This window comes from Miniopterus natalensis, chromosome 18, assembly GCF_054644295.1.
Source record: "Miniopterus natalensis isolate mMinNat1 chromosome 18, mMinNat1.hap1, whole genome shotgun sequence".
Taxonomy (NCBI): Eukaryota; Metazoa; Chordata; class Mammalia; order Chiroptera; family Miniopteridae; genus Miniopterus; species Miniopterus natalensis.
This window is the reverse complement of record NC_142098.1, coordinates 22,008,452-22,080,540: the sequence shown is the minus strand read 5'-3', so window position 1 is coordinate 22,080,540 and position 72,089 is coordinate 22,008,452.

Here is a 72,089-nt window from a genome sequence, read left to right as displayed (position 1 = left end):
TAAATTTGATACCCGACAAACAAGTTTTGATAAAATTTCCAGGGGCAAGGGTCAGAAAAAGCCTGGGACATGTAATTACCAAAACAATAAGCCAGCTCAGGCTCTAAGCAGAGGCTCGTATAGAAGCAGGAGCCGAGACCTTGAAGTCCAGCAGACCTGGTTTGCTACCTGGGCTTGCTACCTATTTGCTATGCGACATTAGGCAAGTCTTTTAACTGGTCTCTTCGTGCTTTGGTTTTCTCAGTTTTAAAATCAGGTTGATACTTACTCGAGGGGTTATTGTGATAAACTGATGAGATAATAAATTCTAAATTCTCAGTAAATTGTGCTGGTCACCATTAAACCCTCAACTGCTGTCCTTCAAGCACACTCCCCTCCTTCAAGGCCCTCCCAAACTTCAAGCCAAGAGCTACATTCTCCAGGTACCAAGCCTTATTTTCTTAATCTCTTCCTGTGGTCAGTAAAACTCTAAAAATGGATCCCAGGATTCGGCATCCTAATCCAGGGTCCTGTGAATCTGATGGCATGGCCCTCCCAACATCCACCATAGCACAGCGACTGTTACCATATGGCACAGCTGACCTTCAAATAGGGAGATTACCTGGGGGTGGTCACATGGGTCCTTGGAGGCAAACAGCTTTCCCACCTGGTGGGGGAAGGGCATGTCAGAGAATCTGGAAGGGTGAAAAGGGCTGAACCTATTGTTGCTGGTTTGAAGATGGAGGAAGCCACAGTGGGAAGGAGCTGAGAGAGGCCCCCGGCTGGCAGCCAGTGAGTGAGGAATGGGACCTCAGTGCCACATTGGCAAGGGACTGAATTCTGCCAAGACCTCAATGACCTTGGAAGTGGATTCTTCCACTTCAGAGACTCCAGGGAGAAAGGCAGCCCTGCTGACACTTGGATTTCATCTTTGTGGGTCTTCTTACCTAAAGAGCTGTGAGATAAGAAATTTGCATGGCTGTAAGCCACTGTATTTTTGGTGATATGTTACATAGCAATAAACAACGGCTTCCACAGAGACAGAAAGAGAGAAAGACAAAGACAGAGGCAGAGACACAGAGACTGGGCCAAAGGAGAAAATCAGCAATCGACAATCGGTAAATCTGAATAAAGGGTGTAAGAAACTTCTTCTGTATTATTCTTGCAACTTTTCTGTAAATTTTTAATTATAGCAAAAAAAAAAGTTACAAACAAAGCACAGAGTAAAGGAAAACCCTTTGGCATCTGTGTAACTGTGGGTAGGTAATGCAAATTCATCAGCTCTTCATTGAATTTTACTCAGTGACTGGGAAAGTAAAGTTTCACCTCTCTCCTCTTAGAGGTACACAAGCAAATATGTCGCCTCAATTCCTTTTGTAACTATGTTTAGGAGCCTTGGGTCGTCTGCTACTTGTGGTCCTCAACGAAAAAACAAGTATCCAGTGACTTTGATAATAAATTCTCAGGTCTGTCTCAGACAGTATGAGGTCAAAAGGCTTCCCCTTTTAATTTTGGCATGACCATCTTTTTAAAAAAAGATGAACTCTGCCAGGATCCAATTGCAGGAGGTTCACGAATGTTAGGGGGCCATGAGTCTGAGGATATAGTATTGTACAGAAGCTGAATATCAATGTATCCAAAAAAAAGCAGGATAATTCCCTTGACAAGGTCTAAAAAACATTTGTGTGATGAAGAGAGATATTTTACAGTAGCACAAAGAAAGCTTTCAGACACCACCTTGTTGAGTTTACAATGCAGTCTCAAAAATCACTGCAGGTACAATAAAGTCAATACCGATTCTATCCATCAGTGGCTTTCAGTGGTCTTCTCTAAACAAAGTAAAACAAACATGGATAAGCAGAGTCTATTCCTTATTGATTTCTTGGCTTCACACTACTAGGAAATACATCTCTGACTCTAGAAATAAGTCAAACACTGCCCAAGTTATGTTTTAAAAAGTATCCTCCAGGTTTATTTTCTGTATTTCCTCTGTCAATTCTCTCGATCCTGCATTTTTCATTAAATTTCTGGGATTAATGTTCCTCCCCATACCTCCTGTCAATAGTACCCTAAGATATTTTGACATTGATTATCAACATCAATTTCAGTTTGGTGCCATCTGCCGAGCTCTGTGGGACTTCAGCTTCCCTTTTCCTTTCTTTTTTGTTTTTCCTAAGCTCATTTGAATTCCCGTATCTCCTGATACGTAGGAAAAATTATGATACTACAAAGCATTTTCAGAAAGAAGAAAATCAGACTGTATTTGCGTTTCCCCAATCTTCTGTCCATGGTAAACCATCTTCCTTGCTCATAATAACTCACCAGTGATCAAAGCACTAAATCTAGGGACTTGAATCGCCATTAACTCTTTTTAGGCTGAAGAAGATATGCAGGGAAAGCATCAGCCTTTCTCCCAAGAGAGTGCTTTTATTGTTGGACAATTACAGTGATTTCTTAGAAAATTCTCCCCTGTATGGGTATGAATTTGTATCTCTGTAGTTTCTAATCATTGGTCTTTGTTTGGCCTTTTATGTCCTCGTGGGTTAAAACGAATCTCTCTTCCAGATGACTACTCTTCTAATATATGAAGACATCCTACTCCTTGCCAGTCCCCAGCTACTCTCTTTTCCTGGTTATCCAGAGTTTTCATAGGGCTTACCTGCAAGCACTTCACACCTGGTCATACTCCTGCGGACCAGCTCCCTTTGATGAGCATCACTCTTAGAGGGCAGACTGCACAACACACACTAACTGACGTGCTATACACTAGAATGGACAGCAACTCTAAGAAAGCTACCCTATTTGTTACAACGAATAGGACTCTTCTAGACTTTCAAATCCCGGAACAGCCCAAGACACAGGGTAATTTCCTGTGGTCCTACGACCTGGAAGCAAAATAAGTCAGAGAAGAAAACTTTACAAAGAATGAGTGATAGTGCCCTAGCAGGTTTGGCTCAGTGGTTAGAGTGTCGGCCTGTGGCCTGAAGGGTCCCGGGTTCGATTCCAGCCAAGGGCACATACCTCAGTCGCAGGCTCAATCCTGGTCCTGGTCTGGGTGTGTGCAAGAGGCAACCAATATATGTGTCTCTCTCACATTGATGTTTCTCTCTCTCTCTCTCCCTTCCACTCTCTCTGAAAAGCAATGGAAAAAATATCCTCGGGTGAAAATTAAAAAGAAAGAATGAGTGATAGTACCACCCTAAATTAACACAATTGGGCAAAAATATAAAGCTGCAACTTTTCATATTAAACACTGTCTTGTGATACTATACATCTGTATACTCTATTTAAACACATTAAAAGGTTTCACTGAGGAGAATGATCATATCTTAATGTTTAATCCTCTCATACATGAAATTTGAGTGAGAAAAAAATATGTATCACATTGGTCCAAGAACCTTTTTATATTTTAGTCATCTCAGGGTGAAGAGCCACAATTCCAGTTACCTATGTGTGAAATGCACTGGCAATGTTCATGAACTAGAACTGGAGTTCTTAAACTTAGTGTGAGCTGTTTTTGCATTTTGCAAAAAAATAAAGAGTTTTGTTTTAGATGTAATTGTCCTTCCTCACATTCTAAATAAGAACGTTCATATACTTTGCAAAATAAGACCTAGCGTTGCCCTTGAATCTGTATTTAAAATTGTGATATAATAAATATAAAAGTAGAAGTGTCTACCAAATGCAAATGTTCTTCTACTATAAAACTGAAATTACCATTCTAGCTAGTGCTGCTTATAAGCTCCATTCATTTTTCAGAGGTTGCTGCTTTCTTTCTAATGCCTCTCTGGAGTTGTGACCAGCTGTTCTTGTTACTTAAATGTTTGATAGGAAAACACCTGGAAATAAATGGCTTCCATGGGGAAATATGTCGCACCGTTTGCCAGAAAGGAATTGGGGCATAAATAGCTATAAGTGAATTACTTTGCTACTCCATTTAAAAAAAATAACATCATAAGGTACAGATTTCAAATATTTCAGAAATCTTACTTTCACAAAAGTCTGAATTTTTAACAGGAATGCTAGAGTCAGCTTTACTGTTTTATTTTAATCCAATAAGAATGCTATGGTTGACTTCAGCTGTTTTTTTTTTTCCTTTCAACCCAATCCTCAGATCTAAAGCTATATATGGCTAATGAATTAAATCTGCAATACTTGATATATACTTTCAATAAACACATTTCAGAAAACTGAAAAATTTTCTGCTTTGAACTTACACTGAATCCCTTGACCCCTGATCCCAAGATTCTAACCCACTCCTTCTACATTCCTTCTCTGAATCAATTCCAAAAACAGGACATAAAGGCAAAATTACAAAGAAAAATAACTCCATGATATGTGGGCCTAGGATTTAATAGCTTATTTCTATTGTGATATGTAGTGTCTCAAATAGACGTTGAATGTGAACCAGTACCCAATGATTTCACTTTTGTAAACACACACACACACACACACAGACGAATCTGTGGGAAATTTCAGGAAGTACACATAACACTGCTAATGGCAGTTTCTTCTGGGGGGCTGGAACTGGAAGTGGGGAGGGATGATCTTGCTCCTTGGCATTTTTCAATGTATATTATATCTTTAAAATAAACAACAAAACCAAGCCAAAGCAAAAAGAAAAGAACTGATTTTGCTACTGACAGTCATATAATGAAAGTTCTACCTGTGAGTAAAAATCATGTTGCCATACTTCAGATTTCCTGGGTGGTAGCAAGTGCTTTCTCAAATGTCATTGCTCTAGTTTCTTGTGACAGCTCTTCACCGTTAGTAGGAGAGATATTCTCATTTCCCTTTTACAGATGAGTACAATGGGGCACAAAGTCGGTTCATAGGCCTGAGTGCCCAGCTGTTTCTTCTAAATCCTTCCCCTAAAACAAAACAGCCAACCTTGCTGGAAACATGTCATTCAGAGAACGCTGTGAGCGCTGAAAATGAACCAAGAAACAAAAGGAAATCTATGTGTGTTTCAAAATCTTTTCCGAGAAGCACCATAGATAACATGGAATAAACCCAGATAATCATCTCTGAAGTCTAACGGTGACCAAGCAAGTTTCACTACCTTGGTGTGTTTTGAAAAGCCAGTCACTGCTGCCAACATGAGTGCTTTCATAGCCTCGGTGATTGATGATGGTTATTATGGTTACTCACTTCTTACCTTTTGCTTCCGGTTAGTCATGTTTTAAATCAGTTCACTAGTTTTTCAACATATTCCCGTCCTCCTGGGCAACCCTCGCTCTGCCTTCTGATGCTCTGTCAGGCTTTCTTATCATGCAAAGATTCACTATGTCTTCACTGTGTAGTGATTCACCGTGCAATTTGTGTTATCTGTGACTATTCTGAAATAATCAAAATACATTGATCGTGTTACCTGGATAGCAGGGCTCAGGAACAGCATAATCCGATTAGGGTATCACTCAGGTTTATCATACACCAAATAGATCTTGAGCACCAACTAGCATTTGCATGGTGACTTGGTTGATAAAATGCCAGAAAGCCTCTGACTTTAGGGAAATGAGGCAAACAATAACACAGAGATTAAGTACTTATTTATTTAAAAAGCACTAATGTAGCAACTGCCAAAGGACTCATCATAATCAGGCATTTATACATGCATGACACACTTTGTTGACACTTCCTCACAAGCCAAAAAAGGGCAAGTGCAAAGACAACTTGTTGTGTGTCTCCTTTGTACTGGGCACTGTGAACAGAGCATGAGAAAAAAGGCATACAATCCAATAAAACGTCATCCCTGCCTTCAAAAAATGCACAGCCAAATTGGGGCCAAACACACAAAAAGAGAGTGTTTCAATGAAGCAGGATCATTGCTCTGATGAGGCTAAATAAGGATGCTCTGGGTGTGGAGCAAGTGGTGGTCAGAGAAAGCTTCCTGTAGGAGATGATACTTGGGTAGAAACTGCAAGGGTAAGTGAGGACAGACAGGCAGCAGTCGTCATCATTCCACAGGTAAACTAATTTTCCACTATGAAGGTTCTAGACATTTTTGTTCCCCATATCAAGTTAAGAATGCTTGTTTCCTCAGGCTCAAACACACACACACACACACACACACACACACACACACACGCATACACATATCCAAACTGGGTACTTTTAAAAATTTAAAGTTGTCATGTGAAAATGCTCTCTCATCTGAGGTTTTAATAGGCAAATACAGAACTTTTAACTTTATTGATTGCATTACCTTAGGAGAGTCAGAGGAAAACTAAGGTTGTAATCTCAAGGAAAACAGATTATAACCTTGTGGAGGCTGGCAGCCAAGGAGCAAGAACTCTGAGAATGTCCTTTCCAAATCCAACATCTTACACAAGTCTGGGGCTTAAATTTATCTAGCAAAGATTAGCAAAGTGCATCCAATAATGAGCTTTCCCTAAAAAAATGAAAGATTTTTAATAGCAAGCTAAATATCAAAAGAGCACGTTTTATACATCATAACCTTTAAAAAGTTTATTTCAGGCTGAAGAGTTTTGTGTATATGCATATATATATTCTAATATATCTGTGCTATTGGAGGAATTAGATTTCCACAAAGCCATATTCAATAATAACATAGTTTCACAACCGTGGAGTGATAAATACAATTTCATAACAGGGGATTTGAATATTATTAATTCACCTGATGATCACTTTAATCTTCCTGAAATTCTTTAGTTATATCCCATGAATTAAAAAAATCAGGCTTTATCAGTATAATCAATTCTAGGTTTAAAGTAGATTAGTACACTCGAAAAACTTCAGTTCATTGTTCAGGTGTTGACTCTGAACTGCAAATAGTTTAACATCATTGAAAACTAAGATGGTGTGGATGTGAAATGGTGAGATATTGGGCTGGAAAGGGAGACAAAGGCCTGATGCTGTAGGGCCCGGTAGAGCCTGGTATCTGGAGTCAGATTCTATCCTCAAAGCAAAGTGGAACCAAAATGCAGTGTGGGCCAGGACAGGGGTAAGATTTCAGATGGGTGTGTTAGAGTGATGGACTTCATCCCCACCTGGAGAACAGGCCGGAAAGAATAAGAAAGCCCAGGAGAGAGACGGGCTACTTCATCCATAGCAACGGCGGTGAGGACAGAAACGCCGATCACTCAAGAGAGCAAAGGGGAAAACTTGCGGGGACAAGGAAGGAGTCGAGGGGCAAGGTCAAGGGGCCGCATGTTTCTGCTCGACCTCCTGAAATCATGAAAATGCTACCCACTAGACGGTTCTTTCATCAGGCTGCTGACATTACATCCAGGTCTCAAAAACTGAGGAGGGACCACACATGTGACAATGAGGAAGACGGCAGAGAGTTGAAGAGAACAGTCCCTAGAAAGGCTCGAAATAATGGGAGGAAAGCACTTTTCTGATGACTCCGATATGTGGCCAGGTTTGAGAACCATCAAGAAGCCTCATAACTCAGTTACTCTGTACAAGACACGAAAATCCAAACTGCCCGAGTCCTGCGCTGGAAGGGAAAGGTTGCCACGGCGCTCTCTCGGGCCCCACCCTGCTCCACTGCGCAGGCTGCTGCCTCACTGCTAAGTCTTTCCTCGGCTGGAAAATCCTAGCTGGCAGCCTGCGGAGACAGCTGCGAGAATGAAGTCCATTCAGCTCGCCTGAGAGGAGCTCTGGAACCAAACGTGGGGCTGTTGCAGAGCCAGGCAGAAACCAGCAGCACTTAGGCAAGCAGAAACTATATGGCTCCTAGAAACTACAGAGATAGAAGAACTTCTGAAGATTAACACAGTCCCCTGTGAAGTGCTCTTACAATTAGTCATGTTAAATTGCCAAGGTACATTTTCAGCAGGAGCCCACAGCTGCCCCATCTCAGCACCAGGGAATGTTATTTTTACTCTTACAGTTACAGCAAGATTCTAATTACGAAACTGCCGATGTCACCTTAATTACAGTTTTATTTAATGATCATGTTGGGCACTGCTGTGTGATGGGGAATTTTTTTTAAGTAAAATATGGGAGAGAAGTGGAGGACAACTTAGCCCCCAGGGTATTATCATGCAGCTCCCTTGGTGGGGCATAGACTTAAAATAAGTTAGCAAAGTGCTCCAATTCACAGGGAATGTTAAAATTTAAATTCGGCATTTGTTGTTACAAAGGTGAAAAAATAGCACATTTTAAAAATGCAAGTTCATACTTTTCCAGCAAGGCATTATTGAAAATAATAATCGTTGATACTTGTATTTCTTCAGCACACACCAAATTGTGTGGGAAAGGTCTTACCTGTGCTAATGATTTGCGCGTTTCCTGAGTGCCCAGTGTAAGACTGTTCTAGGCAAACCCCGGGAGCTTGTAATTTAATAGTGGGAGTGAGTGAAAAAGACATTAACTGCATGTAAACAGCAGGGTGCTAAACAATCTCTGAACCCGTGTGAGTGACAAGTGATTGTAGCTGGTGTAGTCAATCAAAAACAGACGTCCTATTGTCATGCGGATAGTGAAAAGCCCAAAGTGGAATCCACCTTAGAAAACATCTCTTTCACCTCCCGTTGGCGAGGAGAGTGGGGCTCACAGAGGTCAGGGCTTTCCCAAATTGCACGGTAAATTGGCGACAGCTGACAGTATAATCCAGGGGCTCTGAGACCCAGTGCTGCCCAGGGTCAAATCTTGAACAGCCTTCAGAAGAGCAAGTGTGTGTGTGTGTGTGTGTGTGTGTGTGTGTGTGTGTGTGTGTGTGTGTGTGTGTGTGTGTGTGTGTGTGTGTGTGTGTGTGTGTGTGTGTGTGTGTGTGTGTGTGTGTGTGTGTGTGTGTGTGTGTGTGTGTGTGTGCGCGCGTGCGAGAGAGAGAGAGAGAGAGAGAGAGAGAGAGAGAGAGAGAGAGAGAGAGAGAGAGAGAGAGAGAGAGAGAGAGACACAGGGTTGGTAAATATAGGGATATCCTGTTGCAATTAGTGTGTGTGTGTGTGTGTGCGTGTGTGTGACGGGGGTGGTAAGTATAGGGATATCCTGTTGCAATTACTGTGTGTGTGTGTGTGTGTGTGTGTGTGTGTGTTGCAATTACTACCTCCAACAGGCCCAAAGACAGAGGCTCAAGTCCACGTCCCGATTTGCTATGGAATTAGGACAAAGACATGTGGGGGGGGGGGGGGGAGGCAGACAGGGTAACGAGGGAAGTGGGCTATGAATAACGTACAAGGAGCCAGATCCAGAGACCTTAATTTCAAGAAATAACTAACTGGAAGCCATTTCAAAGTTACCCCCAAAAACCTGCTTTATATAACCAAAAGGTATTTTGTTGATAAACCCTGCTTCTGCAAGTAGGGTAGATTACAGATGGGAGCAGCAAGAAAGCCAGAAATAGGGCTTTCGCTGTTGACTGGGAATCACCCCAATGAATGACTGGGGAACAGGAGGGGAACAGGAATCATAGGAGAATCTGGGTGGTGTAATGAGTGAGTATGATCTGCCCTTCACTATTCAAGGGCAAAGAAGTATTTTTTTTAAATCTAGAAATATAAGTTTGTGAGTCAAATAAAACATTGCTGGTGAAAATTTGGATTTTAAAAGAAGAAAATCAACTCCATCTTTAATATACTTTATTTTACATGACAGTGGGTCTCCCAGGTGGGAATATCATATAAAGAAGGAGAGACAAAAATTCAATGATAACATTAGTGACCAGGGCCAGATACCAAAAGGTGAGAGAGAAATAGCCACATAGTGAGAAAAAAGAATGCTCTTCAGAAGCCTGAATTCCTCTATCCAGTAAAAATATAGATGGTCAAAGCTTAACTTGTCAAATAGAGAAAAAGCATTTTGGTCAAAATATCATTTATTTTACACTGGTAGCTCTTAAAAATTGGAAAATAATACAGGCCTTTCCTATACTAATCTGATACTGAGGAATCATCCTCAAGATTATCAGATATCGCCCATAGCTCCATGAGGCTAATGTTCTCTTTATGGGACATAAAGCTGCCTTAGCATCAGGCTTATTACGGCAGGCAGCTTGAAGAGACATATTTGCCCAGCTTAAGCTTTTAAAAACTTATAAAAATAGCAAGTGCATCTCATCTGGCTCTACTGAAATAACATCCCTGAGAAGAAAAAGCATTTCAACGAGCCTGAAAAACAAATGCCTCCCCGGAGACCTGGCCTCTCTTTGCAGAGACTTTTTGTCAAACCTCTTGGGGAGTTTTATGTAGAACCAGATGGGGCAAATTTTTTCTTTTATTGTCTTAGCCTCTAATTGATGGGTATCCAGAGAGAGTCTGTCTCATAAAGTGCATGAAACCATCTTCATCCACCCTCCCTTAAGTTCTTTTCAAGAGGTTTGTTTTCCGGAAGTCTACCCCATTGACAAGAGTGGAATCAATGCAATTAAAATGAACAAATCACTTTGCAAATCACCACCTCTATTTTCTACAGTGAGCCGCCTCTTAAAATCCATGAAGGCGTTTATCGCAGTCTACTTTTCTCCAAGGAATTCAAATCGCAGCAAATTGGTGAAAGTTTAGATAAAAGTTAGAGATAAATCCAGCCATTAGGATCAATGAGGGCGATTACTCTTAAAATCCAACCTTTGTCCCCAAATCCTACCTTTAAGGAGAAGCACCGCCTACTTGGAAGTCCTTTCTCTCTATTATCGGGCAGAGCTGCCTACTAGTAATTCCCCTCATCCTCATTGTTCAAGTCAACCAAGGAGGTATAAACGACTACAGAGGAATCCTCCACGTGGATGTAGAAACGCGCATAGAGAGTGAACCCGGTCTGTGCCCAGCTCCTCTTCATGGCTCTTCCCTACTGAAGGTGTCCCACTGCTCTGGTCCCCTGCAGGGAAGACTAAGTGAAAGCGCTGGGGAAGCAAGGGTGGAAGGGAGTTGGAGATAAGTGTCCCATCTTCATGCTTCCTCCATTGGGTAAAGCTGAGGTCCGGCACTGATTCCCAGTGGTAGCAAGTCCCTCCGTAAACACAACCTTTACTGGCTTCCTTCCTCTCCCGGCCTCACTTCCTCACACCCCATCAATGCCTCCTGGAATCACCTTCCAAGTAAACATTTGCATTCAAAGTCTGTTTGGGGTCAGCTAAGATAGGTTATTACAACATAAGTGCATGGGAGCTTAGTGGAACCCTAAGTAGGCAAGAAGCAACCAGAATGGAATAGCGGAGGACAACTGTGCAGGCCAGTTCGCTTTCTCTCTTATCACCAAGGATGATCCTTGTGAGCACAGTTTTGAGTTTCCTCCTGCCATTCCTTCCTTTTGTCCAGGTGTCACAGGTCATGGAAAGCAGGCCATGAGTGTTTTCACACAGAATAAAGCCAAGCCAAGTGTTTTTGCATCTTTCAGGAGAATTTTTTTTTTGGGGACACAGTGTCAACTTCAGATTTGATTCTCAAAACATCCTGGAATTTGCCCTGTTCACCAGCTTTCATAGAAACTCATTTGTAAATAAGACAATTAGAAATTTGAAAACATACATTAGTTGCCCTTTTATATTTGCATAAACAAGCAAAATTTATGTAAAATCTAGGCTTTACAACCTTTACCAGTATCAAAGCAAACATGTTCAAAATACATAAACTTCATCAGAAGCTAACATGAAAATGGAAATATATATAAACCAAAGCCTTCCTTACATGGGTGAGTTTCTGGAGCATTGTTTCGCACCACCGTCTGGAGATTTACCATTTATCAAGAAAATTAGACTGCCTTCTAGCTGCCGGTCGATAGAACGGACCGTGGAGTAATTTCCGTCCTCATGCCTGATTGTGTGCTCGTCCTCAACGACGGGCTTGGATGCTTACAGCTATGGGTTCTTCTTCCAACTCTTTTCCCCTCTGGCTAAACTTTACAATCAAAGTAAAGTTTATCTGCTTAATTTAATACCTGCTTTGCTCTTTCATTTATCAGTGTTGGGCTGATTTCTTTCCAAGTGGCAGATATTTGGGCGTAAATATTCTCTATTCCACGTGTAATATGTGGCCTGGGGTAACTTGCATCAGAGCTGGCATTAAGCTATGTGAGATGATGGACTGTTTTCCTTCACATTACCTTCCCTCCAGGTAAACTACTCTGTAGATTAGTAGCCGGTCTTCCTTGATTTATTTTTGAAGGTTATCCCATATTCCTTTGCACAGTACTTTTCTGTGAATTATGCATATGCTGTTAAGGTCCAACACCCAGCAAGGGCTGTGGACCATGATTTCTCCTCTTGTAATTTATATTGTACCACCAGAAATGACTTCAGCTTCTAAATTTTTCATTCAGAAGATACAGCTTGATACTCAAGTGGGAGATTTTGCAGCTACCTGATAATATTGCAGTTTAGTACCATTAATTTTGTTTCAAACATGGTATTCCCGTCTGTTTTAATTATAAGCGTTATATACAAACTGAACATACACACATAAAACCTACATTGACCCCAAAGGGTAAAATACCTAAAACGTGAGCATTGCAGGCATTCCCCGGAGATGCTGTGCATTCAGTTCCAGACTACACAGTAAAGACTATCGCAATAAAACGAGTGGCAATCCTTTTGCTGGTGGAGGGCCTTGCCTTTGATTTGTAAAATAACACAACATCTGTGAAGTGCAGTAAAGCAAAGCACAGTAAAACAAGGTACGTCTCTACCTATTTCTTTTCTATCTGAAGCAATAAAGTGAGTTGAGAATCCAAAAAAGAAGACATGTGAATGGAAAAAGGGCTGAAAGAAACCTGAATGCTAGAGATGTTAGTTTTTAACATCATTGGTTGTCCCGTTTTATCAGTCACATCTAAATACTGTTTTGTTAAACGTTTATCTCCTTTACTGCTTCAGTGAATTTTGTTTTAGCCCATACCTGTTATTTCCCATGTTCCTCTCTGTCCAGGTACTTTTCTACTTTAGTTCCTAACATCGCAGCCTAAAAGACCAGGAAGACTTTGCAGAACCCCACCCTTTAACCAGCAGCGTTGGTATCACTCAGTCCCCATCTTGTCCCAGAAACTCTCAGGGTGGGACACAACACCTGCTGTAGTCAGTCCTCCGGAGGATTCTGATGTGTGTCCGTTTGAAACTTCCCAAAACTAGTTGCAAGAGATATATCCTGGCACTGCCTCGTGCTATCCCTGCCCATCTTTTACACCAGCAACTTCTTGCAAGGTAGGTGCTTCCTATAGGTGTCATCTGGCAACGCTGTGCCTCAGTTGCCCTAGTCATGTTTCACTTTCCTCCTGAGCTCCAGCCATCTGGGATATCTTTAAAGGCCAGCTTACTCTTCAAAGTCCCACAGCATAATATGTGGGTATAGGGGTTGTTAACGTCCCGTTGGGCAGCTTAGACCATTGGGATTAAGAGTTGACAGACATTTTTGCATTTGCCCCTTAGATGGAAATTCTGAGGCACACTCTAAATGGCTCCCCATAAAGTGGTGGCCGACTCAAGAAGAGACCTTTTACTGGCCCTCCCTGGTTCCTTGTTTTACAGTCCCGTCTGTCATCCCCTTCCCTGTGATCACTTCCCAAAGAAAACTTCTTGCATACACAGGGTGTCCCCAAAAATGTATACACACTTTGAATAATTATTAATTCCAATAGATTAAATCTGAAAAGAAATAGCAATTGAGCTATCAAAAAATGTATCTGTATACATTTTTGGGGACACCCTATATAGTAGGGTGGAGGAAATCTAACCTAAGAAGTAAATTCTGTTATTTTAAAGATGAAACAACTGAATCTCACTGGTGTTCCTGTTAGGGGAGCCTACCAGAAAGAACCAGAAAGTCCTTGGAGAGAGGGAAGGAAATCCCATAGCTTCCGCTGCAGGGATTTGGGTTGGTTGCATTGTTGCTGTTTGATCTAAAGAAAGAGTGAGCTTTAAAGGGAGCAGTGCATTCTTCAAAACAGCAAATAGAGAATTAGATACAGTTCCAAGTCTTTTTCAGTTACTGGAATGTTTTTGCATCTATCTATAAAAAAGAGGTGAATCTTTCCACATTTCAACTGGGACTGGAGGGTTTTAGTAACTGTAGGGTACAATTTGTGACTCATGGGCTCCATGAAGCATAACAACTTCTATACAAGTGTGTGTGTGTGTGTGTGTGTGTGTGTGTGTGTTGGCAGGAGCCTTCCCTGTCCCCAAAAAAGAAAGTGAATTCCAGTAAAAATTGAACTTAACTAGGAACAGAAAAACGTTGGTGCAAACCTTGCTATTAACTTAATGTATCTCAAAATAACTTCACCTACATATGTTTTGTGCCTTATTTTCTAACATCTGTACTATGATTACAATAATAAGCTTCTTAAAGAAGGAACTATTTTTCTATTCTGAAACAATTTGCCCTCAATCATGAATATTGCTTCAAAATTCATATTTATATTCTATTCTATAAAGTTATTTTCCCAAATACTTTTTCAACCCATCCATGACGCAAATGTTTTAAAATCAACACAATGAGAAACAGTATGTTCAAAGCCAAAGATAGTGCAGCTAAGGTAATACTCTACTACGTTCCTTTTTCCCTTTTTCATGCTTATATACGTATATTTTTAAAATGCACAGTACCTCTGAAAGAATTACTATTTTTTTGTCTTTCACTTTTATGAAGACAAAGGTAGGATTTTGGAACAGAGTAATTTTACCTCGATAAGTTATACATAAATTATGCATTCCAATAAATTTAAATGTTCTCCTTTTTCAACGTTTTTTGAGGAAAATATTCCACTTTTTACATATTCCTTAAATTAGTAGAATTAAAGGATATGAACTGCAATTTTAAAGTTGCAGGAAAATACGATCACCTAAGGGTTTAATTAATTTCTTGGGTTTTTTAAAAAAGGTATTCCTTCTCTTAGAGAACTTCACAATTAAATTTTAATTCAAGTGATATTCTTTGTAGGAGTAGCCCAAAGATTATGGGATGTCCTTTCTCTGACATATAATCATTAAGTAAATATTTGGAATTTTGGCTGAGCCTCTACCAACATAAAAACTTTGGAATTGCTACTGACACTTAGGAGATAAATGATGCTGGTTATAGGAGGCTTTATGCAGATAGGATTTAAAAATGACTGTCTCATTTTCCCAGCTAGAGAAATTCCCTTCAAGCCCAGCTAGAGGTGCCAGTATAACTCATGTATATTTTATAGAACCCAAAGAACCCAAGTTGACACAGAAGTCAATTACAGCCCGGCTGGGCGGGGCTCAGCGGTGGAACATCGACCTGGGATCCAGGAGACTGCAGCTGGATTCCTGGTCAGGGCACATGCCTGGGTTGTGGGCTCGACCCCCAGTGGGGGGTGCGCAGGAGGCAGCTGATCAATGACTCTCATCACTGATGTTTCTATCTCTCTCTCTCCCTCTCCCTTCCTATCTCCGAAATCAATAAAGATATATTTTTTTAAAAAGTCAATTATACACAGGCTTGCACACACACATGTGAATATGCATCCTTTATTACTTACAAAAAGCTATTTATGAAAGTTTACCTCCATCACAAGGCAGAGTCGAATTCCTTTGTCACCACAGATGTCATAAAGCAAATCCTATCGTTTTTACAAACATTATAATGTTGCTTTAACACTTTTGTTAAAGATGTAAGCTTGGTACATCCATACAGTGGATACCACTGAACTATTAAAAAGGAAGGGACCCTTGATTCAGGCAACAACATGAATGAATTTTAAATACATTTTGCTAAATGAAAGAAACCAATGCCCAAAGGCTTCATACTGGATGATGCCGTTCATATGACACTCCAGAAAATGTGAACGCTAGAGAAGGTAAACAGATTCCAAGGGTTGCTTGCGGAAGGAGGGGTTGTCTACAAAATGCACACCAGGGAATGTTAGGGTGTGGAACTGTTCAGTGTGGTACTTTCATGACAGATACACAACCCTACGCATTTCTGCACCACAAGGAATTAACTACATGCGAACTTCTATAACAGCTTTATTGATGTATAACTAATATACAAGAACTGCACATATTTAATGTGTATAATTTGATGAATTTGGACATATGCAAATGCCCATGATACTGTCACCACAATCAAGGTAACAGACATATCCAACACCTCCCAAACTTTAAGAAACCAGCCCAGATATCGGGGGATCCCAGAATGGAATGCAGATGGTGACAAATAACTCTCACTACATGTAATAAGCAGAATTCTAAAATGGCCCCTAAATGTCCTAATCCCAGGACTGTCAATAGGATGAGATTTCACACCCATGACAATATTATGTTACATGTCAAAGGGGATATTTCAGATATAATTAAAATTACTAAGCAGTTGACTTTCAGTAAATCAAAAGAGAGATTTTTCCAGATGGATCTAATGAGCAGTTTCAAAGCAGAATTTCTCCAGTTGGTGGCAGAAGTTAGATTCTAAGCAGAAGGACTCATTGCTGACTTTGAATTTGAGGGAGCTATGCACAAGGACCAGAGAGAAACTTCCAGAAGCTGAGAGTGACCCTGGTGGACAGCCAGCAAGGAAATGAAGACTTCACTCTTCCAGCTCCAAGGAACTGGCATCTGCCAACAACTGGAATGACCCTGGAAGTGGGTTCTCCCCCAGAGCCTCCAGGCAAGAGCCCAGCACAGCCAGCATCTTGATGTCTGCCATGTGAGACCCTAAGTGCAGAGCCCAGTGGAGTCCACCTGGACTTCAGACCTAGCCAATTGTGAGCTAATAAACAGATATTCTCTTCGGTGGCTGAGTTGTGGTAAATTAGCACAGCAATGGAAAACTAATACGCTGCATTACAAATGGATGGCATATCATACTCCCTGGAGGTGGTGGGGGAAAATGAGCTGACCTACATAACTTCGGAAAATAGTGTTCTGACTGGATCCTGAAGATCAAAGACAAGAAGAACAGCACTTAAACACTGCACTCTAATGGGTAATTCTGTTTCTCACAAGAGTACAGGCTAGCAATTCTGAAATGACTTTAAATGCATACTAGGATTAAACAAGTGAGTAATTTGTTTCATGGGAGCCAGGCTTCTCACTGCCCCAGAAAGAAGCTATTTGCAAAAAAGCAAGGGGGAAGGCTAGACTGTGGATTCAAGCACAGATACAAATGTAAGCGCATGTCTATAGACAGACCCAAAATGAAAACAGATATGCACGAATACGTGGGTTAGTAAAACCTTTCCTAGCTCTGTTCGCTGAGTGAGCCTAGAATCGGTGATGCCCCAGTAGCAGCAATGAACACACCTCGTATACAAATCTTCTAAATACCATTTTCCAAGAAAAGGAACCAGACCTCTTTGGAGAAATGGCTGATTTTGAACTGAGGCAGGAAATATACACAGTGAGCTTGGAAGATCTTGCAGTTCTTGCAGTGCCAGGAAATAAGGAAATGCTTAAACAAAACAAGAATTCAAAAAAAAAAAAAAAGAAAAGAAAGGAAAAAAGAATGGGGAAATATCAACTGAAAAGTCTCACAGTGGCCAAAATTGGAAAACTTCAGCAGTAAAATAAATATTGATATTATTGGACTAAAATCCAAATCATAACATAAATATCCATGAGTCTGTACTGACATTACTACATGATTGAATGAATAAATAAATAAACGGGGGGAAAGAAACAATGCACCTCACAGAAGAACTCCAGATAAATGTAGAAAGAATGAAGGAAATGGAAGGTCACCATTAGAATATCACAGCAATAACTGCTGCAGGTAAAAATCCATGAAGAATGCTAAAATTAGTGTGTGGAACTTTTAGGAGAAACGGAGTGCATGCATGACCTCCAGGCATCTCCAACAAAATATTTGTTAGTGGAGTGGTTTTAACTTAAATCCACAACATCTTTGAGGCTCTTCCCTGCAGGAGGTCTACCTTGATCATGTTCCCGGTGACTGTGGGCTGAGGTGAAATGCTTCTCACGGGTTATGAAAGGGGAAACAAAAAGTAACTGTAGCCAAGAAAACTGGCAGGCAGCACTTCAACCAGATGGCTGAGGTAATGTTATTTGTTTCTCTCACGATGATATCAAAGACTCTGGCTTCAGTTTTCACAGAGGCCTATCCTATAATGAAAACAAATTAAGGAAGAATATTCTGGCTATCCCGCTTTTTGAGCTACTTATTGTGATGGTTAATTTTGTCAACTCGGCAGGGCTAAGGGATGCCCAGATAGCTGGTACGACATTTCTTTCTGGCTGAGTCTGTGAGGGTGCTTCATTTGCTGCAGCAGACTGACTAACGGGGTCCACCCTCGTCAATGCGAGCGGGTATCATCCTGTCCGTTGAGGGCCTGATGGAACAAAAAGGCAAAAGAAGGCAACTTCTCCCTCTTCTTGGCCTGAGACGTCCCTCTTCCCCTGCCTTTGGACAGGGCAGTTCCTAGTCTTCGGGCTTTTGAACTGCAGGACTTACACCATGGACACCCCTGGTTCTCACGCCTTCAGATTCACAGACTGAATTATATCCTGCATCTCCAGGTTTCAGAGGGCAGGCTTCTCAGCCTCCATAACCATGTGAGCCAGTTCCTACAATGTCTCCTCTGATACGTGTCTCTGTGTGTCCTATTGGTTCTGTTTCTCTGGAGAACCCTGACAGATATACTTATTTTCATTTTTTTGTAACATTATCTTTAAATTTATTTTATTCAAATTGGCTTCATGAATAGCATTTTTTTTTTTTCAGTTTTACATTCTTTTTTTTTATTGTTCAAATATTACACATGTCCCCTTTCTTCCCCATTGTTCCCTTCCATCCCTCATCCCCTCTCCTCCCCTCCCCAGACCTTCACCACACTATTGTCTGTGTCCATATATGCATATATGAATATAAATTCTTTTACACTTATTTTTACATTCCACCTTGCATGGGTTTCATTTTCCTACATCCATATAAATCTGGATCCTCAAGCGAGAGATCCACAGCCCGAGTCTGTGAAATCGCAGGCATCTTGCAATTACTGTGGAAACATATGTGTATGGGCATATATTTTGTGAAGAGAAATTTCATTCCAGCTCAGTCTGGGCATCAAACCTCTCAAAATGTTAAAAAACAGTAGTGTTGAGAATAGCCATTTTTCGCTTTATCTATCTCTGTAGACAACCTAGTGTTTTTGTACAGAAAATACTTGATGCTTATGTGGAATAAACGACTAAATAAATGAAAGCTATAAAGTGGTTTAATTGCTTGGCCCTTAACGAAAATAATGATTCTATCTGAATCTGAGAAATAAATGATTCTCCAAATTTGAGCTTTCGGTTAAGCCAAAGTAACAGTAGCTACCACCATAATTAATTTATAGTTCAACATAGAATTTTCTTATGTATAGTTTTATCTTCATCAATAGAGTAGCCAGGCGTCCCGGTTTATCCCTGCTGCCCCGGCAGTGTTTCATCCTGTCTGGTTTGACATTTGTCTGGGATTTTTTTTATACTTTAATAAGGTATTATTTTAATATTTGTACTCACACAGGCTAAGCTGGATTTGGTAGAGCTGCACTGTATCCTTTCAGCTTCTGCCAGAGCCTGCAAATGAAATGTCTGAGCCACAGGTGCAGGAAAACAGGCGTACTTAAACAACCTCTCTCTTTCCCAAGCACCTTACAGACACAAGGTAATTAACACCTCTTTCTCAAGGACAGCATGCTGCGGGTCCTCACTGATAAAATTAAGTGCTCTATGACAGGAGCAGCAAGGGGCAGTGACCCCAGATGGTCTTGGGCAGTGATGAAAGGAGAGCAGGAAACTGCTCTTGCTGGTCACTTGGTGTACTTGGGGAGCAAAAGGCCACTAGGCAGACAGGGGGCAGTAGGAAGCACGGGAATTAGGTTAGGCCAGCAATTTTCAACCTTCATCTCATGGCTCACATAAACTAATTACTAAAATTCTGCGGCACACCAAAAAAATATTATAGTTTTTTGCCGATCTCACAAAAGAAATAGGTATAATTTCGATTCATTCACACCAATAGCTATTGTGTTGACTGTTGTCACTTTTTTATTTGACAATAAGGGAAAAGAGGTCAGTGCCCCTTGCTAAATAGTCAAGTACTGCATGTTTTAAAAATCCTTGTGGAACATCGATTGGACATCGCTGGGTTAGACAGTTATAAATAAGGTATATGAAATACCTGTGCAAAGACATTATAGTCTGGTACTCTTGCTACAGAAGTTTTATCATTTATTGTGTGTGTAAATCTATTTTATTTTATTCATGTATTTTACTGCTTTTTTGTTTTGGTTTGAATTTTTTGGCACCAATGAACTCAAAAATGCATGTTAAATTTTAAAAATCATGAAATTTGATGTTGAATGGGTAGTATCTAGATCTCACCAACCACAGAAAACCAGAACGCACAAATTTGTATCTATATCAAAGTCAGTTGCTATTTTAAAAAGAACATTGCCCAAAGTCACCAATCCTTGTTCAGCTGCAGAAAGTGTTGGACTTTTAATTTAGATCAAGTGACTATCCTCCTTAATTAATTTTGTTTAGTTTGATTCCAATTACTTTCGTACACATAAAAAGTGAAATGGTTGCTGCCAATAAGTTAGCTCCATTTGCAAAATAATAATCATAATTATTATTATAACAACAAAAATAACTCAGAAGTTAACTAATACCATTTTGTATCAGAACTATCACATTTTAAATAAAAAAATTATTTGTTAATACATTTCAGTAAACATTTTGATTTTCCATACAATTACTAAAACCAAATTTAAGCTTTGGGAAGTTTATTTGGTGAAAGGTAAAGCATCTGTTGTCATTATAGATGCTATTCAGTAAAATTCTATTTTGAAGAAAATGTCATTTGATTTTGCAGCAATAATTCAAATGGAAATTTTGATGGAACACAGCATCTCAGTAAAAGCCATGTTCTTAATAAACTAAAACAATCTATAGATTAGAAATACATTTAAATTTGGCATTTATCACATATATCAATCATTCTGATAATGTACTGAAATTTGGGAGTATATCATACCAAACTGGCAACCTAAGAAGCTGCAGCTTTGGAAGCTTTGGAGACTCTCAGGAACTTGCAATTATTGATGTAAAGTTTGCAGAGACTGATAATGATATTTACTCTCACAAAATAAAGGGAAGACCCAAACTTACAGAAGAGAGCTAAAATGCAAATAAAACTTAGTTTTGAAATTCTAAAAAGTGTTTTAGACTATCCCAAGATCCTATTTATAACTCGGTAAATATTATATTCTGTCTTGAAACTATATTAAGAAAGCCTACAATTTGGTGAAATATTTAATTATGATGAGACATTCAAAATAATCATTAGTAGAAACAACTTGTTGACAAGTTTTGCTTATAAATATATTTGACAAAGAAAAGTACTTTATATGCAGGCAAAGAGCCAGACTCTCTGACAATATTTGGACTGAAATATTTATATGTCTCAATGTGAAACAAACAGACTTGAGAATACTCTCCATTTAGCAAAATTGGCCCTGATTTTACCTCATGACTAGGTACTTAAGTTTTTCTCAGATTTAAAAATATGATGGTTTATGGAAAAGAGTCACTTGTACATGCAAATAAATACCTTCACATTTATTAACCATAAAAGGCAATTTTGAAAAATGTAGGCACTTTTGTTTTTAAAAATGAAAGTAACTTAAAAACAAGAAAATCAGAAAATACCAGATAAAGGTGGAGCTAAGAAACAGAATAAAATACATGAATATGAACAAAGAAACACTATCCCACTTACCCTTTTTAATGCTCAGCTAGTCAACATAAAGAGTTTTTCTTTGCTTCCTGTACATAAATATATTACTTTTAGTTTTAAAGAAATTGTCTTATTTAAGGAAATAATTTGGAATAAAACTATAGATCAATAAAATGACCCAAACTTGTCAGTAAATAAATAGTAGTAAAAATTAGATAAGTTTAACTTTTTAAAGTTTTTATTTTACTCTCAAAAGTGTGATCCAAAAAGTCTGGATGATCAATTATGACAAGAATAATAACCCTACAAGGTGAACATAACAGACTGTTATTTGTGTGACTACGTATTTACTCTCACAAAATAAAGGGAAGATCCAAATTCCTGATGGATGAGAGCTAAAATGGTACGTGAGATTTAGTTTTAGTCTTCTGTAATTGTGTTTTAGAATATCCCAAGCCACTTAGCTAGGATATGCAAGGTCAGGATTTGAGCCAAATCTATGGAGACGGATATAGTGAGAATTTATGACCTGAAGAGCAACATGCCATGTAAAAGAAACGTTGAAATTGTTCTCAATCTGCTTTACCTATTTAGAATACGAAAAGGGAGGAGGGGGGAGTAAATAATACAGAAGTCCTTAAAGAGGTCCAAAATATCAAAATTTAAATTACAGAACCCAGAACAATGATATACAGAATAACACAGCGCTCACTGGAAAAGGCTCTGAGAAAGGTTACTGTTTGGAAAACTTTTGAACCACATTTCGGAAAAGGAGGCAGGTGTCCATTCCAGAGAGCTGGGCTGGAGCACATGGTCAGGTGGGTCATTGTGTAGATGCAAAAAGCAAAACCAGCACAACATCTGTTAGGAGCCTAAGGGTTCCTGATGGCCAGAAGGTCGGGAGCTGCAATCCTAATCCTAAATGGATTGCTACATTTTAAAGGTCATATTAGAGAAAATGGAAGTAGTCCCGCTCTTTAAGCGGAAAAATAAGATGTAATAAAATGTGCCTACAGTTAGGAGCTTCCACTTGGCAGCCATTTATTCACTCACACAATCAACAAGCATTCACTGAATTCAACTGAATGTGTACAGTGTACCAGGAACCACCTTATGCAGTGAGAAGACAACAGTAATCAAAACAAAATCCCTGTCCTCATGGAGAGCCAGTAGGGAAAACAATACTTTATATAAATAATCTCAGCTAACAATGCAATGCAGAAATGCAATGAAGAAAAACAAGGCAAGGTATAGGGATTTGAGCAATGGGATACCACTTCGGATAAGGTGGCTGGGATAATATAGCTAATGCTTATATACTTCGCTTTATATATAATAACACTTAATCCTCACTACAATTGTATAAGGTAGGTGTGCTATTATTTTCCTCATTTTATGGATGCAGAAATAGACACACAAGGTGGCTCTGAAACTTGTCCAAGGGCATACAACTAGAAAGCGACATAGTTATTTCAAAGTCAGACAGTGAGTCCATCTTGCTAATCATCATGTTAACACTGCTCCATGACTTTGAGGAGGTGACTTTGGACTGAGACCTCAATTAAGCAAGTGAGCCAGCCATGTGATGATCTGCAGAAAGCCTACTCCAGAGAGAACAGAAGGTTCCAAAGGCCCATCAAGGGTATGCTTGGCATGCTCAAGAACAGCAAAATTGCCCAACGTGGCTGAGCTCATTTAGCAAGAAGGAAAAATGGAGTTAGATCATTAAGCTATTGTGGTCAGTATTTTTTACTGCTTTATTTGCAAGGAGAGTAGACAGTTGAGGTAAATTAGCATAACACCATCCAGGTGAGAGGGGATGCTGGCTTGGACTATGGTGTCAATGATGGGGATGGTCAACTTGGCCAGGCCATGGCCTCCAGTTTTCAATCAAACATGAATCTAGGTGAATATATTTCTTTATATGTGATTAAAGTCCCTAACCACTTGACTTAAAATAAAGGTGATTAACCTAGATAAGCTGAGTGGGCCAAATTTAATCAGCTGAAGGGCCTTAAGGGTAGACCTGAAGCTTCCCTGAAGAAAACAATCCCCCCACCCCCACCCCGTGGACTGTAGCTTCAATTCTTCCTAATGGTCTGCCCTACGCATTTCCAACTTGCCTATTCAGTCCTCACAGTAACGTAAACCAATTCCTTGCAATAAATCTCTCAAAACACAGCTCCTGTTACGTGGTGGAGGGGTAGACAGTGGTAAGATTCAGAATATATGCTGGAGGTAGCATTAAATATTGGATACAGTATGAGAGACAGAGAGAAGTACCCTTTTTGTCAACACCACCACACTTTAATTCTTCTCTCATTGGAGCTGTTAGAAAACAATGGAATAATCTTTTTTTTTTAAACCTCTTTTGGCATTATCTTCACACACTCTCATGTCTTGGGGCAAAAAATACCAACAAGAACTCAGCCAGCTGCTCTGTTGCATATTTGGATGAGCTGTTCAAAATGCCTTAGTCTGTACATTCATACGAAGAGTCCGTTTACAGAAATGACACTCAGAGTGCTCCCCTCAGAGTAGAGACCTAACAGATGTAACAGAAAACAAAATACATGTCCCCAAATGATAGAAGATTAAATAAGACTTGGTCCATTCACACAATGAAAAATGACCAAGCCGTTAGAAAATGATGTTTGAGAGAAAAAATAAATAGTAAGGTAAAATGACTATACTATTTTACTACTAAGGCTGATTCAGTATATTTCAGACAGTAATTCAAACTTCTATGTAAGTAAAGCTGGATTTAAACCCTGGGTTACCCGAGTTACCAGCATATCCTTGTGCACTTGTTTAGACTCCATTCTCACCTCTCTGCATCACTATTGTGAAAGTGCTCCACAGTCAAGAGTCAGTGTAGAATAAACCAGTTATCCTATGTAATAACTAGGATATCACTGTGCATTTGATACACTTTTGCACATACATATATATGAAAAATACACTCATATACACACACACACAGAGCAAGGCGTATATGTATTATTAATTCAACTAAAAGCACACAAAAGTTTTTTCATTTTACACCGAATACCAAATGTGAACCTCTGGTTGGATTTGTGAGTTCATTTCACTCAGTCAATAAATACTTACTAAGTGCCTTTATGGTCTAGGCACAAAATACTAAGTATAGGGGTAAGAGCAGTAAATATAATGTGGTTTTGTAGGGGGTTTTTTGCTGCTTTGTTTATCTGCAAAGCTTTCTATAATGAGTTTGAATTACTTTTCAAAACATAAAATTATTTTTAAGAACAATGTAACTTCCCAGTTATTAAAAAAATATTAAATGTGTCCTCTCTAGCAATGGGTTTACAGGAAGGAAACACCAAAAAATAAAAATAAAAATAAAAATAAAAACAAAAATAAATAAAATAAAATAACTACAAGGCACCTGGATAAGACTAAGTCACCCTGACCTACTCCCATTACACCTGGCGTGATTTTTCTCTGCTCTGCGTGCTTAAGGCTCAAACTCCCTCCCGCCTCTCTCGGGTGAGGTCTGTTATTACTTCGGCGAGGTGTTATGATTGCATCTCCTTCTATAACAGCCTTCAGAGCCTCACGGACAGATTTCCGCTGGCCTCGGGGCTTCCTGGGAATGTTTGCCAGCGGGATTTGCCTTCACAGAAACTGCCTCACCTGTGCTGAAGACAGACTGTGTGTTTGGCTCAATTACGTCTTCCGCTACCTTCTGTTTCCTGGCTGGACAAAGAATTATAAGATATATGATCTGTCTGGCTTTCCGATCACAGACACCCTCCATGTCCTCAATTTCTGTCTCTGTGCAAGGAGCACAATAACGGCCACCGAGCTCATTTCCCTAAATAAAGTACATCAGCAGTTACGAAGTGGGCTTAGAAATGCACACATACCATTCTGATATGAAGGAGTGTAATAAATTGTGTGATGTGACTATGAGCACATCTGTAACATTTTCCTTTGGGGCCCTTCTTCCACATCTTACAAAAAGAAGGATACTACCTGAGCCAATTTCACATAGCTATTATAAAGAGCATCTAAAATGTTATTTTAAGCTACTGGAAAATTATCCTCCCCCCAAAATGTCAGCTTAGTGCTTATCGATAGTAATTTGAAATACACAGAATGCCAAGGTGAACTATGTACTTCTGTCCTTACAGATAAAATATACTACATGAGTTCGAAAGCATTTATTCAAATGTCTCTCCTGAGAGGTGAACAGGGCTGCTGCTGCTAGAACATTCGGTGCACTGGATGCAGAAAACCCAAGGAGTCTGCGGCTCTGTTGGAAGATTAAGGACTCTCCGCTCCCTGTGTCACTGCCAGCTCCCAGCACCCTCATCAATCTCTCCGGCAGGCTGTGGGGGTGTTGCTTTCTTGCTGCAGTTTTATAAACAGAAGGAAGTGAGCTATTGTTTCCACAAACACTCATGCTCGACTACGAAAAGATAAATACTTTTAACTTGAAGCTTCGGAAAGTAAAAAAATTTGGCCAAACTCCAAGAAATACAGAAATTAGGTCACTGTGTACCCACAGAAATTGGTTCACAAAAAAAACAAGCCCCAGCTTATTCCCTGAACTCTGGATGCTGGCTGTCCATGGTGACAGCACACAGACACAAAGGGACACTGTGCAGACCAACATGAAGATTAGTCATCAATATGTATTATTTATTGCTAAAGTTAGTTGCCGATTCCATTTCTGCTTTATTTCTGTTGCTTTCCCTTTGTGTATAACGTGTATGCCAGAGTTAATCACTCTGTTCTCAGAGCTCTCATAGCAGGTTGGTTGTACCTCACTCTGTCTTGTGCTGTCACCAGTTTATATCGGTTAGTCTCGATCTGCTGTCTTCCCTAGTGGCACCCACACCTACTGGGCAATATCCCACATAAGATACACCCCACGGGCAGACCCACGGTAGTGCACTGTGCTCACTTCAAAAGCACAGTGTTTTCAGGATAACCCTGAATCCACTCTGATTTTTTTCTAAAAAAAAAATTTTCACAAAAGATCAGCAAGAATTTAGAAGAACTGAACACTACCATCAAGCATCTGGCTGGAACTGACATTTACAGAACACCACCGACAGCAGAATATGCCTTCTTTTCAAGTATACATAGGAAACTCACCAAGATAGGACACACCCTGACAAACCCAAAAGAACTGAAATCACAGAAAGCATTTTCTCTGACCATAAAGGAATGAATCTAGGAATTAACAGAGATATAATAGGAGAATACTCAAATATTTGGAAATTAAACAACACACACAAATAATCCATATGAGAAAGGGTAAATCTTCAAAGAAATGAGGAAATATTTCAAACTGAATAAAAATGAAAATACAGCATACCCCTAAATATTTGGTATACAGTGAAAGCAATTCTTGGAGGGAAATTTTTGGCATTAAATGTATATATTAGAAAAAAAAAATGTATCAAACTAATAATCCAAGAACTCTGAAAAGAACAACATAAAGCCAAGCTAAAAATTTCCATAATTCTATAGCTATCACTACCTTGGCACCTATAAAAATTCTCTCTGAAGAATATCTCCAATACCAGGCTTTCTGGAAAGTGTGAGGAGGTGTTTAACATTTCCAGAGAAAACACTCCAGTGGAAATATTCAATTTGCACGACATTTACAGAGCTCCGCTGCGAGTGAGGCATTTTCCCAGGTATAGGAAGGGGAAAAGGGCATGTTTCCTGCTCTCACAGGGTTTCCAAACCATAATACGAGGCCGGAAATTAAAAGCTAAAATTGAAGTTTAAAACATGATGAGAATAAGTTAAGCCAACACAAAGGATGGAGTGTTGAGATCAAGGAAGACCATGATGACCAGTTTTCTTGAAACTCATTACCCATACTATATTTCATGAATTTTTCTTTTAATAAAACTTTGTGTAGGTAAAGCTTATACCTTCCTTGTCAAGCTACGTGCACCTCTAGTACTATTTCTACCACAAGAGAACTATGAGAGACAAGGTAACCATTATTAGCCCAGTTAAGTTAGTGGAAACTGAGACCTGGAGAGCTTACCCATTATCAGGATTTATTAAGAGTTTCAAGGACAGGGACAATCAGAGGTTCTGACAAAACAGGGACATGTGGCACATGGAGGAAGGGCAGCCTCCAGCCCTGCCAGGTCCTACCTTCTCCTTCAGGACATTGCTTCTCTGGCCTGGAAAAGATAAAGTCTCTGAGGTGAGTGGAATTATCTCATTAAGGGGGATGTTTAGTTACAAAGCAATTCCACTTTCTCTTACCGTTTACCTGATCTTTTCCAGGAAGCCACGCCTCATAAACCCATAGAGTCTGGGAGTATTGACTATATACAACCCTTGACCAGGGACATCCTGTTAAAAAGTCAATAGAGCCCTGGCTGGGTTACTCAGTTGGTTGGAGCATCGTCCCATATACCAAAAGGTTGTGGGTTCGATTCTCAGTCAGGGCACACACCTATTGAGGGTTTCATCCCCCACAGGGGTCCATACAGGAGGCAACCCATCCAATCGGTGTTTCTCTCTCACACTGATGTTTCTCTCTCCCTCTCTCTCTCTTTCTCTTACTCTCTCTCTAAAAAATAAAAAAAAGTATCCTTGGGGAAAAAACAGTCAATAGATTCAGATAGGGTAATAACTAATTATGACCCTGATATATAACTTACTTCATTTCACTCTTGCAATAAGCATGTGAAGGAGGCTTTGTTATACCCATTTTAAAGATGAGAAAACTCAAGTGCCGGTAACTTAAGTGGCTTGTTGCTTAGTTTAGCCCAAGACAGGGCCTAGGGATCCCAAGGCTGGCAGATTGTTTCTATCACAATTTTATTATAACTACACAGGCCTTTGTCATCTGGCAGTCACCCAACTGGCTTTGGAGTAGTAACTGAGGAGGGTCTCCTACAGAACTGGCCCTTGGCAGACCACTGTGAGGCTTTAGAACAGAAGGGGTGCATAGACTGTTAAAGGAATTTGCTGTCTACTCTCTTGGAACAATTTGGTCTTTGTGCAAACTTAACAGTTTCAGACCCTGTGGGCCTGAAAGAGTTAACACATACATGTCGCACCTCCAATAAATTTGAACGGTGGGAAAATCTGCATTAACATCTTTTGCCCTTGAAATTCATTTTATAAATTTGAAGGAGATTCATTGTAATAGTTGTCTATAAGGTACAAGATTAGGACTACTAGCTAAATTTTACTTGGTAAGCCTTTATGTGAATTTTGGAATCACACTGACTCCAAAGATACAGGTAATAAAGAAAAAATCCTATGTCTTCTAGGAACAAAATAACACCAGGTTGGGGCTAATTTTGTGATACCAGTCTTTAACAATCTTGGGGCCATTCACTCTGTGGAGAACTCTATGGGACGTTTTTTTCCCCTTTTGATGTGGACCATTTCATTCTGTGCTCCTTTTTCCAACTCAGTGTATTTTATAATGATATCCATCATGTCTGTTTGTCAGTTTACGGCAGCTTAAAAAAATTGCCTCAAGGCCAGTAATGAGAAGAAATCTTTCTCGCTTCCTCTAGATTGTTTTATGTGCTTCACAGTTTTCTGCACCAAATAATAAAAAATAACGTTGCTTTCGAAACTGTCCTTTATCTTGCCTCGTTTCTTCTCCTTTTAATCCTTTATGCCTTATTTCCCTTTGCTTAACTGCAGTTATTCTACTGTGTTTTGTTCATAATTAACGAGCTCTAAAAGAGAACAGAGTCTCAAAATCGGAAGTTTTCCAAAGGCCTCATTTCAGGTAGCCTTTAATCCAACAGAAAGGAAACTATCTGGAGAGATTGATAAAGGTACGGATGTAGATGCAACTATAGATATAGAGGTCTATCTACCCATCCTTAAGAAACAATCCAAACTTTAAGAACTATTCATTGAAAGAGGGAAATCAATATATGCCGGGGATGAGGGTAAATGCTTAGCTGAATTCTCAAGAAACTGCTAGCTCACTTTAATACGGAAAGAAACCTGTAGTTTCCTCAGTTCAATATTATTAGTACATGGAAGTGAATCTTGTCTTGAAATGATCAAATTTTTTCCTGCTCTTATTAGAAATATGCTGGTAATAATCTCTGGGATTATTACCAAATTGGAAGGTGTTCCTGGATGACATATCTTTTACTCTATTTTTAAAATCTTAAATCCCTGCCTATCTAAAACATCAACTTGTGCAATAATTCCATGCTTGGATTACCATTCAGTAGGGGTTGGCATTTCACAAAACACTATTTCTAGTGCCATTCTATCACACAAAAGCTTTAAGCTGCCTTCTGGAGACCATAGCCAGGTAATAAATTATTCCAAGACCAGTATTTTCTAATAAATATTCCTGTATCTTCCCTTTTCTGAGAATTATCTGTAGTTAGTATGTTTCATCAACTATTGATTCTTGATTACTGATTTTCCAGGGGGTATCTGGAAAATCAGTCTTTCATAACTGAAAATGGTAGATAAACAAAATTTATTTTTATTTGCTTTATACCTCAAGCCATATTTGCTTGAAGGAATGAATGGATGGATGGATGGATGGATGGATGAACAAACAAATAGATGGACAGACAGACAGATGAATGGATGAAATAGGTCTGACTCTTCTGGGAAGAGCCCAGCTTTTAAACTAAATTGCAAAGCAAACGGGTACATCAGAACTCCAACCCCGACATAATACTCACATCTTGGTTCTTTGTTCCTCAAAAGGAATAGTTGGAATCATCTTTTCACCCTCAGAGCACCAGCCTATGCTAAACTTTCCCTTTCTTTAAAGCCAATACTGATTTGCTTACACTTTCCCTGGGATCAGGGAAGAAACCTTATAGACTTAAATGTCTTTGATCTCTAGATGCCCGCTGGACTATCTATCACTTTTTACGCTCTGACGAAAAACAAACAGGAAGTAGTTATGTAACCGTTAGGAAAAGAGCTTTGGTGTAAGGTAAATAAAAGCATTTTTTAAGTTGATACAGCTACAAAATTTGAGTTGCAGGCCCACAGACAATCTTTGATTGTCTATTTAAACACAAAGTGCCATCAGTGCCAAGGCAGAGCCAGTGTCCTACATAAAAATATCAATAAAAGCCCAGATGTCTGGGGGAAAATATAACCCAGAGATAACATGAATTCTGTGTGGATCTGGATCAACTGGGTTCTACAAAGGTAAAGAGAAGACTCTATTTTCTGCTTACCAGAACTCTTCCAAGGAAAGCAAGAAAGAACCAACATATAATAATATGACATATTCTTAAATTGTTAATACAATATATTATTGTGCCTGGCATCAATGAGAATATATATATATTTCTATATTAGTCAGCTGTGGCTGATAGAACAAATTTCCACAGACTGGGTGGCTTTAACAACAAACATTTATTTTTCACAGTTCTGCAGACTGGGAAGCCCAAGATCAAGGTGCTGGCAGATCCAAAGTCTGGTACGAGCCTGTGTTCTGGTTTGCGGATGGGCATCTTCCCATTGAATCCTGATGTGCTCTCGACCCTCTTCATATAAGGCACTATTCCAGCTCATGGGGGCTCCACTGTCATGACCTAATGACCTTCCAAAGAACTAACCTCCAAATGCCATCATATTAGAATTCAACATGTGAATTCTGGAGGACATAAAAGGACCACTGCATGGCATGGTATGGCATGGCATGGCATGGCATGGCATGGCATGGCATGGCACAATATATAAAGCCTTTCACCCTCCGCTCTCAAGCATCATGGGGAAACCAAGCCTGCTTAGTAACTCAGATCTACTCATCATTTTTTAAATACTTCTTCATCTTCTCATCCTCTCCGTTATCTTTCATCTCTATTACCCACACATGCACAAAAATTACTATTTATATATTTTGTCTAGTTCAGTAAAAAAGGAGATGTGCTTAGCCAAAGGAGAGGTGTGTGTGTTTCAGTCAGTAGTTTATTAAAAGGAATTGTTTAATGAGAAAGCTTTAATGAGAAAGCTTTGACAGTGGATGTGGAATTCCCTTGAGCACACACCAGACTCTTATGGAGAACCTCATCAGTCACTGTTATCAGGAAAAGGTGATAACAAGCCAGAAACAGCCTACACACTGCCCATAGCCACGGGGCATAATAAGGCCCTCTGTTGGGTGCTTTTGCTTACACTGAAAAAAGGAGTTCCTAGGCAATTTGTGGCTCTAGAAGACCTAATATTCATCAGCAACTTACCATGCTTTGGGCTGCAATCTCTGCTTGGATACAGGTCTTTTTTTGGTGCTGGCAGTACAGTCACCCTGTTTGGGTAGTCAGCCTCTTTGCCCCTCCCTGCCCTATAATCACATTAAATCTGTTTTAGTCTTCACAAACCCACCCTGCTGAGGGGTCCTCAATTTAATCCCAGAAGACTGACAGGTGTTGACTGAGGGAATGTCTCCATAGTGGGAACGCAGGCACCACTGGATTACAAAAAGTGAAGCAGATTACTTTTCTGAATTTCTCAGTCTTTATACCCCGAGGCTCCAAAAAAGATTTGTAAGCTCTTCTTACACAATTTACTATTTATATATTCTGTCTAGTTTTGAAACAAAGAATCCTTCATTTGTGTATTATCTCATGGGATCAGTGTACTTGCAATAACACTCGGGAAACTTGAGCTTAAACTGGCACCTCCTAAAGGTATTTATATTTTAGACTGTCTCTAGACAAAAACAGCAATATTCCATTGGGAAAATAATAACAACAATGATTATAGCTATCATTCAGAGTCTATTATATACCACACAATGTTGTTATGGACTAAATATTTAGCCCTCCCAAATTCTCAAGTTGAAACTCTAACCCCCAATGTGATAGTATTTGGAGGTGGGGCCTTTTGGAGGGAATTAGGATTAGATTAGGTTACGAGAATGGGCCCTCATGACAGGATTAATGCCCTTGTTAAAAGATGAAGAGATCCAAGACCTACATCTTGATCCCTCTCCCCTTGCTTAATCCACCCAATCTACTGTAATGTCATACCAGCTCGAACTGAGACACTGTTCTAAGTAGTTTAACCCTTTGCGGTCGTATTAAATTTGGACATGGGTGTCGTACTGGTTGGAATTAATTACCATTGAAAGAGCAGTGATACATAACATGCAAGATTGTGAAGGATAAACAAGAGAAATTATGAATTGATACATGAATGAATAGAGTTAAGGTTCGTACCGTTCCTTGCTGTGGTGGCTGAGAGCAGACATACGACCGGAACGGTAAAAAAGCTTTGGTGGCTGAGAGTAGACAAACGACCACAAAGGGTTAATTCTCACAATGAAATAGGTAAGAAAACTGAGGCACAAATAACATAAGTTACTTGTGTAGAGTCTCAGGTCTGTTAAGTGACACAGCCAAGATTCAGAGGCAGACAGTCTGGCATCGTATGTTTATAACCACGGTAAATGTTGGGAAGGAACAGCACATGGGACCTTAGGTTGGGTTTCATGGACACTGAAATGGAGATGTGCATATAAGAAGAATGCTCTTGGGACAACACATGTAAGGGGCTGTGAGAAGCAGGGCTGGGAAGAGGAAGGCACTGAACAGTCACAGCACAGGCCTTATCCTATGGGATGGGCAGCACTGGAGTTAGGATGATACTTTGAAGGTGTCCCACAAATTGAGGGAAGGAAGCCAGGATTATAACTCCCATCCTCCACTGAGCCATCACTGGACGTGGGCTGTCTCCAGAGAAGGGGCATAATCTTGAGTGGTGCGGCGCCCTTTAGTTGAGGGCAGGGCTTGAAGAGAGACAGAGCTGGGAGTCAACAGCAGCCAATACCCCCAGAAGTTGGGAGTAATGAATCTTACGTAGGTGAAGGAGTGATCTTGGTGGCACACCACAGCATCACCTGCACAAGGGACGATAAATTGGGAAAATCTACCAAACCAAAGAGATTAAAAAAAGGTATTCCTCAAGAAATACTGATAGACCTTGTAGCTAAAGGAACAGAGATACTCAACCAGGCAAGAAAAGTGATATGTCTCATCAGAGAGAGGAAACATTATGTGCAAATAACAGCCTAGGAGAATTAACATTGAGGAATTAGAAAAGCCAGTGTGACTGACATAGAAAGCGAAGTGGCTGCCTGGTGTGGAATGGGACCACATTATGCAGAGCTTGTAGGCAAAGGGAAGGATGTCAGTGTTGTTCAAAGAACAATGGGAAACTTTTGAGCCATTTCAAGTGCAGGGCTGACAACAGGATTGTGCTTCAAAAGATGACTCTGACTCCAGGTGGCTATTGCTGCCATCCAGGCCAAAAGGGATGACATGTGCTTCCACATGGTGGTGGGGTAACAGCAGAGATGGATAAAAGTGCATACCTTCAAGAGGTATTTAAGATGAAAACACAGAGCACCCAGCTGTTGGGCGTAAGGATAGAGAGGCAGGAGGTGCTGAGGATGACTCCTTGGACTCTAATCTGTGCAACTAGGTGGATGGACAGGACTTTTGCTGAGGCAGGGCATTGGGAAAAGTGAACTTCACTAAAACAGTGAAGACTTATAGTTACACTGTGGGCAGGTTGATTGACCTTCTCTGTGAGATGAGTGGGCAATTGAACACATGGACCTGAACTGCACAGAAGGCCTAGGCTTCAGGTACAGAGCTGAGGATTCTGTGTGCAGGTTATAATCACAGCCATGTGCATAAATGAGACCTATGAGAAAGAGTATACAAAGTGAGGAGAAAAGAGGCCCAAGTAAGAGCCGTGAGGAATATTGGGAGCGTATACAGGAGGGTGAGTGGGTAAAGGATACAGGGATACAAGGGCAAAATGACAGGAGGAAACCAAGGCGAAACTGTTTTTGGGAGAGAATGGACATCAGTGTCAAATACTGCAGAAAAGTCAAGTAAGATGGAACTGAAAATGCCCACTGGACTCCTCTACACTGATGTCACTGGGGACCTCACTGCTTAGATGGCATGAGGAGCACAGAAGACAAGGTGGGCTGGGTTAAGTAGTGAGTGGTTCCAGAGGAACTGAAAACCTTAGTTCAAACTACTCACTCGAGATGAGTGGATTGAGATGGGGCAAAACTCCAGCAAGGGGTCAAGTGAGGAGAAATAGTTCCATGTTTTTTGTTTCATGTGAAAAATCTGAGCACGTTTAGAAGAGGGTGAGAGAGGTTGAATGTGCAAGCAAGGACAGGGCTGGTAAGTAGGGTAAGACACCTCACAGCACAAGTAGAGGGATTGGCGTTGGATGGGTAAAAAGGTGGCTCCGTTAGCCTAACAGGAGGAAAAGAGGACAGGGGAAGCACAAATTAAAGTAAGTTCAGCCCAGCCAGCATGGTTCAGTGGACGAGCATTGACCTATGATCCAGGAGATCACGGTTTGATTCCCAGTCAGGGCACATGCCCAGGTCACGGGCTCAGTCCTCAATCAGGGGCGTGCAGGAGGCAGCGACTCTCTCATCATTGATGTTTTTCTCTCTCTCCCTCTCCCTTTCTCTCTCTCTGAAATCAATAAAGATATATTAAAAATAAATAAAAGTAAGTCTGAACATTTTGGATCCAGATGTGAATGAGATCTGATTTTCCTTGAGAAGGGAAGTGGAGTGGAGGTTGACACCATGAATGCTTATTTTACTTGACTGGATTGAATCAGATTGAATTGAAGGGGGAACTGACTCAACGTAAAATAAAAAAGAATGAACAGGAGCACTTAAAATGTAAAGAGTCACCCAGGAAAGAACCAAATTAACTGACCACAGAAAGATTAACTGACCACAAGAAAAGAACGATCACCTCTGAATGGTTCTTCCTGTACCCATTCGAAGTTTTTGGCACTGTATTTAAGAAAGCAGAGGCCTGCTGACATAGCTCACACCAACAGTAAGACCAAATCTTAGATTATCTTCCCCAACTGTTGCAACTTCTACTAAAAACCAAATCAGCATTTCTTAGAGTAGCTAGTTTTAAAAGACATAGGATAAATTGTTCTCTAGGGCCTGTGTAAGAATTTGGAAAAAATATAAGGCAATTTAAAAAGCAATAAGCTCCTTTACTCAGCAGTCTGGCCATCTAAAAATGCATCCTGCTCCAGCTTTCAACTCTGTCTCTTGCATCTTTGATTTTCATCTCTAAGAAATAACTTTACACCTCTTCTCTCCAAATGAATATGTTACTGGCAGTGTCTAGAGTGGGAGGGAACAAATTGGAAAATACATATCAGCTTCTCTGTATTCTTCCCAGTGCCTGATTAATATAATTTCACAATCAGAACCATTTACTTTTACCCAAGAACTTAACACAAGAAAACATGCCATGAGTTTAGACTCTTAGTAGGAAATTAAATTTACAAATTGCATCAATACTTATAATCCAAGTATAACTATTAGCATTAAAATTTTAATTTTATATTTAATTTGGTAGTAATTTCATGACTACAATCATATTATTTCTCAGTAACAACACTCTCCATTTCCAATTAAATACTGATTCATAATTTTAAATTGCTATATATTTGCGAGTTCTGAAAAGTTGAATGTAATGATTATTATTTTCGGATTTTTATAGAAATTCTGAAACATTTTAAAGGCCCTTGGAAATTGTTTTATTTTCATCCAGAGTAAGCTTGAAAGTTTAAATAAAATATCCAAGATGCAACCACTAAACACTGTGTTGTTGTAAATATTTTGATTTCCAGAAAAAAAAGTATAGATTATAATGTCAAACAAAAACAAGCAAGATAAATATAATGGACTGAAAACACAGAAACACTTGGATCCCTTCCCAAATTCCATTAAATGAGTGTAAAGCTGTTCTCAGACACTGAGACACAAAAACTAAGAAAACAGGAGAAAGACAAAAAGAACAACCATATGTTGGAAGCTGGGAAACAGAACAGTGCTCACTGACTTGGGTTGCATTTGCATTACCCAGATATTGGAAAATGGCAGGAGCAGCTTTAAGAGGGAAGGAAAGAATACAGGGTGGGGCAAAGCAGGTTTTCAGTTGTGAATACAGGAAGCACAGAGTTTATTCCTGTATTATTATCCATTAATGCATTATTTTCCATATGATTAAGGTAACCTACTTTTGCCCCACCCTGTACTGTTTCAGGGCTGGGAAGTAAGAAAAGTCAACTCCAAGGCTGGGGACACAGGAAGAGGAGATGTGTGTGCCTAGAAAAGAAGACTGCAACTAGATGACTTAGAGTAGCAAAAGCTTAGCCCTATATTTCAGTTATTTTTTTGAGTTAAATTGGCTTCTGAAAACCTAACCACCATTTTTAGCATCTGTGTTCCATAGGAAAATGTGTTTCACATTAAAGCAATCTATTAATGATCTTATACTCTGAAAGCTCACATTTGTAACATTACAAAGCCCAGGCATTCATCAGCCAGACTGCAAGAGTTCACTCCTGTAGATAAGCAGTTTTGCATAAATCAGGGTTAAATCAGTGGTAGAGATGGCTCCTAAGTCTTCAAGTATCTATCCCTGCTTAGTACTTTCTAGTTGCCACCGTTGTAATCTATCGCTATTGCTTTTCTCACTCATAGCTTGTCTCTTTGTGTAGGTTTTAAGCACAGTGATGGCAAAGGATAGTGACTCACACTCCCCCACATGCTCTTAGAACAGGTCTGGCACCTCACAGGCTATCCCTACACTTAATGTTTAACTTCTGATTGGATTCATTCCACTAGATATCATATGGTGGAGCGAACCCAGAGTTCCTTGTGGTTTCCCCTCCAAGTGCTCAGGCACATCGCATGCCTAAGATAGCTCACTTCTAAGTGGGCCAGCATGCATTGTAGTCTCATAGAAGCAAAGAAACCTGGCTTGCCCCAACTCCAGAACTTGCCCTTGCTGTAAACCAGGACACCTGGGACCACACTGGAACCACACTGCAGAGACTAGATTAGAGACTGATATGGCCCAGAAAAGCATTAGAGTCAAATAAACCACAGCAGAGGGTAATGGTAATTTGGAAACTGCAGCAATTAGGCAGTGCAATATGAGAGCTATCTGAAGTAAGAGGGGGTTAAGAATTACTCACATTTTCTAGGGCAGGCTATGGGGGTCTCTTGGGTTTCAAGAACTCAGGCTGCGGGGAGAGTATTAAGTATGCAAAGAGAGTCTGAGTCCATGGTTGCAGCCAGGCAGGAAGAACCTTTCAGCACCTGGACAAGTGGGAAGCCCCCTGGGGATTCCTGGGCTCTGTCAGTGAGACTCGCTCTGGGCAGAACTCCCTGTTTCACAAGTTCTGCAGGGAGACACGGTGAGAGAACAGAGATGGCCCCATAAATTCTCACTTCATCTGTCCTCACATCTTTGAATTTCAGTGCTCAGCAAGTTGCCCTCATCTGTGCTTTGCTCACTGCCTCATCTGCTCTCGTTGCTGTTTATGTTTTATTTTACCCACTGGGTACCCAGCACTAGTTTCTGCTTTACACTCATCACAGTTGCCAGCTATTGACGGAATATGATACTGCAGATGGGGAAAGGAGAATGGTCTAGCAGGAACATTACAGGGTGAAGATGCCAAGAACAGCAGAGGACAAGGAGCCTGGCAATCACGCCGTGTGAGAAATTCATCAATGGTTTCTGAGGAGAGCTGTAGATTTACAGCCTCCTGGTTACTTTAAAAGAATATGCCACATATTTGAAAATCAAAATACATGCTTTACAGCATGAACCTGTCACTGACTCAGAAGTGAGAGGCACTATATACATATAAAGGCCAGGCTAGGATGGAGTTGCATGCCAACAATTAAGAGTGAGAGGAGCGAAATCTTTGTAAATAGTCCTCTGGACCTGAAATGGTGGTGAAATGGCCCATTATTTCACTCACTGGATGGGGGAAAGCAGGTCATGGCACAGGGTGCTCTCTGATTTGTGCTTATATAATTTATAAAAATACATTAGATAGTTTCAACGATGAAGCATCAACATGATTACTTAGGTCTGAGCTGGAAGCATTTGTGGAGATTCTGAGATACATTCCTTCCATTCACATCTAGAAGGGTTGCCAAGGATATAAATTAAAGCCCAACTCTTGAGAATTGTGAAAAAAGAATATTATTTGAAGTTGAATTGTGACTAACAGTTACATTTGCAGTATATATTTTTTCACTCAGAGCCAATTTTGTGTAAGAGACAATGAGTCCCAGATAACATTGCAAAAAAGATCATGGCCCCTTTCAAAATTTTTTCATCAACTACTCTCTGCTCATCCTTTAACACCTCCCTTGTTTTCTCGCCCTGTTCATGAGTGAATTTAGTGAGAGAGGAATGTCCAATTGGTTAGAAATTTCTCCAGGTCACTTGAAACAAAGTGGCTCAGAGCACTGCTGGAAAGGGGAGCTAACACAATTACAAGTCACCTGGGTTGCACGGGATCAATGGTACAGCCAAAGTGCACATGTCTGCTGGAGCTCAGATGATGAAGAGATGAACTCCTGCTGATCCAGGAGGGAGGACTCTGGGCAGTTCCTCTGGACCTTGACCACCTGCAGGGAAATCAACAGGTAGACTTAAGCATCCAAAAATGTTAATTTTGAGTTAATTTATGAATGGTTAAAGAAACTAAATGCAGTCTGTTAGGGGGAGAGAAAAATCAATGAAAAACATTAAAACTGTCTTCAATATTTGAAGAACTGCCAGGTTGAGAAGAATGAGTATTAAGTCTGAGGTCCTCCACAGAGAAGAACCAGCATGAACCCCGGGAAAAACTTGGAGGCAAACTGAAGCTCCACACAAAAAATTCATTTCTAACAACTTGGAATTAGAGGGAATCGCGTTAGAAAGTCAATCTTTTCCTTCAAAAAATCAACATAGAGCAAAGAGACCAATAGGAAAAGCATGTTCTCCACATAAACAGGCACTTCACCTAGACAATTCCTGGAAAACATAAAACGTTGAATATCGTTTAATAAACACGTTAGTTATAAATGTTAAAGACATTTATAACATTTTAAGATCCCCTTAAAATCTAGCAATGTACTGTACAGTGGTGGTTCTGTCTTCTGGAGAGGAGAAATGCAGCCAAAACTTATTTGTATGAGCATTGATCAATTATGAAATCCCACAACAGAATAAAAGGAGAAAAACTGAATTCAGATGAGTAACAAATATGTCATCAACTGCTTTGATGACAAATTCAGCATAAACACATTAAGCAATATGAAAGAGCGCTAAGAAAGGATTTGACACATTTTGATGTCCCTACCGGCACACACATTCTTCAGAACTCTCTGAAGACCCCCTTCTCCATAACTAGGTTAAGTATCAGCGACAGGTGTATTTCAGAGGTACGGTAAAGGCACTGAGATTCACAAAAAGCACGGTGGACCCTATTCCTTATGTCACTGGGGAGCTGTGATATATTCCAAGGGCAGACACTCACTCTAATCACTTGAAACAAAGGGACAGAGTCATTCATCCAACTAATCAATGTGAATTCCCAGGTCCAGAAAAGAAGTATAAATCAGCAGCTGCTCTATGGTCAGTGTTCTCGTCTACCCCTCCTCCAAAACAAAGGAAGGGGAAAAGTGGGACATGTGTCAGCAGGAAAATGACTCGGGCTTTTATATTGACAGACATAGCCATTGGGCAGCAAATTCTCCAGGGCAGCTGTGCTTAGATCAATGCTGCTGAAGGGAAGGAAGGGAAGTTTGTGGGGCTTAGGTATTTACTCCTTCTTGCCTGATCGCAGTTTGGTGTATTGCAGAAGGTGCTGTTGTTTGTTAGGGAATGTGGAAGGAAAGAAAAATCATGCCAAGTTTGCCCCTGCCCATCTGGCAAGAAGCGTATTCACTTAAAGGAAGTATTATTATTCTGTTTCAAGTGGACCAATCTCTGTATTTTTCATGAACACCAGACAGATATCAGACACAGTACTAAGCTGCTTCTCTCTTCCCCATTATAACCTCCCCCATCCCTCAGAGTCAGAAATGACTTCATGACTTGGTTATGGTAACTTTGCCTACTGAAGAGCACAGCATGGCTTGACACTCTGCCTCCCTCCCCCTCCTTTCCTCTGTGTGCAAACTCATACATCATGCATCCTTAGCAGTCTGTCTGCTCCTCAGTCACAGCACTGACCCATGGAATATATCTGAAGTTATATTAATTTCTAGCTCACCAGGCCATGGGCTTTGCACATGCATGAACAGGTTTCTTTCACCCTTCTGATGGACTCTGAGACATGCTGTCCCTATCACCGTGGAAAGGAAAGCTTATTGTCCCCAGCCAGTGGGAATGCTATCAACTTTTAGTGATTGCCTCAGATACAGAGCTGCATTGGCTAAGGTCATGCCCCTTCCTGGGGTGGCCTACATCTCATGGCTGATAGATGCAGGAGTTTAACATCCTGACCCTCCAGGCTCAACTTGGGACAATTCTGAATGGCCCCCATTCCAGCCCCCACCTCCCCATGGGTTCAAGCAAGAGTGTTGCTGAGCCAGGAGTACAGCTCAAATTCTCCAATTCCTAATTTTTCCCCTGTTTTCAACAAGTGTTAATCCCAAGGTCAATCCTAATTAAGCATCCTGCTTACTAAACTCTATCTCAGAGTTGACTTCCCAAAAAACTCAACCTGAGACAACTCTTGTATTGATCCCACTGAAGTCTCTACCCAGTGGTATGCTGTTAAGGCGTCATGACTGTAGTTCTTAGGCAGGAGAGCCCTGATCTGTACTATTTGTAGATGTCTGTGGTATAAATTCTCCCACCATAGCTGATATCAAGCTACTGATGATTTATCAACCAACTCACTAAATTCCTATAAATTTAACTATTGTTTCTCACAAATGAGCCAGCTGAAGCACCTCACTGTCTTTAATCTATGGTAGCTAATAAATTTTTGCTGAATTGAAGAATTAGTAACTGTCAAACTCCATTCTTTATGTTTCACTTAATACTCATGGCACCCTTGTGATGCTATATTTTCTATTTTACAGACAAAAAACCCCAGAATTTCTGAAATAAAGTAGGTTGTTCCACAAAACATAAAGTCTTGCCTTCACTGCTGGGACAGGGCACAGACATGAAGTGGGTTTTTTTTGTTTTTTTTTTAATATATCTTTATTGATTTTCAGAGAGAGGAAAGGAGAGGGAGAGAGAGATAGAAACATCAATGATGAGAGAGTCATTGATTGAGCCCACAACCCGGGCATGTGCCCTGACCAGGAATCGAACCCCGATAGCCTGGATCCTAGGTCGACGCTCAACCGCTGAGCCACGCCCGGCCAGGCCAGACATGAAGTATTTGAAATACATTAGCATCCCTTTACTCATTCATCCATCTACTAATTCAAATAATTATTAGTGAGTGTTCATCTTTTAGCTCATCTTGGAAAGATGACTAGATTTAGCCCATCTGATAATGAGGGCAAGTGTTCCAAAGTCACAATAGTAGGAAACTTATGGGGGGTGAAGGTGGGAGAGAAAGCAAGCCACTGTTAAGACTAAAATATAGGGTACAGATGAGGAACCGGAGGAGGGGGAGGCTGGGGAGAGACAGAGAGAATGACCAGGCACAGCCTCCTGCCTTTCCACTATGAGGTTATTGTCTTAGATCAACATTTAACCATTGGGTTGTATTGGATTAACCATTTAACCTTGGGTAAGTACATGATCAGGTGGTTGATCATGTTGCTGTTATTTCATGGGTTCAAGGAATGCTTGTGACCTAGACTAACATCCCCGTAATGTTAGAAATTACAGCTTTAGGGAAAGGAGGGGACCACAAAGACCTGAACACATACTTGATATAATGCAGGCATTCCTTCAAATTCTAATTCATGATGTCAGCTAGTCATCAAATCAACTTAGTATTAACCAGCATTTTAAAATACATAATAGAGTAGAAAATATCAGAATGCATCAAATGATAGTTTTATGAAGACTTCATTTAATTTATTTATATTTACTTGCACACACACACAAACACGTATTTGTATGTATTCACACACAGTGAAACGTACTAAGAGGCACAAGGACATTAGCCATGGCAAGACCATGTTTTGATTCCCATAGTGATGGGAACTGCATTATAACTCAGAGTGAAAATCTATCTGTGTGCATACTCAGGGTCCTCAGATTTAGCTTGAAAGATTGTTTTGAAGATTAAATAACTTCATAGAGATCCTGGAACTGAGTAGTTACTCAGTAAATGGTGATGAGGTTTTATGGAAATCATCCATTATGTAAGAAGAAATTGCAATTTCTGTTCCAAAATTTTTAGCACATGAAAGATACAGTGCTGAAGAGAAAGAACACTAGGAGAAATTGTACTCAGGGGGTTTTCTTAGTAAGCAATAAAGACATCACAGGGTTGGCAAGAAGGCAACCCAGTGGAGTTACCAGCACAATGCAGGGTGTTGCCCACAGACACTAAGGAGGAAATGGTAATAAGTCTCATCCAAGTGACCTCTCTCCCTGCCTTCTCTGAGTTTTCTCCATACCACCATCTCCCTCTTAGCCTTCCTTCTTTTAAATATTTAGACATCTGGGAGAAATCTTCCATTTCTACCTTTTGGATTACAGAGAAAAAGAACAAAAGATGCCTATGTCATCAGTGTGGGTTTTCAGGAAGTTTTCTGTGAAGGCTGTTTCCAAATACTAGAAAGAACTGTGTCACCAGTAGGTGGCTTACAATTCAAATCAAATAAACTTTTAACTTTTAGGAAACTGTCATTTCTTGTTCTAAAGTTATAACAAATCAAACCCTAACCGAGGGGGGGGGGGGAACTACTTAGGATCGTGAGTATCAAAGACTTATTTTTAATTTAGAAATTTGAAATACTTTTAATGGTCTGAAAATTCTTTTAAATATTAGAAAAAAATTAAGAAAACAAATCTAATATCTAGTAAACTATAGAAAATGTAGTAGCTTTTAGTGTGGAGAGGGGAAAGAAATGCATAATAGGCAAGTAATCTCTAACAATAAATTGCAGTTAAATAAATATTAAGCACAAAAATTGGTAAAATGTGCTTTAAAGGGGAAAAACACATTAAAAATTTTTTGGGTATTTTCTTATTCCTTAACTAATATCAGTTTATCTTCCCTAAACTAAAATTTTTAAAGACATATTTCATGGCAAAATTACAAAACAAAAACCTACTCATCTAGGGACTGACTCCACATAACATTTTTTTTTTTTAAATACAAATTGAAATACTTGGGTGAGGGATCAGTTCACCAGGAGAGAATTAAATGATCCTTGCCCTCACATATTCTCTGGGATTTCATGGCGAGAGTGTTACATGTGGGGGCAGCTCTAATTACAAGAAATAATTGCAGGTGGATGCAAGGCAGTTCGCTATCTCAGATGATAAATTATACTGAGATACAAGGACACCCTGCATGAAAAGCTAATGCTTCCATCTCCATGACATTGCAAGGAAATGTCAAGTCCAAAAAATAAACCCAAAGAAAAAGCACATTTGACAAATACCTACTAAAAGGAGCTAGTTAGTCCATCTGCAGTGGAGTTTTAGTCAGTAAACATATGGTAGATTAATAACCACATAAATACTTCTTTGCTAATAGTAAGTAAAAGCCTCTAAGATCAGAGAGTGAATAAGTTATGTTGGGATCAGACACGGAGAGCATCTTTCCTAAATGCTACAGAGCCTGAGGGCATATTCCAGATCTGAGACTTCCTTGTAAAGTCCATATTCTATAATTCTTTGTGACTAATGAATGCTCACTGTTAGTAATTTCTAATTCCATTAGTCTTTAAGACACGCTGGAATCACCTGGAGAGCTTTAAAAATATTGATGCCAGGTTCTACTCTCAAAGATTATGATCAATTGGTCTAGACAGTAGCCTGGGAATCAGGATGTTTTGAAGCTGTCTAGGTCATTCTAATGTGCAGCCAAGGTTTGAGAACCACCACTTTATGGGCGCTTAAGATGTAGCTGCTCATCTTTCCCCCTAAATCTCTCTGCTTCAGTTAACACGAGGGGCTGTGGCTCTCCCTCGCTCACTCACACCTTTGCAATTATTTCTATAAAGCTACAAGACATGTCTGGCAATTGCTCCCAACTACAAAGCGGTTTCTGATGTTTTGCCTTTTCTGGTTCCAGTGATATCACCCTTGAGCCAGTGTTCTATAGTCCTAGGAGGGCTCCTGATGTAAGCCCTCCCTCCCAAAAAAGCCTTACTCTGCCTACTGCCACTGTCCTCAAGGCCCCCATTACTGTGCAAAACCTCCCAAGAGCTGTCAGCATAGTCTTGCAGGCCCTTTACACAATAAATACCCCACAGACATTTTGTTTGTAAACACTTTTTGAGTCCATGAAACAAGCTGGTATTCAGGTAGTCAGGAGAAAGCCCATGATATTCCCAAATGCCCTCTCATTATGCACCATACCCATTTGAAAGCACAGACTGTATTTCACTGTAAATTTCCTGTATTTTGACAGATCCCTGGCTAACTCTTGTCTTCTCAACTTCTCATTTCTCGTTACTCTCCCCACCTATTTTATAGACACATATATCCCTTATATTCCAATCTCGAGAGCAATTCTGCTTCTATAAGTTTATCCTATAGAAATGCACATACTTTTGCATAATGTTATATATTCAAGGATGCTCACATGCAATGTTATTGGCACTAGCAAAGTATCAGCAAACACCTAAGTGTCTCTCAATAAGGCAATAGTTAACAATCCAAGGTGTCTCCGTCCTATGCAATATTCTTAATACTAGAAGGAAGGTGGCGTATCTGTTTGTACATACATAGAAAATGTCTTATTTTTTTTTTTAAATAAAAAGAAGCAAGTAGCAGAATAGTATGTATAGTATACCCCATCATGTAAAAAATTAGCTGTCTACATAGAAACAAAAACACATACATATATAAATGCACACACAAATGCATATAGAAGGTGAAGACTCCGCTAAGCTACTACTAATAGTGATTAGATGGGGGGAGGATTGCAGAATTGAGAATGGGGTAGGATGAAGGAAAACTTACACTTCTACTTCAATCATTTTGATAATTCCTGCATTCTTTACACATATTTATGGATTATATTTTTGGAATTGCTCTTAAATTAAATGAGATCATTACCATAAGATACAGTAATTAGGTCACTAGTAAATTTCATAAGATATTTAATGCAACAGTGGGGGGAAGGTCAGAAGGCAACAGGTGATGGGTGGTGCAGGGTGGAGGGGGTCAATGGGGGATTAAGGGGTACATCTGTAATACTTTCAACAATAAAGATGAGGGGGTTTTTTTAAAGATGATGATGGGTGATGGGGAGATCCTCTCCAAACCATTTTGTTGCACCATTTTATTATAATAAATTTATTGTCACACATCCAAAGGTGGACTCAGGTCTTATGGAATCTGAAGCTTATATAATTTGGGAATCTCTTTAAAAAACTATTAATATAATATTATATTAGAATAAATCACAAATATCCCCCCAAATCAGAAAATACCATATTTTATTATTTGCCTAACACACCTGCAATAATAATTTTCCAAATATTAGCATGTGACTCTGGGCATTTCATGCCTTTCTCTCCTTCTACGTACGGTGTCCACAGCTATGGATGCTGCCCTATGACCATGGAGTTGAGTTGCTGGACCTGGGCTTTCATATCATGATGCAAGGTGGGTCAGCACATTGGGTGGTAAAAATATTCCCTGAAGACATTCCTATCTTGGAATGACTAGCAATAATTTAATCAGACATAGAAGTAACTGCCAACTATACAACATATGATATTAACCCTAACCATATATATCTCTGAGTCAATTTCTCTTTAGCTGTTTCCCAAAATGCTCCTGGCCTTTCCCACGCCCTGTGACAGGAAGAAAAGTATGTCAGTGAATAAGACCAGACTTTGTGTGTGTGTGTGTGTGTGTGTGTGTGCGTGTGTGTGTGTGTGAGAGAGAGAGAGAGAGAGAGAGAGAGATATCAATAATAATCTTGAGAATATTAAGATCATGATGGAAGAAAGTCAGGAATATATGTAGAAGACTTTGAAACGAGCAAAAATGGTAACAGGACATTTGTCTAGTGCACCTTTCCAGGTTATTGAATGTGAAAATAACCCAGATATATATTGGTTGTAGTTTAGCAGCTAGGGTGTTTTAAGACACCACGTTCTCACCGTGTCTTCTCTATCAAGATCTGAGAGCATCTCTCTCTCTTAAAAATCAGTGGCTGCTCTTAATGACTCTGGAATAGAGTCCAAAGGTTGATGCTCAAGGTGTTCAAATTTTCCATCTCCCCATTCACACACGGATGTCCCCACCCCACCCACAGCCATCTATCTACCTGAGAAATCATTCACCGGACAAAATACCCTTCCATTTCCCACTGAGTGTCTAGAATATTTGTCCTTTCCTCTTCTTTCCTTCAGTAAAAAACTTATTTGTCCTGTAAGATTCAACTCAAATACTGCTTTCTAAGTAAAACAGCACATTCCATCTCATTGCAATTCATTGCTTCCTCTTCAGTCTCTCAAGGCATTTTGCACAGGACTCTATTATTACACATAACACACAGCATCGTCAGGCTTGGAGTTGTAACTGTCCCCATGTGGATTCTATGGCACCCAGGTGGATAGTGATCTCTGGTCCGCGTGCATGGAGCAAGCAATCAATACATCTTCGTAGACTTGAATTAGGCTGGATAATTGCAAAATTATGTCACTGAAAGTCAGTCTTGTTAAAAGCTTGTGAAATGCCAAATGTGGCCTTTACTAAAGGTTGTATAAGAGAATTACTAAGCAGCTATTGTACCCTCGTGTTAAAAGCTATTTCTTTGGGGGTAGAAGAGTTAAAATCATGACTGTCATGCAAATATAAAGTGAATACTTGTGAAAGGCTTTATTTAACTCATTAATTAATGAGGGAGCCAGTAAGGAGTTAAAATTTGTTCAAAGAATTATGAGAATACGTGCATATATAGGCGATCAGGAATGCTGAAATGAATTTACAAATAGATATAAAACTGGCAAATAGCCACAAGACAAAAATCAATGATGTGGCACTAGCTAAAATTTATTTACATTTTTATGGACAATAATCATTTGCATTACTATCAGTTTTCTACAATTTACAGAGTTATAAAATAGCTCAAAGCCAGTGAAAGACACAGATAACCTGGAAGGGTGCACTAGAAAGAATATCCATTTGCCATTTTTGCTCATTTCAAAGTCTTTCACATTTCCTAACAACCTCCCTCCCATGATCATAATAATTTCAAAGATTATTCTTGATCACAAAAAAGGCAGGTCTCATTAAGATTGGCCTAGCAGCTCACTACATTTTAATTGCCTCTTTCCTTGTCCATCACCTCAATTAAAATGTCAACTTCCCAAGGAAAAAAACAAAACTCCATTTTAAATATTAATTCTTGCTTCAATAAATTACTTTTGTTTTTATGATAATATTTTGGTCAAGTAAAGCCATCATAATATATCTTTTCCCCTCAAGTAGAATATTTGTGAAATGCAGAAACTAATGATATTTCCTTTCCAAGTATATCTTGAAAAATGAGCTCTTCAGTATTAGGGAGCAATGACCTAGTTTGCTGTATTGTTAATATCAATGTGCTTAAGCACTAAAGAGCATGTAATAGTCCTGATATACTTTTGAAAGTTAGAAACATCACACAACTAAATCTAGCTTTACCATTTGGTCTAAATAATTTCAACCAAATTAATACCACTGCTTTTGAAATCTGTTAGCAGTTTCCTACTTATGAAGAGACCAATATAAAGACCCAATTAAGAGATGTTCATTGTGTTTCTAGAAAAGGTTCAACATATAGATGGACTCTACATCTGAAAAAAAAAGCCACTGTTATGCCAATTATAATAGAAAACATTGTAAAACTTCTAAGTGCTCAAAGGGATATCGTTTTTGGAAAAGGTAATTTATTAATAACATGTACTGTCCTGCAGTTTTTAAATGATCGTTTTTAAAACTATGCTTCCAAAAGGAAAATATATATAATCCATTAAAATGAAATAGAACATAAAGATTTATACCTACTTAAAAATATATAATCATTGGAACAAGGCTTGAACAATAGTGATGCATGTTGAAAGGAACCAGAGAATAGGACACATTTTCTATTTTTGGCATTTCCTTTGTGTTGTTTTTTCAATGTATCACTTTTTTTTTTTAAATAGAGGAAAGAAGAAAGAAATGGTGTTCTATAAAGTTTCTTCAGTAGCCTGTAATTTGGGCCCTCGTCATAGAGTGAAGGGTTTCATTATGCTTTGTTTTGCTAGTAGACATCTGATGTCTTGCTCCTGGTGTGATTTTCATTACAGTTATTTTCAAAGTGCTTCAGTTGGGATTAGTTACTTAGCAAGAGGCCTCTTGTTCTTTTAGTCACTAACACAATTTGTATATGGCCTGAAATGCAGAATTCGTCACTTTGTTCAGTTCTTTAAGAGCTAGGTCATCATAACCTTGAGAATCCCCAAAGAGGAAGAGTTAGGCTTTAATGATACCGCCATTTGAACAAGGGGCGTGGGTTCATCATCAGCGTCCAGTCCTGTACCTTTCTCAGGGCGCAGGGCCTAAATAGATTAGTGTAGCTTGACATGGCTTAGTTTTAGGAGAGAACTTACTAGATTGAAGTCTTGCCTACTTGACTTACTCATGGAAACTAGCAGGTGCCAGGAAACAAGCTCTGGGGCAGCGCTGCAGTCTTATTAAAATCAGCTTCATGGAAAATATCTCACTGGTTAAATAACATTTTGTGGCAAAAGAAATATCCCCAAACAGATTTATGTTCTGTGAGATGTATAAACACCCATTTTATACATCCACAACACAGTCTGAGAGAAGCAAATACACATGATGGCAATAAATAATAGTTCATATTTATAAGTTTCCTTGGTGGCTTTTAAATGCATATGTTCATTCCTTCACCTCAGATAAAAAGCTAAACTGAACTTACTGTCTGAATGGAGGAGCCTACACGCTGGAGTGTTTTATAATCTGTCGTTTTTACTTCTATATGTGCAATAAATATTGTGTATCACGTGCATAAAATATCATATTAATTGGGTCTGGAGACTCATGCTTTGGAGGGTGTTGTACTCACCCCTCAGAGGTGGATAGATGTTCTCAATCAAAATCTGGTTCAGATGCTGAGACTCTTGACACCACAAACTTGTGGACAGATTTACTACTCACATAATGAAGTTGTCTGTAGAGAGCTGGGTGGGCTCCCAAGCACCACTAAGAAAGCCTTGAGAGAGCAGAGAAAACAAACTGGCTTGGAGTTGGTTAGAGGGAGGGGAAGGGTGAGGACTACCAGGTGTGGGCCAGGGATTGCACTGTCTGAACTGCATGCTGGTACCAAAGGAGGGAGATCCTGGGGCAAATGTGGGAAAAAGGGGAAAGAAAGAAGACAAGTGGGAATGAAAGGCTGCCAACAGTCAAAAATTTAAAAAATGGAGTCAGACTCTTTATTATAAAGGGGTAAAAAAGTGGGGATTCAAAATAAGCATATGGCCCCTTACTGTTCCACCATTAACCCGCTTGTCCCCCCATGTGGTTCCCTTTAAAGACGCAAAGATGCCTGCCCTCGCGGAACTGGCAATGGGGATTTACAGCACAGCATGCAAGGGGCAAGCAGGTGGGTAATTATAGTTGCAGAGCCGAGGGGCAGGTGGAGGAGCAGGTGAGAGGGACCGGGAAGCCAGGCCGGAACCACGGTGCGAAGAAGAAGTGGAAAGCACTAAGGAAGGTAAGACATTTTTGACCAAGGAAATCGGGTGTACAAAGGCCTAGGAGAAAGAGAGCACGGGAGCAGGACCCACTGAGAAAATATTCAAGAGATCAGGCATGGCGGTAGTGTAAAAGAATACTGAGAAACCGAGGCTGGAAATTTCCATCCAGACCGGGTCAGGAACAGCCCCCTGAGAACACTGTCCTTAAAAGGTGTGGCATTAAAGGATTTTAACTAAGAAAGCAACAAGGTTGCACATGCATCTTAGAAAAACCACCTGGCAGCCAACTGAAGGATGGATGAGATGGAAACTGGCCTAGAAACAAGAGTGCTGATGAGAACATTTTGCATGGATACAAGAATGAGGTGAGAGAATGACAGACAGTAGTCAACAGTGGGGCGGGTGAAGAGGTGAGAAGAGAGGTGGAGAGGAGTCAGTGGTCGCCTGTGTGACTGTGAAGGGTAGGGGAATGCAGGGTACTTAAGTGCAGAGACAATTAGGAGGGACTCCCAGACCTCTGACTTGGATGAAGAGGCAGAAAAAAAATGTTTTGCAGAAGTTGAGTGTGAGTTGTCTGTGTGCCTCCCGGGCAATACCCAAAAAACAAGAGAGGTGATGAGAATGAAGTAGGTGACACCCAGCCACTCTGGAAGAAGACAGGATGAGGCCCCTTTGCCTTCTAACAGTACAAAACAGCAAGTTACATCTCATGATACCTCTCAAAATAAAAAATTGCTCCTCAGAATAGAGATATACTCAAGAGCCTTTCCATGAGGGTAAAAAGTTTAGAGCCAAGTATTTCCATAATATCTCATAAGTGTTTATTTTAGGAACCAGCGTATCACTTGTCATTACTGGGAAAAAAAAACAACTCACATGCATTTAGCGATGTCAACGTGGTAGAATAGAGAAAATCATGTCAGGGAAAGTCAGGAAATTTTTAGTTTGAGTCATGCACAATTATTAGTTGCTGCTTAACTGAAAAGGCAAGCATGAGTAGAGTCGAAATTGCAAACAGTATTAAAGGGTACACAAGGAAAAGTAGGTTAGGTCCCCAATCCAGAATCCCAGGTCTCCCCTCAAAAGGCAAGGACTATTGTCAGCCTATTGTGTGTTTTTCCAGAAATTTTAATTGCTTTGCTGTGAACACAGTGACTGACTTGCCACCTAATCTTGCAAAAGGACTTACCAAACAAGAAGTCTGCTTTCCAGCCCTGGCCAGTTTGGCTCAGTGGTTAGAGCATTGGACTGCAGACCGAACAGTCCTGGTTCGAATCCGGCCAAGGGCACATACCTTGGTTGCAGGCTCGATCCCCCCTGGCCCTGGTCGGAGCGAGCGCAGGAGGTAACCAGTCGATGTGTCAGACACATCGATGTTTCTTTCTCTCTCACTCTCTCCTTTCCACTCTCTCTGAAGAGAAATGGAAAAAGTATCCTCAGGTGAGGATTTAAAAAAAAAAAAAAGTCTGTTCTCCAGTTTCAAGACCCACATAGCCAGAACTGTCCCTTAAGTAAATCAAGCAGCTGAGGAATACATCATAATAACCTATGGCTGTAAGACCTGGTTGAGTCTGTGTTTACAAGCTGAGTGATTTATTATCTGCCTTCATCTCCTGCAAAGTTTCAGTTTTTCCATCAGGCCTGTGGCTCCAGGTGGCCACGTGTCTCCCACCAGAGCTCTGAAAATTGTCTTCCCTTGGAACCAACCAGCAACAGCACTGCATAACTAGGGGCAACCTAAGACTTCGAGAGGGATGCTTAAGCAGAATCCATCTCCTCCTTCACTGGGGGTAGGAATAGTTGCCAGGAGAAAAAGTACTTTGGGAGATGTTTTTATTTAGTCACTTCTGTTTCAGGGACAAAAGCTCCAAGGAAAGGAATCATGACCACAAAATACGTCAACCCTGAAACATCTTATTAAGTTGTTACCCTATGGTCCTTTCAAATATGAGATGCTTGAATAAAACAAAAAAGATTCAGATAATTTTTTCTGATTATAAAAGATATTGACATTTACTGTAGAAAATGTGGGAAATAGAAAGAATATTAAAATAATCATTATGTTGCCATCCAAAGATAACCATTGTTAATATCTGTCTAGCTTTATTCCATTTATACACATTATAGTCATGCTTAAGATTTTTATGTGAGTTCTTTTCCTCCCAATATACTCAATTTCCTTCAGACTCAAATCAAAAGAGGTAGCTCATTACAATGGGCTCCTTGTGTCTTTGTCCCCAAGCAGGGAGCCAGCTGTTTCAGCAGGTGTGGGAATGATGTAGTTCCACTGCAGCAGGTGCTGAAACATCCTTTCCCTGTACCTTCTATCTCCTCCAGGGGTGCCCTGAGCGACAGAAACTATTCTAAAAACCCACTCTGTGGAAGGCAGAGATTAAGGAAGAATGATCTGCACCTGTGAAAAAGATTGTTTGCTTAAGAGTCTCTTTAAATTGTGGTTAAGATCGATTTGCTTGGGAACACTGTGGGATCAGTCTTAGCATTGGGAGGACGCTCAGAGTTAACAAGGCAAGATTATCTGTACCTATTTGCTTAATGCCAAGCTGGCTGGAGCTTCTCCGGAATTCAGATTGTATGTTTTTTTCTCTGGTAGTTTAATAATAATAAATAAATAAAAATTGAGGGGAGGGACACACAGAGCCTGACATGGTTAGAAATCTTCCAGTCGCAACTTTGCATTCAATAAGTTAAAGCAACTTTTAAAATATAGTTTGTAATGGAAGTTAGAGATTTATCACTGCCTTGAAGGATACCAAATACTGTTCCAACATATTCTGGTGCAACTGACGACTCAAGGAGTGTGAATCAATACAGGAAATGCAAGTTACATGGTTAGCCTAGAACACAACATCAGATGTGCTACTTAAGATATATCCTATGCTTAAAATCAATAGATTTGTTTTGCAATCAGCAGACTCTACTGTATTGCTCTTTAGCAAAATGAAATTGATATTACTGAACATCAGGCAAAACTAAAGGTACATGCCAGTAAGAACAGGAAATATGAAAGGGGGATTCTGCTAAGGACACTGTTCAGTGTAGTGAAATGAGCAACAAGATATTTTCCACTTAAAAACAAGCATTGCAATATAGTCTCAAAAGGAAAACGTCTTGGGTTGTCCTATACTATTCTATACTATTTTAAATATCCTAAGATAGATGTCAAGAACTTGATTACCACCATTTTGCATAACTTAGGCTAATGTTGAGAAATCTTTAATAATAAACTTCTGTACAAATGAAAAATTAATTAATCATTTTGGATGCTTTGGTTTTATTTTGCATCTTGGCTCAAGTCTAAGGATCTTCTGTGGTAACCTTCTGGCTTCAGAGGAAAAGTAGAAGCCCAGAGGGTGACAGAATAGTCCAGCCAGTTAATTGAAGAGTTATTTAATACCTTAGAAAAAAAGCAAATTTCAGCATAACATCTGCACTACTACACCTGCTCCCTTAACTGGGAAAACTGAATTGGGTGCCAGGTCTCCCTTGTCAGGCATCACTTTCCACACATAAATTCTTCAGTCAATGGGCATGCTAACCGCAGTCCTTCACCGGTCTCTTTGAGAATGTATATTCTCTGTTCCACTGAAGACCATCATGGCTTAATAAGGAAGGCAAACAACTGAAATCTGATAGATTCACACTGTTGTCAACTAAGTGCACCCGAGAGGTGATTCAAATTTGAATTTAAAATGATCATAATCCCTAACATTTTTCTAATTTGGCTCCTGTTAATCTACCTCTTCCTTAATCCTGTGCATCCTCACTTGCTCCTTCCAATTAATTGAACTACATTTTTAAAAAGTTACACAAGGCCCAGCCGGCGTGGCTCAGCGGTTGAGCATCAACCTGTGATCCAGGAGATCACAGTTGGATTCCTGGTCAGGGCACATGCCCGGGTTGCGGGCTGTCGCCAGTCGAGGGAGTGCAGGAGGCAGCTGATCAATGACTCTCTCATCACTGATGTTTCTCTCTCTCTCTCTCTCTCTCTCTCTCTCCCTCTCCCTTCCTCTCTCTCTGAAGTCAATAAAAATATATTTTTTAAAAGTTACATATGGACATTAAAAAACATAAACATGTTTAAAAAGGAAATTCAAGCAACAGAAAAATGTATGAGATACAAGGTAGGTGTCACTTGCTGTCCAGATCCCCAGTCCCTCAGGCCCTCTCTACAGCAACCACTGTTACCAGATATGTATCTCCTTCCAGAAATAGCCCCAGAAATATATGCACAAAGTGTGTTTCTGTAAATGTGTAACCTTTTTTCACAAAGTGGGAGCCTACTATACATAATAACATCAGTGTTTTTCTTTTCCACATGGCACAGTTAGTATAAAGATCTAGGTGAACAGTCCAAAGGGATTATTCAAGCTTGTCAAGGTCACTTTCACCTAAAAATCACATAAGTGTCACCTATGTCCTTATCTAGATTTTGAAGAACAGACCAAGGAGAGAGAGAAGCTATAGCACTCCACCGCCAGTTCTCCCCACTCCAGCAAATATTAATTAGCTCTCAACAGGCTATGAACCCACTTAATAGTATTGTTATCTTGCCCACATTATTTCATTTCAGCACCCTGGGAGGTAAATCAGAAGCACCAAGAAACGTGCACATATGCAGAGCCATTTCCTCAGTTAATTTGAGTTGCAATTTTTATTGATTTCCCCATTCCTTCAGGCTTAAAGAGAAAAAAACAAACAAACAAACCTTTCACGCTTATGCTTTCTTATATACAACATGCTATGAACAGTGAGTCCTTACTTAATGAGAATGTTGAGAACAGTAACAGAGGAAAGGAAGTGATAAGGCTAAAAACTATGAGCCAGCGCAGCAAGATTATCATGGACCACAGATCCTCATTTCTCTCCAGTGGACTTCTAACCACTTAAAAGTTCAAAGACACATCATGGCTTTGCATAACTGTGTGCCACTGAACAGGCCATTCCTGTGAATAAGAACAGCACTGGCCAGGTGGATCTCTGTGGGCATTTCTAGCCATGTACCCACCGGAGACGCTTCAACTTCTCCTGCGTGGAGAATTCACTATACAAAGCATAATGAACACCGTCACTGGACCGTGGTACTTTGCACTGCTACATACATTTTCCAGGGAGTACGTACCATATGTTTTCCCTCCTTTAAGCTTCTACTTTTGGTTTGTCCTGCAGGCATATTTCATTTACTACTGTTGGCATAGGTGTCTACGCTTTTCAGTAAGTGAATAACTCGGTAAGAGTAATTGCCTTAACCATCATCTCACCCCATGTTTTATGCTGAATGGTATATTTTATGGCCACTGAGAAGTAACAAAATTTAGTCTAGGGACAACTTCCCATGACACATGCATTCTGTTTGAAAGAAAGTATACTCAGATCATTTGGGGGAAGATATGAATACAAAAATTAAGCCACATATGATTTCAAAGCTGACAATAGAGTTTATCACAAATACGTATTCAATCATTGGTGACACTGTTAAGGTTTCATTTATAAAATGTATAAATAAGGAAACCATGTTAGTCATAATTTAATTGTGGGTGTTCTGCCTGGTCGGTGTGGCTCAGCAGCTGAGCATTGACTTACGATCCAGGAGATCACAGCTCAATTCCCGGTCAGGGCACATGCCTCGGTTGTGGGCTTGATCCACAGCAGGGAGAGTGTAGGAGGCAGCCAATCAATGACTCTCTCTCATTATTGATGTTTCTCTCTCCCTCTCCCTTCCTTTCTCTCTGAAATCAATAAAAATATATTTTTTAAAAAAATTGTGGGTGTTCTGCATTTAAAGGTACACTCCTATTTTTGCAACATTTGTGTATTTCAAACTTCTGTGAGGATGTCATTTCGAACCCAGTATTGTTCCCTTATGTTCCATTGCAGTCACTCTCTCACCTTTCTCTCACTGAATACCTGCTAGATGCATTTGCTGAGAAGCTACCTGCAGGAGAAAATTGTTGTTACATGTGCACATAAAGCTTATTTGACTCACACTTTAGGTAAGAAAAAAAAAAAAGATAATTAAATATTACAATTATATCTGTAATGTCTAATTATTCTCATGACTATGGTTATTTGAGACTTCTAATAATGTGGATGCCTGGATGCAACCCAATATACATTTTATGTGTGTGTTCACTTTTGCTAACAAGATCATTAACCTCTCTTCCTTTGATCAGCTTTTTATGCCCTCTGAAAGGTAAGATCTGTATAACTTCAAACATTTGAAAACTTCCATTTTATAAAACTTCAAGGTTTTTATCCATTTATACCTATATTAATCAACAATGCTATGATAACCATATTTTCCATTTAGTGAATATATATGTATATATATTTGGAAAATAAATATATAACAACCTTGCAAGATAGATATTCCCAAGGTGGGAAATTGACACCCAGGGAAGCTATGTAATATGTCCACATATTTATATGGCATATGGAAGCCAAACCTGCTGCAGCCAAGCTCTTATTACGTGGCACGGAATGAAGTTGTTTTACTATTGCCACAAACAACATTAGAAGAACTGGGGAGAAATGCTGTATCTCTGGTTCTGTTGTAATGGTCCCAGTGAAGAAATACAGTCAGCCTAATGGGGCATATGCCCACTCCAGAACCAATTGATCAATTTGGCCATATGCCTATGACATTACTATTGGCCAGACTTGTGGCCAATGGACAGAAAACTGGGTGGAAGCCCCACCAGCATTCAAGATCAGTGATCTTACCATAGAAAGGGTGAGAGTGCTACATCAAACACACACACATACCACACAACTTCAAATTCCTTTAACATGCCTCCCATTAAGAAATGGGTCTACCTGGCTGATGTTGCTCAGTGATTGAGCATCAACCCAGGAACCAAGAGGTCACCAGTTCAGTTCCTGGTCAGGACACATATCTAGGAGGCGGGCTCAATCCTCCATTGTGCAGGAGGCAGCCAATGGATGATGTTTCTTTCTCACTGATGTTTCTATCTCTCTATCCCTCTCCCTTCTTTCTCTAAAAATCAATTAAAAAAAAAAAAAAAAAAAGAAATGGGTCTAAGTTCCCTGGACTTGAATCTGGTCCTGTGCCTGCTTGACCAGTAAAATATGGTGCAAGTGACGCTGTCAGCTTCCAGTAAAGAAACAGGCAGCTACCCAATCTTTTAGAATGCTCACTCTTGGAAACCAGTCACAATTTCACAGGGAAGTTCGTGGGGAAGCCCATGCAGAGAGAAAGTAAAGTCCGAGGCCCGCATCCCCAGCTAGGCTCCCAGTCATTAGCCAGGACCAAACGGCCAGTCACGTGAATGAGCCATCCTCTACGGTTATCTTCCAGCCCAGCTGATGCTGCATGGAGCAGAAACAAGCCTTCCCTGACGAGCCCTGCCGAAATTGTATGTTTGTGGCCCGGTTATTTTTGTTCTTTAAAATCACTAAGTACTGGTGCATCTGTTATATAAAAATAGATAACTAGAACAACCAGTCACCAAATTTTCATCTTGCTTTTGCATTACACACACAAACTTTGCTCAGCACCTTTTCCATAGCCCTCTAAGTACGAGCACTAAGCCAAAGCACATTGTAGTTGTGCTATAAATATTCATGAAATAATTGAATCATGCATTCAGAAGGTATTATCGTCTCTTTGTAAATGGATAAATGGCACCAAGAACTTAAATGAATTGCACAAGTGGGTCTTAAGCTGAGCTGGAAATAAAAGATTTTCATATGAATGGTTTATCTATTAGGACCCTCAGAATAGTCTCTCTGCATTAAATAAAATCCGACTCTTCTTTCTCTCATGAACGAGATAATGGGTGGGTGTGAATGCTTTCTGAGCTTAAAAAAATAAACATGCTAAAATATCTGTATAAACCATTAGCAAGAGTTAATTTTGGAGAGGAAGACTTGGAGTTTGAAGCAGCAATTATTTTTACCTTCTGTGCCATTTTTATTTCTTACAATGAATGTACATTAATTTTATACCTTTAAATGACATTAAATTTGGTCTAGTAAGGAAATCTACCAAAATGTTAGCAGCAAGTGACTTGACTATAGGATCGTGAGAGTTTTACATTGACATTTAATATCTAAGTCATGTATTGACAGTGAAAATGTATTACCCTACATTCACAAGAAATTTAATTTCAAAAAACTTTTTAAGATCCCCAAAGTTATACAACATAACATATCTGGATGTGACATAGAAAATCAACTGTAATATACCATAAGCTCAGATTTGTACATGAAGAGAAGGATTACACATCTGGTCATCCACTCCCACATGCACCACGAGCCATCATGGGATAGCTTTGCTCTCATAGGAGAAAGCACCAGTAAGAAAATTTCCTAATTAAACCACTTTACTCTTGAAATGTTTGTCTTGCCACAGCATTTCCAGGAAAGAAGTTTGAAACATGCCCTTTCTCGGTGTTACGGTTAAGTGGAAAAGTGGTAAAGAGCCCATTTGTGTCTAGCTCTGAAGCTCAAGCACTGCGAAGGGATACTAAATCTTTGATACTTCTGAAGCTTTCATACTTATGTAAAAGCTAGAAAATTAGTTAACGTGGTACTTTATATTCTCTTCGGTTATAACCGAAAATTTCCTCTGGGCACAAAATTTCAGGGGACTCACACTTTGCTTCCTGGTTTTCTATTTCTATCAGTAGATTAAGTAATTTTCAATACACATTACAAGTTATCAAAGACCAAGCCTTTTAATCATTCATTTATATATTCAACCTATAGCTAAAGAGCAGGTACCATTTGACAGGCAATCTACTGAAGAAATATGAAATTGGAAGGTATATAAAGAATAATTCTTACTGTTAACTAAATGTCCAAAAGGATTATCTTTTATCTGCCATGGGCTATATTTAATTGCCTGCCCAGCTACAAACCCTGCTCTCTATAAATCAAATTTATAGGAACAAAGAGTAGAATAGTGGTTACCAGAGGCTAGAGAGCAGGGGAAATGAAGAGATGTTAAGTAAAAAATACAAACTTTCAGTTATAAGATAATTAAGTCCTGAAGGTAGAGTATGTTGACTATAATTAATAATAATGTCTGGTATACTTGAAATTTGCTGAGAGTAGATCTTAAGTGTCCTCACCACATACACTAAAAATAGTAACCATATGAGGTGACAGGTATGCAAATGAGCTTAATTGTAGAAATCATTTCACAATATAAACATTTATAAAATTATCACATTTTAGCCCTTAAATATATATATAATTTGTATTTGTCTATTGTATCTCAATAAAGATGGGGGGGAGGATGGGCAGTAGACTTGACACCTCACCAAAGAAGATATATAAACAGCAATAAGCATATGATAAGACTCTTCATCTGTCATCAGGGAAATGGACATTAAAATGAGATACACTAGAGACCTATTAGAATGGTCAAAACCCAGAACACTACCACCACCAAATGTCAGTGAGGATGTGGAGCAACAGGAACTCTCATTCATTGCTGACGGAAGTGCAAAGTAGTACAGCCACTCTGGAAGAGTTTCCTACACAACTAAACATACTTTTACCATGTGATCCATCAATTGCACTCCTTGTTATTTACCCAAAGAAGTTGAAAACTTTTGTCTGCTCAAAATTCTGCACAAAGATGTTTATGACAGCTTTAATCATAATTGCCAAAACTTGGAAGCAACCAAGATGTCCTTCAGTAGGTGAGTAAGTAAACTGTGGTACACCCAGAAAATGGAATATTATTTAGCACTAAAAAGAAATGAGTTATATAAAACCATGAAAAGACACGGAGGACACTTAAATGCATATTATTAACTGGAAGAAGACAATCTGAAAAGGCTATACACTGTATGACTCCAAATATATGACTTAGCCAGGGATTTGGGGAGAGGGAAGGCTGAATAGGCAGACCACAGAGGATCTTTACGGCAGTGAAACCATTCTGTATAGTATTACAGTGGTGGATATATGTCATACCTTTGTCCAAACTCATAGGATGTACAACACCAAGAGTGAATCCTAACATAGATTATGAACTTCACGTGATAATGATATGTCAATGCAGGTTCATCAATTATAACAAATGTACCTACCATTTTGCTGCAGGATGTTGAAAGTGGGGGAGATTATGAGGGTGAGTAGAGGGGGAATATAGGAATTCTCTGTATTTTCTGCTCAATTTTTCCATGAACCTAAAACTGCTCTAAAAAAATAAAGTTTATTAATTTAAAAAAAAGGGGGGGTAGGAGAAAAATGTTGCTAATAGTCATCATCTCTGGGCAATAAAAATGTGGCTGCTTCTCTCTTCCATACTTTTCTAGATTTCCAAAATTAATCACTATTAAAATAGATTGCTTTAGTTTTCTAGTAAACAATGTATATCTACTGATGATATCTATAGATTTTGCCCTTCTCTTAATTCCCAGTATTGCTACTCTAATTTAATCTCCAAGAAATTCATGCCTGAACTACTGCAACAGGACCCGAACAAAGCTCCCCATCATCACATCTATGCTTGGGTTTATCCTACATATATCACCACATATCATGCTTCCTTAAGTACCATTTCACCATGCTATTCTTCAAATATTTGGTATATCCACTGTCCTCTTCTTAAATCCCTCCCATCCATCCAGGGCTGGTACATGCTCCCTTCTACATACACATTTCTCCATTCATCTTCTTCAAATGCTCCAAACCACAGTGATTGCTTTCATTATGTCATTTGGTAAAACAAAGGCCTGGCTTCAGGAAACAGACTGTAAACCAATGTGCACCATATATTGGCTTCATGGTCTGTGGTACATGGTGCTATCTCCCCAACCAGACTTTAAACCCAGTCATTTCAGGTACCATCCACTGCACTTGCCTTCTATGTGGTCAACTCCACTTTTGATGGGCAAAGTGACATCATACATGGAGCTTGTTTTAAAATAGTTTAGCAAAAATACATGTGGGGGACAGATTTTTTTAAAAGATGGACACAATAACATAATGTTGATCTTTGGTGAACACAGACATTAATTATATGGGGATTTAAAAAAATAAATTTCCCTAGTTTGTGTGATTTTTGAAATTTTTCATTATAAAAAGTTCTGCCCCAGTCGGTGTTGCTTAGTGGTTGAGCATCCACCCATGAACCTGGAAGTCACGGTTTGATTCCTGGTCAGGGCACATGCCTGGGTTGTCGGCTCCATCCCCAGTAGGAGGGGGCAGCCAATTGGTGATTCTCTCTCATCATTGATGTTTCTGTCTCTCTCTCCCTCTCTCCTCCTCTCTCTGAAATCAATAACAATAATAAAAAACAAACAAAAAAAACATTTAAAAGTTCTGAAAAGGAACTATGAAGACTTTAAGACTATTAGAACCATTTCTGAAATTTTAAATTTTCAGAAAGGTTTGGGTTCAGTATCACTCTGTAAGTCATGTCTTGAACTCTTTTCCAAATTATTTACATAATCAAATCTATCCCTTTTGCACACATATTCTTTTATTTTTAACATAAACCATTTCACATATATAAAAGTTCCTAGTAATTGTTAAGTCATAAAGTCTTTCCATTTATATAAATAAATTGTGTAAAGACTAAATAACCTAAAACTTAATTTGGAAAATAAAGTGCCTGACCTGTGACATCATTTTTCACTGTCCAGAGAAACAGTGAGCCCCAATTCTTATTTTGTATCATTTTCATATACTGACCTCAATCTGGGTTACACAGTATTATTGCAGTAAGCATGATTAATTCACCTATTTGTTTATTTAATTTATAAATCATTTTAATTAAACAGAAATGCCAAGGAAGTTAAGCCCTCACATTTAGAGCTTTAAAAAAGTGAGGTAGAAAAATGGTTTAATCATGACCAAGACATGCTGGTTTAATATTAAAATCACAAACAATGTAAACAAACAAACATCTGACCATTCCCCCCACTGAGACCTCTTTAGTTGTGATCAATGGAAGCTTATGAAAGTGTCACAATCCTTATTTAGCAGCTAGGAACATTTAGGCTTACAAAGTCTCAGTAGAGGCCCCGAACTCTCTACCCCCAGTAGAAGTATAGTAGAAAAATGCATGCAGTTACTCGCCATGTAATGTGCCCACAAGTGCCTTCAAATAGGTGGCAATGAATGCCTACCACGCAAATGACTTATAATCTCTGTTCATGCCATGCTTTCAAACACCTGATAATGTGGTCTCTAGCCTGGAAATTTTGCACAAGGGCATACCTTTCCAATCTTCATTTTCCTCATGTATTAAACTGAGATATAACAGTATGTACCCCAAAGAGTTGTGCTTACCAAGTGAGATAATGACTGTGGAATGGTCACACACAGTGCCTGGTATAAAAAAAAATCTCAATGTGAAAATGAAAATAGAACTTTAAACAGTGCTTATGGAATTATTTTTTTCTTCTATTTATTTTCAACACTCAGGGTTTTGGGGATCGTTATGGAAAGACAACATGCTTCTGTAGGTGGAATGCTTGCCACCCCTGCCCCTGAACCATCCTCTGGTCTAGGGTCCCCATCAACTCTCCTGAATGAGGATCTGGGAAGGGACAATTCCAGGGACCTGTTGTGGTGGCCAACTTAAGAAAAAGAATATAAAACAATACAGAATTATGTACAAATGTGTGTACTTATCTAGAATGAGAAATGACAAATATTATATACAAAGATCTGAAAAATACGTTATCACAAAATGCAGAACATACTTCTGGAGCATATTTTTCTACTTTTTGTAACCTGTGTACTCGTTGATTGCTTTTTTATATGGAAATGATTTTGTAATTTCATTTTCTCTAGGAAGAACAGAATGTTCATTTAGTCCTTCCTCTAGCATGGCCGATTAATTTTTTGTTTTGATACTTTGTGTTCATAAAACATGCCATTTCAGAGATGTACTTTCTGTTTGCAGTGTGTACTACTCCAAAAGAGTGCCTAACAAACAAAAATCCTGATGAACTCCATTTTGTACTGTTTCCATTAAAAATGGAGACTGTTATTTGTGATTTTAGGTGCTGCATATATTCCTATGAAAAATAAGATAGGAGAGAAACATGCCTGAGGTGACACTGATCGCTGAGCTGGAACTCCACTCCGACAGCTGGCATTCACTATGCTCACATCCCGACCCACCACTCCATGCCACGGCTTCCAACCTAATGCCCAAGCCTCTGACATCTTGATCAGCCGAGAAGAGGAGAGAGGGGAAAACACTGACATTTACCGAACATCTGCTGTGCGGCAGGCTCTTATGTTTGTCACTTCCCTTATCTCATTTACTCCTCAAAGAAACTCTGAAAGGTCAGTGTCATTCCCCCCAACTCACGAATGAGGACACTGATATTGAGAAGTTCAAGATTATAACACTAAAAGAGAGGCAACTGTATGGCTCCAAAGTCCATGTTCTTTGCACTATATAAATCTAATTCCTTAAAAATGTAAGAGAAAGATGTGTAGCATCTGGGATAAAGTTATAAAATGAGACTTCAAACTAATTTATTTTATTTATTTAACTAATACTCTTGTTGGTTCCATCCCTTCTTGGGTTGTAAATGGACCAAGGAAAGCACCTTGTATCTGCTGCACTGAACACTCCTTGATGATGTTAATGTGATGCAGAGCTAGGGTGACTAATGGACACTTGGCAAACTTGTGTTGGTGAGGAAGGGAAAGAAGGCACTGGGAATACTTACACAGTTATGTATTTTGGTATTTACAACATACATGCTTCATCCCTACAATGTTTGGTACCATACCCCAAACGCATTTCCAAATCCCTCAAGATCATCTGCCCAGTTTTGATCTCTAACAATACTAGTACACTATTCGATACACTGTCCATAATGCTAATAAAACCAAGTATCTCCTTGTGGTGACTTCCTTGTTTTTACAGGGGATTTGGGGTTTTGGTGCAATTTATTATGGTGGGAGAAAGGGCTGCCTTCTTGTTTTATATACTTTTATTGTGGTAAAATGTATGTAATACAAAATTTGCCATTTTAATCATTTTTAAGTGTGCACTTCAATGGTATTAAGTACATTCACATCCTTGTGCAAACATCATCATCAATCTCCAGAACCTTTTCCTTCCCAAATTGAAACAGTGTAACCATTAAACAATAACTCCCCATTCTCCCCTCCCCCCAGCCCCTGGAATTCTTCTTTCTGTTTCTATGAGCCTGACAACTCTAAGGACCTTATATAAGTGGAATCATATAATATATGTCCTTTTGAGCCTGGCTTATTTCACTTAGCACATGTTTGCAAGGTTCATGCTATGTTATAGCATGTGTCAAAACTTCATTCCCTCTTTTTAAAATTTATCTTTATTGTTGCAAGTATTATAGATGTCCCCCTTTTCCCCCCATTGAGGCTAAATAATATTCCAGTGTATGTATGTACCACATTTTGTGAATTGTTTTTACCTTTCTGCTATTGTGAATAATGCTGCTATGAACACTGGCATACAAACATCTGTTCTATAATTTAAGATGAAGAACTTAGCACCGTTAATTTGAAAATTGGCACAGGTGGCTCTGAGACCTCCACCCTCAGCAGTTGGGTCCAACGTAGGAGCAAGGAGGCAACATCTTTTCGGGTCTGCCCTAGTCACTGCTTGTCAGAGGTAGATCCTCATGTAAGACTCTGGCCAGCATTACTCAGGATTATCCCACCAGTGTTACGGTTCAGCCTGAAGGAGGAGAGTTGCAGCATTTCCTACAATAACCCATCTTATGCCATGTGCCTTCATCCCAGGGTACAGGTGAGGTTACCTCCAAATGCAGGGAGGTTCCGACTCAGTTTCCTTAGTGTCTCCAATTCAGTGATGATAGAAAGAGAGCCTTGTTCTACTAGCATCAGGGGGGGCTTGTTCAGGGGCAACCACCCTAAGTAAGATCAGAGGTCATCTAGATGTGGGAGCCAATAGGATATTTTTTAAAACAGCTAGACCTGCATGGGTGAGTGTTCCTTTTACTTAAGGTAAGTATACACTCTTTTTCTGTCTCACTGATCAATTAAGGGTTTTAGAATAATTAGATGCTACAACACTAATCAGAATCTACAAATAATATGATTACTGTGTACAAATATATCATTTTTAAATATAGGCTTTATGCGTGCATGAATTTAATTGCTGGCTCTACATTTATTTCATATTAAAGCTTCATTAATAAATATATTTACTATTTTTTAGGCTTCTATTTGTGATCAGTTTGGTTTTACAGATCATCCATTTACGAAACTGTAAGAAACACTTATTTAAGCCCTTTTCGGGTTTTTTTATTGAACATTCTAAAATATCTGGATCTCATCACCATGGGAAACTGAACAAAGCATATTTTTTCACCATATCCAAATGGGCATAAACTATAAAGTTGAGAAAATATTTCCCAATGAAGCTTATTTTACCCTATTCACTTCTCTTTTTCTTAAGAACAGTTTTGCTATTTCATAGGGAAAAAAAATTTTTTTTCATTTGTTTTTAAGTGGTTTTTTTCTTGTAGGCCTAGCAAGTAATAGGATTACCACATACTTGAAACAAGCATCCCCAATAAAGATAACAGCGATGCCTGCTTTGCTTACCATGCTCTCCAGTGTGAGGCTCTGCTGGGATCAGTTATGATCTGCAAGCACAAAAAAGGGTCCCTTCATTGGTAGAGTCCTTTTGTGAGACAATGAAGTCACAGTCTACATTGTACAATGAGAGAGTGACAGAGAAGAGGCTAGATCAGGGCTTTCTCCATCTTCTTTACCAGAGCTCACTTCTAACTAGTCTGCAATGCCTGGTAGTTTGCTTCTGCATCTCAGAGAAATTAAACAGGGCTTAATAGGAAAAAATCTCTTAATTGGGTGCTAATTTTATTGAGCTTCAGGATCTTAAGTTTAGACCTCCATGTAGAATCCCTTCACTGGTGAAAGAAATTAGGCCACGAGGGGGCTGGGGAGTAGAAGTGTCCACGTTCTGTGACAATCCTGACCCTGTATTCCCAAGAGCAAATACCAAACCTGTCCTGGGGTCAGGACAAGGGACCAGGGCCTGGGTCATGTTATGTAACCTTTTATCTTTAGGAATGGGGGGGCTACCCAGTGATACAGAATCACTCTGCATTTCACCGTATTTCAACAATTTGAAGACAGGTTTTTACATCCCAATAGCTCTGAAATCGGTATGTGTCTTACGATTGATCAATGGTAGCCAGACAGCAGCTGTGGCCTAATTATTTCCTGAGCATGCATGATCCTTATTTTATCTCTATTCGCTTTCATGTGTGCACAAGAGCAATATCTGATTTTAACAAATCTATGTCTAAATAACTAGAAAGGGGCTCTTTCAATAAGTATGAGATTATAAAGAAGGCACTGTGTCATGGTTTAATTTTCAGCATTTTGCTCTTTCTGGAATACTCAATAATAGTACATCTTAAAAAGGACATTTTACATTTGATGAAATTATAGTAAGTAATAGTAAAGCTTAATTTCTTTTTTCATTCCTACACTTTAAAAAGAATGAAAGTTTAGCCTGGCCAGTCTAGCTCAGTTGGTTGAGCGACGCCCCATGCACGGGGAGGTCCCTAGTTCAGTTCTGAATCAGGGCACAGGCCCAGGTTGTGGGCTGGATCCCCAGTAGAGGGTGTGAAAGAGGTAGCCCATTGACGTTTTTCTCCCTCCCTCTCCCTTCCTCTCTTTCTAAAATCAATTTAAAAAAAAATTTTTTTTAAATAAACAAACAACAGGAATTCTAGTCTCTTCTTCGCAAACAGAGGATCCATTTGTGCATTTACAGGATGCACACATCCCTTTAACAGCCACTTAGGAAACAACTTGACAATACTAATACAAACAGTGTTAAAAGTAATGAAGGAGGGACAGAATTTGACCTTCTCAGAGACAGCTTCTTCCTGAATGCAAGCTTGTATCAGAACTATCCTGCCTGACAGCAGGGCTGGATGACTCAGTGCACAGCTCTGAAAGAAACATCACTTGAGACCTTGATTAGCCCACTGGCTAAGTGCACACAGCTGTTTCTTTCTAAAATCTTCAAAAACAATAATCAAATTATCTTCAGTTCCCTGAGTTCCACAGACATCTCAATGGCTGAAATGAAAAGGAAAATCATTTGCAAAAAGAAATCATTGCTTCCTCGGTTGCTCTTCAAATAAGCTGAACTTTATTTATTCTTCCAAAATTTACGAAACCCTCTTATTCCAAAGTATGACCTAGGAGCCCCCCGTCCCAGACCTGCAGAAGCGGAATCTGTACAACGGAACACTGCTCAGCCATAGAGAAGATGAAATACTACTATTTGCAACACCATGGATGGATCTTGAGAACAACATGCTAAGAAACGTAAGTCAGATGAAAAAAGTCAAGAACCGTATGATTTCACTCATATGTGGGATGTAAAACAGAAAGCAGCAAATGATCAAGCAAACAAAAACTCACAGACACAGACAATGGTACAGTGGTTACCAGAGGGCAAGACGGGTGGAGGGAGGTAGTAAAGGGTAAAAAAGGGAGTCATATATATGGTGACAGAAGGAGACTTGACTTTGCGCGATGAACACACAATGCAATATAAAGGTGATGCATTACAGAAATGTATACTTGAAACCTATATAATTTTATTAACCAATGTCACCTCAATAAATGTAACAAAAAATTTTTTTAAAAAGATCTCCATGTGACACCCTCAGGTTTGAGAGCACTCTAGATTGCTGTGCTTGCATTGAACAAGGAAGTGATTTTTTTTTTTTTTTCTTGAAAGTAGTCATCACATGTATTAATCCTGGGACTGAGACTGGGACTGGCACTGCGCAGTCTCTTTCATAGGAAACTGAGTTTATTTTTATTGTGATGAGACCCTTTCTGACAAGGCCAGATGAAGTGACGGCTCAACACTGATCCTGGAAGTCCCATTTGCAGCTGTCTCCTTTGAGAAGAGACCTTGGGACCTTCTTGCTGAGAGGCCCAGCCTAAAAAAAGGCTGGGGAGGGGGCAATGAGAGCACCCTCAGGCTAAATTGCCACAGTCTCCCATTGTTCCTGTCCAAGGTTCAATTATTTATCTTTAATACTGTCAAATTGTTGTGTGCCTTTGGCTAATTTCCAGAGTTCTAAAATGGTTGTTTTGAAAATTCTGTCCACTTTTATCCCCGCTTTTTGGAGATAGCAATTGCCAAGTTCCTTACTCTGCTGTTTTTCAGACTGGTCTTCTTTTTTAATTTATCTCCAACCTTTTTTTTTCCCCTTCTCTGTTCCTTGGCTTGCACAATTTCAATTGTTCTACCTTGAAGTTCACTGACTATTTCTTCGGACACCTGAAATATGCTGGTGATTCCACCCAGTAAATGTATTTTTTAATATTAGTATTATAATTTTCAACCCTAGGAACACCTAGGGTTTTTTTCTGTATTTTCTATATTTTCAATTTTTCTATTTGGATTCATCATTTGTTACATCATTGCCATTACATTTTCCTTTAATTTTTTCAACATGAATTCCTGAACATATTTATAACCATTAATTTGAAATCTTTGCTAAATCCAGTGTCTAGTCCTTATAGAGTTGGTTTTTATCACTCCCCACCCCCCATTTTGACTCCCACATTCATTCCTTTGAATATTTTATATTTATTGATTGAAAACTGAACATTTTATATATTTTAGAAACCATGGATTCCTTTTGAGATAATATAAGAGCAGTGGTTTCTTCTTTTCTTTTTTTATTCCATAAATAATAATCATGATGATGACTATTATTATTATTTGCCTAGACTTTAATTGCAAAGAAAATATCTCCCAAGTACTATGCTCTTTTTATTCCTATTTTTATTCTGATTTCTTGGGGGTTGCCCTTAAGTCTGCATAGTTTGGTGGTCAGCTAATGATTTGGGAAAGATTTGTGCTCAAGCATCTTAAGCTCATACTTCCACCCTCTACCAATCAATTTGTGTCTGTATCGGGAAAAGCATTAAAGTCGCAGCTAATTCTCCACTATCCCTGGGTATTCTCTCTTCACTCTCCGGTCTTCCCTGCACAGGCAGTGCCCCAGACAGCCAGAGATGTGCAAGGGTTCCCGTGGCCATTTGATCTCTCTCTCATTTCCAGGGTCTCCCTTTGAGTACATACATTTTAAGCAAATTCTATTCTATTGAGCTATTCTGCTTTTTAAATCCAATGTGTCCCATAAACATAGATAATACCACTGGAAGCTGGTAGTTCTTGAATCTAATGAACTTATGGAGATTCTGGGTTTTGGTTGCAGGGTTGTATTAAAATAGAGTTGCTAGTGTGTCTTGAAAAAGACCTTCTATTTCAGAAAAATCATTATAAGAACAAGTGAAGCACTTCTCAAAGTTACCCTAAATTCTTGATGGATGTAAGTTTATATGGTGCTTGTAGCATTAACCAGTGTTTTCAAAGCATCTGCCTTCTATACCTTTATACCTGAATAATAAATAAAAGCATGCCAAAAGATGGGGGCAGGAAAAAAGCACAAAAGCAGTGCTTAGGAAATCAAGTTAAAGGAAATCTCACTGTGAGGGTGCGATCTTCATGGAAAGAACTATTCATTTTTATTTTGAAAATACGGCATATACATGTTGCTTCACGTTTTAAGTAAGGGGTTTTATGCGGGAACTATAAATCTAAGTTTCTAGATTTCACAAATAGAACAACTTTCCGATAATGTACAAGTAAAGCAGACAAATCTTTACAAAACAAAAAAATCTCCTCAAGATACTGAGAAAAACAAGCAGTCACCTTTATTTTTACAGAACTTGGAGGTATTTCGATGTTATTCTTCTAGCACACTGTATGACATAACAGCTGGGTATATATATTCATTAATTTCAAAGTAGAAATACTGAACGCTCCATGAGACACAAGAATACCCATTGTTAATATTCTCTGCTTAAGATCCACATGCCCCAGGTATTATCTGGTCCATCTGTTTAAGAAAATAAAAAATAATCTTCAACTGCCCACAGAATAGCATCCCCATCCAGAGATCACCTTTCCTTCAAAGCAGTTATTAGTGCTCTCAACTTTGGATTGGTTAGAGAAAAACTGTATTCACTCCTCAGGTCTGCTTTGTCTTTATAAACTAAAGAACTGCATGGCAAAGCAGGCATCTGTTGCCGTAGCTCATTAAATGCTCTCTCTGAGCAGCCACTTAGAGGATGGAGAGAAAGGAAGAGGGAAAACTCCAAAGAGAAATATCAATCAAATATTCCTTCACTCCCATGCACTTCATTCCCTCATTAGATTTTACCTCAGAACCAAAACAAAAGCAAACATCCCTGCCATGTTACTGTCTCACCGATTTCTCCAGTCTAGATGCAAATGCAAGGTCATCCTGTACTTGGCTGGAGGCCTTCAAAAGCAGCACTTGGAATCTAGTTCACAATTCACCTATCTGCTCAAACCTCTTATTAGGAGAGGAAAATAAGGGGTGGCGTTTCTTCCAATAATAACTACCCAATATATCCCACTAGTCTCTAAGGCCAGCCACCTAAACTCTGAGTGGGCATTCAAAGATTTTTTTCCTACACTGATAACTACATTCCCAGTAACCTTCTAATTGAAAACTGCAGGGATGCTCAAAGATGCTGCTCTCTGAAATGTCTGTGCTGCCTCCACTGAGTTTTTATCAATCTCGAGGGCAGAAGTTCTCACTGGGAGTTGAGTTGCACTAACCCTCATTTTATAAACAGAATAAAAGAAGCCAAGAACCAAGAAAATATACAGATAACTTGACTGAAAATCATGTATCAGCTCAGTCAACTTCTGGTTTCTTCATTGAAGCCTAATTTCTAATTTTCCCTTTGAACCAGAGAAAGCTAAGGATGGCTCTTCCTTATACCATTCCTTCATACAGATCTATGGCAGCTTTTCTTGTTGTTGTTTTTGGTTGTTGTTAATCCTCACTGGAGGATATTTTTCCCATTGGTTTTTAGAGAGAGTGGGAAGGAGAGAGGGAGGTGGAGGGAGAGAGAGAGAGAGAAACATCAATGTGAGATAAACACATAGATGGGTTGCCTCCTGCAACCTGACCGGGCCAGGGATCAAACCTGCAACCCAGGTACATGCCCTTGACCTGGAATCGAACCTGAGACCCTTCAGTGTGCACTCCAACACTCCAACCACTGAGCCACACCGGCCAGGGCTCTATGTCAGCTTTTAAGTGCAGGTAGGTGACAAAGGGAGACCGGGCTGTCCGGTAAGAAATTTAAAGGGAGAAGAGGATTGTGTGAGAGGGAAAACCTAAAGGACCCCTATAGTAGTTGCCTAGAACTGTCTAAAAGTCTCAGTTTCTTTCCAACAAAGGTTTTCTTAAAGGAACTGGGTCCAGATCAGCATAAATTGAAATTGTAGCTTGGTCAATTACCAGATGTATTTCTTGGTTAAAGAAATTCGTTAACTATGAACCTCAGTTTGTAAGTCTGTACAAGGACATGGGTAGTGCCATTCGTCTGTGTTCCCCCAGAACCTGGCACGAAATCTGACAATATTTGCCCACAGTATTTTTGAACACAGGAATGAGGACGGGAAGGACCAGGAACTCCACTTTGGCTTGATAAACTCGGAGGTTTGCTGGTATGCTTTCTTTAAGTGTCTTCCAGACATTTGCAAGCACACAGCTTCCCTGCAGACTCTGTGCTGAATGAAGGTCCTTAATTAAATCAAGTGGAGAGTGTTCGGAGGTTCTCATTTTAAAAAGTAGGTTTGGGAGAATTGGGAGTGAGCAACATGACGGAATAGGAAGTCCTAGACCCCCCTCTGCCCCCACAGAGACATGGATTTAACAACAAAAAACAAGAAAATACTT